Source organism: Melospiza georgiana, chromosome 4 (assembly GCF_028018845.1).
Source record: "Melospiza georgiana isolate bMelGeo1 chromosome 4, bMelGeo1.pri, whole genome shotgun sequence".
NCBI classification, from domain to species: Eukaryota; Metazoa; Chordata; class Aves; order Passeriformes; family Passerellidae; genus Melospiza; species Melospiza georgiana.
Genome location: NC_080433.1, coordinates 27,371,649 through 27,441,294, shown reverse-complemented (window position 1 = coordinate 27,441,294; position 69,646 = coordinate 27,371,649). Strand labels below are relative to the sequence as shown.

At 40.3% G+C, this 69,646-nt stretch overlaps 1 protein-coding gene across 1 annotated transcript; it reads right to left on the bottom strand.

Moving 5' to 3' along the window:
* Window positions 1-23,206: 23,206 nt before the first annotated feature.
* On the bottom strand, window positions 23,207-41,177 carry TXNRD1 (thioredoxin reductase 1). Its single transcript, XM_058022741.1, has 12 exons — window positions 41,106-41,177; window positions 40,870-40,989; window positions 39,927-40,069; window positions 39,682-39,797; window positions 38,111-38,336; window positions 35,967-36,059; window positions 34,177-34,253; window positions 32,410-32,566; window positions 30,266-30,373; window positions 28,803-28,898; window positions 26,588-26,722; window positions 23,207-23,460 (listed from the first exon to the last, which is right to left on the bottom strand). Exons 1-12 carry the CDS (start codon window positions 41,149-41,151, stop codon window positions 23,398-23,400), a joined length of 1,380 nt encoding a protein of 459 aa, XP_057878724.1. The 5' UTR covers window positions 41,152-41,177; the 3' UTR covers window positions 23,207-23,397.
* Window positions 41,178-69,646: the final 28,469 nt, after the last annotated feature.

Here is a 69,646-nt window from a genome sequence, read left to right as displayed (position 1 = left end):
GTTGAGGAAGCTCCGCCATACAATCAGTTGCCAGTAGAAGAAACACGTTACGCTCTATTCATGGATGGTTCTTGTCGCGTCATAGGGATGAAACGGAGGTGGAAAGAAGCTGTATGGAGTCCCAGTCGACGGGTTGCAGAGGCTACTGAAGGAGAGGATGAATCCAGTCAATTTGCTGAAATCAAAGCTATTCAACTGGCCCTAGGTATTGCAGAGAGAGAGAAGTGGCCAAGGCTCTATTTGTATACCGATTCTTGGATGGCAGCCTATGCTCTATGGGGATGGCTGAAGAGATGGAAAGAGGCCAACTGGCAGCGCAGAGGAAAACCAATTTGGGCTACGGAAGAGTGGAAAGATATCGCTACTCGGTTAGAGAAGTTACCTGTGAAGGTTCGCCATGTAGATGCCCATGTCCCCAGAAGTAGAGCTAATGAAGAGCAGCAAAACAACCAGCAAGTCCATCAGGCTGCAAAGATAGGGGAGTTGAAGATAGATCTTGACTGGAAGCATAAGGGAGAGTTATTCTTAGCACGATGGGCCCATGATGCCTCAGGCCACCAGGGTAGAGATGCCACCTATAAGTGGGCACGACGAGACCGAGGGGTGGATCTAACCATGGACAGTATCTCTCAGGTTATTCGTGACTGTGAGACGTGCGCTGCCATTAAGCAGGCCAAGTGGGTAAGCCCGTCTGGTATGGGGGCGGTGGTCTGAGTACAAATACGGGGAGGCCTGGCAGATTGATTACATCACACTGCCTCAAACCTGCCAAGGCAAGCGCTATGTACTAACCATGGTAGAAGCCACCATGGGATGGTTGGAAACCTACCCTGTGTCTCATGCTACAGCCCGTAACACTACCGTGGGCCTTGAAAAGCAGGTCCTTTGGAGGCATGGTACTCCCGAGAGAATTGAGTTGGATAATGGAACTCATTTTAAAAACAATCTTATTAATACTTGGGCTAGGGAACATGGCATCGAGTGGGTATACCATATCCCCTATCATGCACCAGCTGCAGGGAAAGTGGAAAGGTACGATGGATTGTTAAAAACCACCTTAAAAACATTGGGTGGGGGGGGTCTTTAAAAAACTGGGAGCAGCATTTGACAAAGGCTACCTGGTTAGTTAACACTTGAGGTTCCACCAACTGAGCGGGTCCTGCTCAGTCTGAGCTCCTTAATATAGTAGATGGGGATAAAGCCCCAGTGGCCCATGTCAGAGGTTTGTTGGGAAAGACAGTATGGATCAACCCTGCCTTGAGTACAGACAAACCCATCCGTGGGATTGTCTTTGCTTAAGGACCAGGTTATACATGGTGGATAATGCAGGAAGATGGAACAACACGGTGTGTATCTCAGGGAGACCTGATTGTGGGATGAGACTCATATATGAATGTCATTGTTTGTTGAATGGGAGACAGAAGGAAACTGTAAGTGTCAAAGGTCTGAGCAAGTAAGATGAGAGGAATGCGTAAGTGTCAAAGGTGTGAGTAAGTGAAATGAAAGTTTTTTATTGTACGTTCACAATATGGGATAAGGGGTGGAGTGTCGTGGGGTGACAGCCTTTATCCCAATATCGTGTGTTGTGTCTGGCAGCTGTGCCTTTTCTCTCTCTCTCCCCCCGCCCCCCCCGGCCGTCTTGCTGCGGCGGGGCGGGGAAGAGAGGAGGGAGGGTGACCGGGCACTTTCGCTTTTGGCTTTTGGCTGCTTGGCTTGGCTAGCCACTTGCTTGCTTGCTTTCTGCTTTCTGCGCTGTTTTTTTTTCCATTTCTTTTGTTCCCTCTTTCTTACCCTCCCCTGAAGGTACTGGACCGGCTCCGGACCTGACCTGGACGTCCAGGACCCCCGGAGTTTGCGAGAGAAGCTCAGTGTCCTCCACAATACAGCCTGGTTTCTTTTCTTTTCTTGTGTTGGGGAGTGTTCTTTTGTTACTTGTAAATAAATAGGTTTTGTTTTCCACTTTGCTCCTCCGAGAAATTCCTTCCCGAACCCGGTATTGGGGGAGGGGTGGTTGGAGGTTTGTTTTGTTTTGGGGGGCTCCCTTTTGGAGATTTCCCCTAATTTGTCCTAAACCAGGACAATGATCCTTGTGGATCACTTCCAACTCAGGATATTTTTTGATATCATCAGATGTCCAAGCTCCTGGTGGAGCCAACCATGGCTGGACTGCCACTGGCCTCTTGGCATGAGAGGGATTATATAGAGACCAGGTGGCGTTGGGTAGGGACACCGCACAGCTGCAGGAGAAAGGCCTGCAGGGAATGAAGCGCTGGGCACCTTCTGCTCCTGGACATTCATCAGTGTGGGATAACCAGCCTGAGATGGGAGGATGGCAGTCAAGTAGCATCTTGTCCTGCAACAAACTCACATGAGTCCCACCACCAAAAGTGGAGAAAAGAGGCAGTTCTTCAGTGTCATTTGCCTTAAGGCTTCTCCTGAAATCTGAATCACTGGGCAAAAAGATTGAACTAAGAAAAAAGAGAGGGGAAAAGATAATCCCAGTGTTTTCTTCTCCTTCCTGCCCAAAATAATGATCCACTACCTGAAGCTTGTTTTAGCGATACAGGAGCTTTGTCTGCTTGTTTTACCAAAGTGGTATTTTGCAGTGGTGAAGACTTGAGAACTTTCTTCCACTTGGACAAAGGCTGAAGCTGGTAAAGCAGTGGGATAACAATGCTGGACCGAATGTGTCTGTCTGTATAAATAAAACTTTAGAGTAGAAGTTTATTTTACCTTGTCTTTTCTTTTTTGTCATTTTATATTGAAAAATACACTCAAATGGTCCTTGCTCTCACACCAGAGCATCTCAAAACCGGTACAGCACCAATAATCTTATGCTCATCTAAATTTTAAAACCAGACCTTGGCCAAAATAGACTGCCCACAACACCATGTTTCAGCTGCCCCCCACCAAAGGCACTTACCTGTAGGAGACACATTCTGTGCTGTTCTTGTGAGCTAGCAAAGGCCTCCTGAAGATAAAGGAAAGTCCCATATCTCTCCTGAGGAAGACACCAAGGTTATCACCATAGAGACATGATGAAGGAGAGAAAGTTAAGAGATATAGACTCTAGCTGGCTCCTTGGTCACCCAAGGAGAACTTTGTTTCTTTCCTATAACCAATGGGCAGTGAATGTAAATATCTTGAAAAAGTATAAAACCAACATGTTGCTGTAATAAATCTCTCTTGCAGCCTTCTGATGGAGTTGTGGTACTTTGTACTGTGTCATGCTTGATAATGACACCAAGCTCCTTGATGGGTACTGTGACATTGCTTTAGAAGTAAGGGCTTTCCCACCACATGTACTGCCTGAAAGAGGAATTAAAGAAAAGGGGTATTTTCTGTAATTTCAGAGTAAAATTTCTCTGTTATTACTAATTAAATATTATTACCCCTGTGGCCTTTTTGGAGGAGTTTTGACAGGTGGTGGGATGAAGGTAGCTCGTTGGAAATTCTTTCTTTCCCCAGACGTCACAAATCCTTTGAAAACATTTTCTTGTTTGCATTTTTGTCAGAGGACCAGAGATCAGACAGAGATGCATAAGACAAGGAATGGCTCCAGTCTGTGCTGGAGCTTTATGCTCTGATACACTTAACTTGAGCTCAGAGGAGATGAGTGAGGTTTACCCAGAAGCCACAAATAGAGAGAAGTAGAAGGAAAATAGCCTACTAGAATTTAGGGGCTTCTGGATACAGAAAGGAGTGTGGCAGAAGTCCATGCCAGAGTATTTTATTCTCCCCCTGGGAGATACTCCCCTTTGACAGAAAATGCTCTTCATAAAAAGAATATTCTGCAAACCACGTGTCATACTGAGAAACATACTCTTAACAAAATGCCTTTCTTAACCAGTTTGCTGTTTCCACGTTTACCTTTTGGCAGGAGGAAAGGAAGTATTTATAACACAGACTACTTCTGCTGAGAACTACAAATGAGCCCTTGTGTCAGCAGAAATGGAAAAATGCCATTGAGAGGGATGTGGCAAGTTACACAGAAGGCTATTCTGAAAAGAATTCCTTGCTAGAGAATATTTTATATGCAGAGAGGCTACAACACAAATGCTTATGCTACAGTGGACATGCCCACATTGCTCTAGGAAATTTTGTACGTAGAATTCACACATGAAGAGCTGGAAAGGATCTGATCCTTGCAGGGATGAACTTGGTATATGCCACACTTGACTGACAGTTTTCTAGATGTTTCTTAAATACTTTTCCAGTAATGAAGATAATGCTGTCTTCCTGGATAATCTATCCAGGTGCCTCACTATCATTCAGGGGCAAGTATTTCCAGATGTTTAAGCAGAATGCCTGGGACAGAAGTAATGTATGAGGTGTGGCCAGCAGTAATGCATGATATTTTATCTAGCAAGGCTGAAGGTCATCTCAAAACTCCGAACAAATGGTCAAAATTTCCAAATGCCCCTTGGCAAAACCCCTGGGAACAAAAACTCTAGGATGTCAAATGCACATAAAACCTCTTCCTGCACTTTTCCATTGGCACTGCAGAAAACCATAATGGCAAGTCAAAAAGATTGCCATTTCAGCTATTGTTACACATTTTGAAGAAGAGATGATGCAAACAAGCCTGTGCATTTTTGGGATAGGCTGAGTGCCTGCAGAGCGCAGTGGGCTCTTTTTCACTGCACAGCCCAGCTCCCATGCAGAGCATTCCTCCAGGCTGGTGCAGTTTCTGCTACTTGGTCTAAGGCAGCGGGAGGATGTGAGCAAGTAGCAGCTCCTGCTGCCAGCTCCACTGGGTGTCCCTGGCCCCCAGCTTCATGCTCTGCCTTACTGCTCTCTATGTTAGAGCCGTAGGACTGACTTGTGCCTGAAGTAACTTCTCTCTTCAGCACTGCAGCTACTTGGCTTTGCCATCCTGTCCCCAAAACATTTTGAGTAGTAGTAGATCCCAAATACACATTGTTTAAAAAAAGGATGCCGTGTAAAATATCTGCCATGGAAAGATTTCTGTCATATTATGAGCAATCTAGGTTGCTGTTTATAAAACCCATCCCTCCAAGAACTCTTTGTTTCTTTGTGTTTATACAGACACCTACTTTTGCTGAAGAAACAGGTGTGGGAGTGAATCCAGTTTTGATGTGTGAAATTCTCTACAGCTTCTCAGTTGAAACTCTAAACTGACTATTCTCTGAGGTGACATTCCTAACTGAAACAGCAGCCATGCAAGAAAGTGAACTGTTTGACTGGCCAATTAGATTTCCAGTGACTCTGTTTCTTTGGGATTGGGTTTTGGCATGGAAAAGGTCAGAGTTCTGTCATTGTTATTTAATTTGTAATAAGAAAAATAGACTTCCATCCAGAGTAAGGTAAGAGTTTCTTTTTTCTTGTTAAGGTTCACAGGGCAAAATCCTGACATGCTCTCTTAAAGCTCCAGTAGTTATTTTTGACTTCATCCCAGTTTAGTTTATAAGATTGTTTTATCTGCAATACAAAAGTCCCCCTGGCCAAGAGCAAATTTATTCACTCGAGAGAGAGAATATCCAGGCTGGACAGTCAGGACCCTTTAAGTTGCCATTCATCATAGATCCAACCAAGACTGGACTCCTAGCAAGATCTGATTGTGGAGTTTGTGCTGCTGCTGAAAGATGGCAGGATCTATCCCAACATGAAAGAGAAATTAATCTTCTTGTGCTATTTAGGGTCTGGAGAATGGTGCAGTGGGAAACAATGAGCCCAAAAGCACTTGACCCATCCCTACAGAGATGGCAAGCTGTGATGGTGATAGAGCAAGCCCCTGGGCCACAAAATATGCTCACATGAGAACCTCTAAGTTTCCTTGGGATGCCAATTTCAGATAACAACTTACAGAGATGTAGAGTACAAAGCCTGTTGCAGTTAAGCTCAGCTTCAGAGGTCCTCAGCTGCTTTGAAAGCAGAGATGAATGGGAGAAAAATCACAGCATTCAGGGCTTTTCCTTCTGTTTATGTGACACTTCACATGCTTTCTCAGTACAGCTTTGACACTAACCTTCAAGTGGCTGAGTCCATTTCTGATGCTTCTATAGAACTTTAATACATTTGCTCCAAATGGGGAATCTCCCATGACCTCCATTACTCCAACAAATTGAAAAATATTTCCTTTGTTCATGCTTATTTGATTAAAAGTACTTATTATTACTTGCAACACTTAAAAGCTAAGGAAACAAGACAGACCAAGACAAGGCAAGGTAAGAGGGCAGGATGAGAGGACTCTCCACAGTCATTCAGGTCAGTATGAGACTCAGTCTAGTTTGTGTTATTGTAGTTCCCACAACCTTCAGCCACACAGCAGGACTCCAGAATATTCCTGACAAGCACATGCTGGGAACAGGCACTTTGGCCGTCCCTTCTGTTTACTGGTAGACACAGCCTTGTAGGTTTATTTCTTTAACGTGTAAGTCCCTTAAGACACATATGTCAGTGGTTAAAGAGGGGAAGCTGGGGATGTAAGGAAAATACATTTATCCTACAGCTTAGGAGTGGAGCAGCTAAACAGCAGGCCTCTTTACATATGGTACACAGGGCATTAGTAGAACTGAATGTAATTCATTATTTGCCTACTGTTGCTAAGCTCAGCCATCACCAGAACTTTCAGTCCTCTCCTTTCCTGAGCAAAGAAATCTCTCCAGTTTTTTTGCTTTCTAAACAAAAAACAAAAACTAAAAAGGGTGTTATTTCTAAGATATCTATTCACTGCCAGTTGTTTACAGATATGCTGCTGGGACAGCAAAGTCTGGTTTAGTGACTGGTTGCACTATGAAATGTCCCAAAGAGCAATTTCTGTTTGGACAAGAATAACCTTTCTGTATCAAATTAATTTCCATAGTGAGTGTACAAGGAGAAGTGGAAATTTTAGAAGTAGGCTTGAGAAATAACATGTTCAATTACAAGCTCTCAACAGGCCCTGGAAACATTTTTTGTCCACACACCTATGTGTTTTAAAAGCATATAAGGCCACAGCATAACTGGAGTACTGTTGCCATCATTTTCAAATTAGGAGAACAGCAAACACCTTACCAGGAAACACCTCTGAGGTTATTTGTAAATTATGCATGCACATAGATCAAAAAGATGTTTGTTGGCAGTCAGCTTTCAGCTATTGCTTTTCACTCTTCACAGTTCCTACCGATGTCACTGTCTCTGAAGAACTGGCAGAATAAAACAAATTGTACTGCTTAAGGTACCCAACTGTAACATAACCACCTTTTTTTGCCACAGACTGGAATATTTTCCATTTTTTTTCTCTAAGTTATAAGATTCCTCTTGAGCAACCCTAACTCCATTGTATTTAGGAGTAACTGTCCTGGTTAAGGGCAAATTTTGGAGAGACCCCCCCCAAAGGGGCTTCTCTAGGTAAGCAGATTCAATCCACCCCTCCTCCCAACCGGTCCGGGAGAAAATACCTCCTTAGAGAAAAGTGGAAAAAACCTGTTTTTTAAATAATAAAACCTAAACAATGTTAAACAATAAAACCTCTTGCTATTCCAAGGAGCAGCTTTCTCACTTTGTCGTCCAAAGAGATGACAAACTCAGAAAGTCCCTCTCCGTGTTGCAGCTCACTCAGTCTCTGATCAGTCCCTCCAGTGCTGGAAATGCTGTGGCCCAGGCCTGGTCTGGTGGGCCACAGGTGTGAGCTGCCTCTGCTGTTGTGGGTGTTCAGTCCAAAGCAGGTTTAAACAGGTCCAAAGAAAAGGGGGAAAGGAAAAAACCACAGTCCAGGGAACTTCTTTGCCTCAGCTAGCTAAACTAACTAAAAGCAAAGGAGAGCTCTGTCCCACTGTCTGTCCATCCACAGACAACGCAGTCCAGGAGCAGGAATGTGGAGGAGTGAGTGCAGTGTCTGAAAACAGACTGCATGCTTCTTCTCTCCCCCTTCACTCTCTGGAACAAGTCTCAAAGGTGCAAAACTTATTATTCAGCATAAACAGAACAAGACAATTGAGAATAAAAGCATCATATAGTCAACCTAGGACAGTAACCAAGAACTAGGCTGCTAGCTGTGACCTTCTAGTCCCTTTCAAAGATACAGGGTCATCTCAGAGAGAATTCATAGCTAGACAAATTTAACTGTGTCTCGACCACTGAATTACTAAAATGGACTAAACACACCTAAGAACCTGGATGTGTGAAATGGTGATTTTTTTTCTTAAAGCTGATGTAATTCACTTGAAATATACAGAAAAAAATCTTGTTTATCTGTTGCTCATAAAAAGTCCAAACTTAAAATGCCTGACAGAAAAGTTTACCATTCATAATAAAAAGCAGGTCTCAGTCATTGACTACAGCAAAATGGTCCAGGTTCACTCATTTTTTGTCAGCTTAACATAAAGTTTACTTAAGTTATAAATGATAAAATTTGTTTAATCTAAACAAAGAGATGAACAGAGGAAAAAGTACTGCTCTTTCTTCACTGATGAAGAAATGAAGCATGAAGATAGGTAGGACAATGACAGTCATGAGGAAATAGATCTGTGTTGAGGTAGGAAATTGTCTTCCTGAGTTGGACAGAACCCTGGTCCTTCAGGACATACATGTGTGGGCTTATTGCTGTGGGTGAAGATAGTAAAACACTGCTTACAGTAAATGAGATGCAGGGAGAACCCAACATTGTGTTAGATGTTCCCTTCTATTCCCATTATTAGTGATGTGAGCTCACATGAGGCTCAGGATACACTTATTGTTTCAGGTCACATCATGGGTGTAACTCACAAAGTTATCTGACTGGGATGGTGAAGTTGACGTATGCCTTCTGTGAGGGCTGAGAGGGTTAGACAGGAGATTCAAGATTCCAGATGATTAGCATCTCAGAAACTTGTGAAGATGAGAAACAGTATTTTCCTGGGTGTCCAGGTCCACTCACATCTGGTGACCAAAGTTTGACAGGCTGGGCATTTCACACCTCAGTTGCCAGTTATTCACACCACTGAGCCTTATAGGTCACTTGCAGCTCTGGGCTGCTGCACATGGTGATGGGCATATTTCTCACAATATCTGGCATCACTACGGAGATGCCAAAATCACCCACCTAGAAAAGAAACAATGAAAAGGTTTCTCTTCTGTGGTACTCCATTGACAAGGCCACAGAGAGCAATCCTTTTTCTGGAAGGAACTACAGAAGCGGAGAAGTTTGCCATGGCAACATGTCAGAGGCAGTGTTTTCCCTGTGAGTTTTATGAGTCTCCACAAGAAAGAAATTAGAAACTGAATTCTACACTCTCTCCCATTTATAAATGTGCCCATAATGGGTACGTTGTGCTGTTGCCCGATTGATAAATGACACAAAACTCGGATAAGTTTTGTGGGTGCTTTATTAAGGGCCCGGGGAACTGGGGGACTCACGTCCCAAAGTCCGAGCCCCCAAATTCACGTATGGGTGCTTCCCTCTTATACATGCGATTCATAACAAAGTCTCCAAGGAACAGTTTCCCCGTTCCCCTTGCCTGGTCACAGACCCCTTGTGATACATTCCTTGGTTCACAAACAAGATCATTAATCCTCTGCTTATCTTATTCTAAGAGCATTGTTTGCTGCCTCTAGACAGGTTAGCATTCTTACTTTCTTGCACTAGTTTAATTATTTATTAAATCCCTAAGACTACCTGCTAGGTTACACACAAAACTCAACACACTTTTCAACGGCTACAAAACTGCTTTTTAACAAACCAGTTCACACACGACTCACTATAATTAAATATTTTGCTAAATTTCATTTCTTTCCAACAGTGCTGTAGGTTAATGATGCAGTTCTCAAGCAAGATTAACAGCTGCATCAGACAGCCACCAATTTTTTATGATTGCAAGACCGTTTCCCTACTAAAAATGAAAGTTATGTTCCCCAAGGGATGGGCAGTATTCAACATCAGTCAAGTGTGCAGGCGGGGATGATGGGAATAAAATTAAAAAAAAAAAAAAAGAGAAAGCAGAAGACATGAGTTAGTTCCCCAGCTCCTACACCAGGGAACATGTTTGTGACCTTCCCCACTGTCGCTTCTGAGCATCCTGAATAAAGCTAAATATGCAGATGGATGTGCCACTGATGCCACTGACCCTCACTTGTGGGGCCAGCTCCTACTGAAGTGATGCTTGAGGCACTCAGTGCCCAGTAGCAAGCTGCAGTGACTTTGTACAAGATCAGTACAAGTGTCATCCTGCCTCAAAAGCCTGGGACATTGTTCATGCCTGAGACTGGCAGTCTAAAGATTGCTTATGCTACAGTTGAGCTTTCTATCAAACTTAGCCTATATTTGGCTCAGATTCTGAGAAGATGCCTATAGCTGCATCAGCAGAGTGAGGGAAGTCATCTCATTCACCATTGCCTTTTAAGACATCTATCTAAGAAAAGTGGGAAGAATGGCCCTTTGTAGGTGTCTCTCTTATCCTTTCTCTCTGCAACAACTTGATGGCTAGAAGGGAGCTTGATGGCTAACTTTGATTAGAAGCACATTTTTAGATGCCTGAAGCAAGGGGAGATGAATCCACCTCATCTGAGGTACAAGTTTTTGTATCAGTGATTTATATCAGGTACTGTTGTGGCTAAAAGGATCCCAGCTATCTTCATTAACAGTAACCCACATTTTAACCTGATTGATAAAACCATTACCACTCAGTTGAACCTTTTCAAAAATCTAAGCCAAAAGCCATAGCTGTCGTCACAGGTCCTTAGCTGGGTAATAATTAGCATTGACTCCGTGATTCCAAAAGGTTTTTTGGAATCAAAAAAGGATCAATTGCTTTATTCTACTATACTATATTATACTATATTTATTAAGAAACTCATCCCCTTACCAGCAGTCTGATACAGACAGATTTAATTGGTCAATGAATCTAAATGCCATCCAGTGTCCAATTAAGAAATCACCCTTTGATAAACAAATCTCCATAACACACTCCACATGTGCACAACAGGTGCAGCAAGTGGAGATAAGAACTGTTTCTCATTCTTTTCTCTGATCTTCTCACAGCCTTTCCCAGTAAAATGCCTGGGAAAGTCTTGCCTGCTGCTCTCCATGGAGAGAGCTGTGGCTACACACAGCATCTTTGTAACTATATCCTTTGATTGAGTTTTGGGCTGGCTTGTCCTCACATACCTGCTATTTATTGTATGTGGAGAAATAAATTACTTCTGTGCAAAGACACAAACACAAAAGACAGGGAACTAAGTCTGTAAAAGAGTTTCAAACAAGATAAAAACATTAAACTGCACATGCCACATGAGAGTTGTGTCAATTGTGACGGTAATAATTTTCATGTTTCTTAATACTTCTGCAAGATACTAATTCCACTGGCTATTATACTCAAAAACAGTCACAATGCAGGGGGGAGAGGGAATAGCTTCTATATCTATAATGGGATTGCTGCCTATACATCAGTGTGTGAAAATAAATGAATGTATTTTCCCTCAAGTACCAGAGTAAGAGCCTACATATCAAAACCATTTGACTTAGCCTTGTGAGGTAAAAATAAATGTTTAAACAAATAGCATTTGAAGGCAGAAAAGCAGAATAACTTTATGGTCATTTCAAAAGAAAAGCAGAAGGCTCAGATGAGGATATCTCACACCACAGTGGCTGGTCCTTACACTAGCAAAGAAAGGAGCAGGAGAAATATGTCCTATTTCTCCTTTTCTCTGTATTTAATTAAATCATTTCCCCTCTATTTTTATATAGGTGCTGTAGGTTACAATACAAAGATGTATTCTATTCTCATCTTCAAGAACTGTTGAAACCAGGAGGGGCATCGTTTTTTTCCTTATCTCCTGTTAATGGGCCCATCAATGTCTTTCCACATGCCTCACAGATAACTCCTTCAGGGAGCCATTTCTGTTTAATGGGTAATCAAGGACCCACTTCATGATACAGAACATACCAGCCCATTGTCAGATGCTACGCCCAGTGGGGAGAAGCTAAGCATCCCCAGCTGGATATAATCTGGGTTTTGGGACACAACAAGCTGCCCTTAGCCACTGGTTTCCAGAGGACAAAAGCTACCAGATGGTTTCTATAGGATCACCGTTTCAAAAAGACCATTTCATCTGTACTGCTACAGACCATTTCATCTGTACTGCTACCACCACCCTAACTAGCAGGGTGTCAGGCTGTATTCTGACTCTGTCATTGGTTTTTCTTTTGTATTATTGCATGTATTTTGGTTAGGTTTGTTTGTTTGTTTGTTTGTTTGTTTGTTTGTTTGCTTGTTTGTTACTTTTTCCTAATAAATTATATTTCTGACTTGTAGTCTCTCACTGGTTTTGCTTTCAAACCAAAAAACAGACTACAAATATTAAAACATGGCTGCACATTCTTTGCTGGAGGATCCCGGCAAGCTTATTGTGATGTTGCATAAGTTTGTAACTTGAATAGCAGAACTTCCCAGCTCAAGTTACAGGGAAGGCATGCTGAAATTCAGGCCCAAAGTTTGGCCCTTTCAGATGAGGCCCTGCTTTGCTTCTCAGTTTTCTTGGATCATAAGAGGTTTAGCTAAGGAAAGGGAGAGAACTATAAGGTTAAAGGGGAAGAGGGAGAAGAGAACAGCTTGATTGATGGATCCTTCAAACACTTTGGCTATTCTGAATTCTCAACATAACAAGAATTAATGAGTCAGAACTGTAATTCAACACCAAAATTACCCGAAAAGTGTCTCTATCACTGAACACCACGCAAGAAACAAGGCACGCTCTTGCACCCACCTTCAGACAGCCATAACTAACCAGTCTTGCTTTCAAATAGATCTGCTTGCGATGGAGCACATGAGGGACAGGCAGGTAGACCACAGGGAGCAGCAAGCTTAGCTAAGAGGGGATGGCAGTGCAGAGAAGGGGAGCAGAAGAAAGTTCTATGAGTTACTACCATGGCCTTGGTTCTTCCATATCAAGTAGGAAAGGCCATAAGAATGATATTTACCACCTCCTCGTTGTTTCTGTCTGTCACGTAGGGTATCAACAAGTATGAATCACTTTGAAAGGGACAATGATGCTTCCAATCTAGACAGTTTCTGAAAGGACAAAAAACCAGGCTGCACAGTGGTAACTCTCATGAGTCTTAACACTCCTGGGTCTCTCCTAGCCAAGCAGCAAACAAACAACTTAACTTAAACAATTTTCTAACAGAGGAAAGATAGTTGTGTATCTGTCTTTAAAACAATCCATACAATGTATTTGGAAAAGAGAAAAACCCAAACCAAAACCAAGTATTACAATTATAATTTCTGTATAATTGCATGTAATGAATTCTTATGAAAGCCAGCCTAATGCATGTATGCACCTGAAGACCATCATCTTCATCTTCTTCCTGATCTGAGGAGCAACTGAAGATCATCCTTGTAAGGGAAGAAGGGTGTGTAATCTTCATGCTTTTTCTCCTAAATCTCATCCTGGTTAGTAGATTTATTCAAAGCACTCCTCACTAGGATCCAGTATGGCAACCTTCAGCATCAGTGAAAATGGTAGATAACTACTGGTTACTGGTTACTGCTACTGGTTTCAGTTTTATGTCAATTGCCTCCTAACCATGGGCAGGTCCGTAAGCGACAGGACCATGAGGCAGTTCCAGGGTCACTGAATACAGGCCTGCACACATGCAGACTAGAAGCTTTATGGAGAAAATATCTGTCCTGATCATCTACAAGGGACAAAATTCAGTGTCTAAACATGGATGTACATTTTGCACCAGAAGAGTTAACAGCTATGGTATTTAGACCCAGACCCCCTTGAGTCCAGGGAAAAGCAATTTTGGACTAAAAGACAACACAACTCTATTTCCAGTTACATCTGCCCAATTCACTTACTTTGAGCTGGTTAGAGAAGTTGTAATGTTTTGTTTGTTTGAGCATCATGATGCTCAATGCTTGATCATCGAGCATCATGATCCTGACACCAATGACACAAATCAGCACAGTCTCAAGGAAATAAGCAAGAAAGACAACAGATACAGTCTTTAGCAGAATGCTAAAGACTGTCCCCAACATATATGGTGACATTTTAAATGTGCGATTCACTTGGATAATTTCCTGTAGGTTCTAGAGCTATAAAAGGAAGTGAGGCAGAGAGAGGTTAAGGAAGAAAAGAAGTTCTTACCATGGATGGCTCATGTCCTTGATTTGCAAAATCAGCCAGAACTCGCCACCTTTGCAATCCAGTTGAGGTGGCATTCAGCATCAAAGATGTGTTTTCACATGTGTCACCATTCTGGATTTTTCACTGCAAAGGAAATGAAAATACAATAATGAGCAACCTACCTTGTGGACTGAGACCTAATTATGCCTCTTTCTCCACAAAGTAAGTGGGAAACACACAAGTTGGAAAGATATCCATGGAGAAATTAAACACGCACTTGTCAACACGTCACAAATACTGTGTTTTTACAGTAGAAATGAAAACACAAAATGCCATCTGATTGAACTTCAGACTAATTAGCACATCACAGCACACAGCCATGACAAGTACCTGTCAACAGCTATCAGCACAGCAATGACATTTTCCACTGCAAATAATGATATCATTTTCCACTTTGGAGAAGTAATGCTATTTTTGTCTTTTCAAAAAGTGACATTTTTTATAACAGATACAAATACATTCTCCACAAAACAAGATTTCATTCTGCAACGTTAATGCTCAAACAGAATTATTTTGCAACCAAGCTTTAATTCCATATGCAAAAGTTAATGAACCTCTAATTCCACATTGTAGCTGGAGGAAGAGGAGGATGCAGCTTGTGGAACACTGTCTTTATTAGCCAATGGCTATTTAATCCCAGAACACTCTCTCTGTAAGCCTAGATTCATAACCAGCAGTGCTCTGGACTTGTACTAAACTGGGAAACTGTTTCTTCTGGGAAACACACCAATTTAAGAAAAATATCCCACAGTCAGGTACTGTGGGTGGTTTTCCAAAGTTTGCAAGCAAGCTAATAACATCAGCTTTGCTGTGCTCCAAGAGTAACTCATTAAGAGAAAGTAAGGAATAGTAAAAAAAGTTTCTGTAAATTTTTATTAAAGTTTTAAACTGTTCTACTGGTCTGTTTTCTGTAAACAAGTTGGTTATTAATAGATGTGATTTAAAATGCAAGTTGAATTGCACGGACAGGCACACTCATCCTTTTTGGGTGGCTCTGTACAATTTTATGCTTACTGACTATGACTTTAATTAACAAGTCATATAAGCTTAGACTGTTTTATGTCTTTACAGTCCATTAAAAAATACAGTTTCTTACTAGGAACAACAGACTGAAAAACCCTACAAGGACAAGTTTTGAAAGAAAATCTGGAATAAATCAGTATAGTGACAGCCTTGAGTACCCACAGTAGGGCAGAACTGGGAGGAGTCAGATCCCTTATCTGATGCAGCAAGAGTGAAATCACTGTGTTGATTTGCCTGATAGAGGATGCAGTTTTCCAACTTGCAGGACACCAGGCCTTCTTCTTCCACCCTGCCTGTGCTCTGAAAGATGACAGCACAGGGAAGCACCATGTGGAGATAATAGATCTGCCTTCCAGAGCCTGAGGCTTGGGTGGCAACATGGAATAGCCACCTGGCTGAGCATGCTGCCCAGGCTGAGAAGGAGGGAGGTAATTTAGGGGGAGTATTCCTGCATGATGCTCTGATGTGAGCATAGTTTTGCCTTATGTGGGAGGTAAATCCATTCCTGTAGCTATTCCTAACTTGACTTGTCTGTCCACCAGAATGACAGCTTTTAATGGCAGCTGGAATAAGATTGGTGCCATCACAACGAAAACTCTCAATTTATATTAATGGGATTAAGTAACTGATTTTGGATATGTCTCATCTCCATTCAAAGCACAGAAATCCTCCTCCATAGAAATATGTATAATTTGTCACAGTCCAGAGCAGTCAGTTCTGTCAAGTCTTCATGTTCCCTAGAGTTGGATTTGGCTCTTCATGATTTTAGCCATTAAAAAGGCAGTTTTTCATCTTAAGTGGTAGTGACGGCTTCTGGTTTTGTTTGTTTTGCTGGGTTTATCCTCTCTCAGGAAGGAAGGGGAGAAGATCTGAGAAGAAAATCCACCAAACTGAAAAACAGATGAATGCAGGGCCAGCTGGGGAGAGGTCCCTTCTCCAGAGAACTATGTAAGCAGTGAACTCAGAAGGTTACTGAGCTTGCAGTCTCCAGTACAAATCACCCTTCATAAACAATTATTGTAATTCTTCTGTATCCACAGGGTTTGGTGTCATCAACCAGGGCAGACACATGGGGGACTCCACAGCAGCTGTGCATGAGAAAATTCACATACAGGACCAGTGTTAACAACTCTCTCAACTGAAGTATCTTAGATAGGATAATGCCATTTTTACCAGAGACATTGATTCAGCTCATGGCACCACTGGAGGAGAACTGAATGTTCTTCAAACAGCAGTATGAACACATCTTGCAATAACTGCACAGTGCTAGAACCACTCCAAAATGGAGACAAAACACCTTCATGTAAACTGCAGGTCTAACCACTTCACTAAAAAATGATTAGTTAAAGGTTATATAAGAAAACCCATAATGAATATATAGTGATGTTTCCTGTAGGATTCCTGCCCAAGCTTCCACTGCTTCCTCCACCATAAACTACAGTCAGATTTCGCTAACCCCCACTCTGTATGCATACAATTAATCTCTTTTTCAACATAGGTGTATTTTTAGAATATAACATACCATGACAGTAACTTACACTTAGCTATGTGTAATGCAGAAAACCTCAGCCTTCCTTGACTGCTTCAGCCATAGCTGTTCTATGTGAGAAATGGTGAATCCTTGTTCCTTGTTTGCCTTCTAAAAGCATGCTGAGAGAACCCCACAAGACAAGTCTAAACCAATAAAAAAGTGATAAAGAAACAAAGGGAGAAGAAAGACAGGCAGATTAAGGCAAAAGTAAATATGTATCAACTCAGAGTGTTAAAACTCCACAGCATTTAAATAGGTGTTGGTACCATGCCCCTTTTTCTAAGAAAATCAGTAACACCTCACATTTCCTGAGTGCATCGCTTTTCTTCTGTCTTATTTATAGGAGGCAGCATGTCTAAATAAGGTACTACTTTGAGGTGCTTTATGGCAACTTTCTCACTGGTTTTATTTTCAGGCTGCTTTGATTTCCACCATGACTTCACCCGTAAAGGTACTTCACAGTGTACACAGCGTGTTCATGTATACATCCTCAGACTAGTCAAGAGTCTTGCTAACTCTTGCTTTCACACACATTTTTCATTTTTAACTTCCTAAATTGAAAGGCACCCATAACACACCCATACACCCCAACATAATTCCCATCGAGTGTCCCAGTCTAACAACTGTGCTTTAATTTGCCTCAGGCATTAAAAAGAGCCCAAGAGCTGTCTGAGCACTGAGGTGTGGCTCCCATAGATTTTCCATTGTTTTCTTTTAACATTGTACCTCAGATAGCAGAGAAATAAACATAGGCTCGGTACCCATCTGTCAGACTCATTAAAATAACACATTCAAAGGGGTTAGCAGCATCACTGCTTTGCTTCCTCTTCTGGCCCTGCAGTAAGAGCTGCTCAGAGTGTTCATGGGAGGGGGGGGGGGTGATCTGCAGAAATAGCCTTGACATGCTGCCTTCACCTATCCCAGCCCTGTGATGAGTTCTGCTCATCAAATGTCCTCCAGAAATAACCCACAAGTCTATTGTTGAAGCCCTCAGGGAGACTACTCACCTCAGACATGAGGACCTTCCTACCTTCCCTGGATTGTAGCTGACCCTCCTCCAAGAAATCACTGCTCCAAGAAAAAGCAAACACCTCCACAATCAGGATTACCTACCCAACTTCAGCTACCAAAAAGAAACCTGGAGGACTTAAGCTTTAAATGTGCAATAAGTAGCCCTTTTGGCATGCCATGTTTGAGTGACCAGTGCAACTTCAACAGTTTAATGTGAGTCTAAGCCATTAATTTAGCATGGTTATTTTTAGCAGCTGTAGAGGTAAGGAAACAATGGTGCTTGCAGAGCCAAGAAAAACATAAATAAGGGTAGTGTGGACTCTCTGTATCCTCTCTTGTACTGGCACCATGGTGCTGACCTGCCATGCTCTCTTCCATGCACAGCTCCATTGTGGCCCCCCACACCCCAGAGGAAGTTAAAACAAGTCATGAGCTTTTATTTTCAGATACACTTGTGGTATTGGGTCTACGGGACACCTCACATCATGCAGTTTCTCTCTGTATTGTCCCTCCCTTCCATGATGTAGCAACCTCAAAGTGTCACCCAAGAGAAAATATGGCTGCAAAGAGTGTGGAATGAGTTGCCCCATTCCACAGTTCATGTATATGTATCTGTATATACATATAGATATATGTAATTGTGCAGAAGCTCCAGAGTGAAACCCAAAAGCGAGTCACCACTTTTGCCTACCTGGCATACACACACTTCTCATCGTGGTGGTCAATTTACACTGACATTAAGAGGGGAAGAAGATCTACAGGCTAAATGTGCTACCATTTATTTTTGAAAGCAGGTGAAAAGGGCAGAGCTTAATTTATTCTTTGCCCAACCTACGATAAACCCTATTTTTATGGAAAGAATCACTTGATGAGACAAGTATATACAGAGGAAGGAAGGATCTGGGATTTAGTGGCAGATTTGTCACTATAGGCCTATGCTAGCTTCTGTTGAAGTCTAGAGAAGGGCTCATGATGGCCACTTGCAGCAGGGAATGGGCTCACTCAAGGAGTGTGGTCACATCACAGCCTTCTTGACAGAAAAACATCCCTTGTTGGCACCTGATGGTCAGCCAACTTGATGGGGTAGGTCAGGAGTCACTGGTAGTGCTGGGCAGGGTCAGTCCAGAGGTGTGCAAGGGGAAAGGAAAGCCTGCCCTCTCTGTCCTGATATACACCCCACTTGGTGCCAACATTTTTTATGATGTTAAGATGCAGAAGTGCACTGGGAGAACTCCCTCAGACAAGTCTGTGATTAGGAAGATTTCTAGCTTCTAGAAAAGAGACATAAAAAGAACAATTGAATGAAAAAGATATCATATGTGTAAAGTCAAATTCTGCACAACAGAATTTGTCAAGAGCGTTTGGCAAATAAAAGGAAAACAAACATATTTAGATCTGCAAGCTCCCACAGGACCCTGTAGGATGGGCCCAGCTGAAGGACAGCCCCTCACTGCAGAGGCCCTCCTGCGTTTCCCAAGCTCCATGGAATCTTGGGAGCGCTCTCAGCCATACCACCACCACCCCCACCCCCATCCCAAGCCCTCTGATACCCATCACAGCATGTGACTTGCTCTGTGTCTTTGCCTTTCCACACTGGCCACCCTTCCTGATGAATGCCAAAGCCCTTGCTCTACTCCCATCCCCCCACCAGCCGCACCCAAACCAAAACCCCAGAGGCACAAATGGTCGCGTCCAGGATGGAAATATTTCAGGAGCATTTTGCCATTTTGTGCATAAAGAAGGGAGAACAGTGGTGTGGCAGATCCCCTGGTGCCTTCTTTCTAGGTTTTTTCTTTGTACTTTTCAGGTTTAATTTCTCTCTGGAGGCCAAGCAGGCCTTGGCAAGAACAGTCTCACATCATCCCCCACTGAAGACGACTGAGCAATCAAAAAAGCTGATCATCAAAGAGAAAGGGCTTCTGAAACGTCACTTGTGATGTTACGTTTTAGTTAAATGGTATGCTCTGTCTCACCCCTCGAAAATGTACAGTTTGTTCCAAGCCTGTGATCCTCCTCTGATCTGTAATCCCATTGGCCCAAGTCTTATTCCGTGCCCACTTTGAATCTCTCTGTTAAGCTGTTCGAGGGAGCCCTCTTAGCCCGTTGCTCTCTCTTGGCCCCTTTTCTCCCTAGGCTCTCCATCTCTCCCCCTTTCCCCCTTAGAAACCATGCTGCTCCCAGGGGTGAGACTCCCAATATACTCTCACCTAGTTAGCACCCTCAGAAGCTGCCTGGAGTCTCCTTGCCTGCCTGCTGCTATCAGGGAATTTACAGCTTAGGTGGCCCACCAGGGACTTCCTGGGGAGCCTCCCCCCAAATGAACGGCAACAGTCACTCTCGGCAGGGCTGACAGTTTCCACAAACATTTATACCCTATTTTGACCTGAAAGGTGTCTATTAAGTCTTGTGTAAAAGACTCAGCCATTTGGTTCCTTCTGGCACAGCCAGAGGCAAGATCAGTAACAGGCTTTATGAGGGCAAGGTCATCCCACACGGCACAGCAAGACCCTGTCATGAAATCTCCAGCATTCACGGCATGTCCAGAAAATCCACCGTGTCTGGCACAGGTCCTGCCCAGCCTACAGCTCCACAGCAAGGGAGCCTTTTGCACTGGGGTTCTGGACAGGCAGCAGGGCTCAAAGGAGGGAAAGTGGGATGCAAGTTGGAATACAAAACTTACAGAAAAGTTGGGATTGCTCAGATGACTGACACCAATGGGAGAGGGGTAAAAAAGAAAAAAATCTGTGAGCTGTCAGTGAAACTCTATTAAATTCCCTATTCAAATCTGTGAAATTTCCTGTCAACATTTGTATCTATAGTATCTGAGGATGATTTCAACCCTCATGTAAGAGCATCCGAAAATGTTAATTACAAATCAATACAATCAGAACATAAATACTGATTATCTTAGTGAATTTTCTAGTATGTGCTTCCAAAGCATGCATTACCCCAAGCATGCTTAATTTGATAAAAAACACCGAATGCTTAGCTTTGGCATTTAATAAATCCTTATGTGATAATATATTATTATATAATAATAATTATATAATATATTATATACTGTATCATCATGCACAGATTACATAAATACACACCTGAAAATGTCTTCCTTATGGAGGATTAATGGAAAAAACTCTACCAAAAAAAGTCTCACAATTTTAAATTTTAAGTAAAAATAGAAGTAATTAAGCCCAGTGTAGAAACATGCATCATAAATGATGACACAACCCAAGAATAGATATGTGTAGGTCTAGCCTTGCAAAGCCAAGCTCATACATATCTTTATTCCCTCCAGGAAATAAAGGATCCTGATCTCCAGAACCTCTCTTAGACACCTGCCTGAAAATGCTGATATCCATGTGCTTAAATATGAGCAGCTATACTGCCCAGCAGCTCAGGAACCGGGACTCCTGGGTTTTCAGAAGTGACATGGATGGCAGCTGGTGCAAATAGTGTAAGATTTGTTTCCTAATTATCTTTTATTTTTAAGTATGTCCTTCTGAAATATTTAACATGCAAAACAAATGTTCATGAAACAGCCCCAAACCCTGTTTTTAAGAGAAATATCTACCCTCAAAGTGCAAAAGACAAAGGCAAATCAAGCTGGGTTTATCACAGTGCCCTCTTCTGGCCCTTAAAAAAACAGTCGCCTTGCTGTCACCGGGTCTCTGCTTGGAATAGGCATCACAAGGAGCATCTGATTGTGCAAATGGATTTATCTATTAAACTGGCCAGAAAAATACCGTCACAGACCCTTCCAAATACCATACAAAACACGTTTAAAAATTCTTCAGTTATGTACGGGTTTATAAAAATAACTAACAACACTATTTTAGAAATCTCAGTAGAAATAGAAGAATTTGTTACCAGGTAGGAATTTAGGCATGAGGCATTCTGCCCACATGGCTGGGGAATTCACCCCCTGTTCACACTGCACTACTGAACTCCCAAGAACCATTTAATAAAAGTAATGCAAATCTTTCTGCTAAAAGAGAGGGAAATGGAAAAACAGATCAAAAAACCACATTCATCTCCATTAAAAAGAACCACTTTTGCCATTTCTTGACAAGTAAATATGCAGCTTATCCAACACAGGAGGGATATTCAAGAATCTGGTATTTTCACTGAAACCTCTGTTTTAAAACGATTGTTTTCTTAATTAAATATAAAACATAGCACATATTGAACTAAATAGAACTTTTAGACCCTATTTATACATAACAGATTTTTCACTACTGGTTTTTGAAGTTTGGCTGGAGGGTTTGTTTGGATAGCTGTTTTGGGGGGGTATTGTTTGGTTGCATAATTTTTTTTATCCTAAAGGTTCACTAATCTCCAGGAAATCTCAATACTTCTGTGTTCAAAGTGGCCATTTGAGAACTGAAACAGTGCAGCTTATGACAGCTCACCTGGAAAGAAAGAAATTTACTCAAATTTAATGAAGTTGCACAAAGTTCTTGGAAGGACAGTTCATTCAACATTGGAATTCTGTCAGCTCCAAATCAGATTCATTATAATCACATAAGCTTGAGAAAGAGCTAAAATCATCACATCTGCATTATATGCATAATTTCAGGGAAGAAACACAGCAACTTTCTGTTTCAAAAGGCCTTCATAAATTATTTTCCTTTCTCATTGAGAAGAATGTTTTCACAAATAAGGCTCTCTAAATGAAAAGTCACAACATAGTCAGTTTGGAATACAAGAAATATGTTATTTTAAGTGGTACTTATTACAGGGACCTGTTGAAGGTCTCCATGGTGAGAGAAAGACGAGAATCTTGTTTCTTGATCAGAAGGCTGGATTTATTGATATATGATATATAATACATTATGACTATACTAAATAGAATAAAGAGAGAAGTTGCAGATGCTTGCCAGGCCAAGAATAGAAAGAAAGAATCTATAACAAAGTTGTGTCCAGGGACTCTGTCCCTAGCTTGCACTTGTGATTGGCCCTTAATTATAAACATAGAAACATGAGCCAATCAAGGTGCATCCCACTGCATGCCACAGCAGCTGATAGCAATTGTTTATATTCTCTTTCTGGGGGCCCTCAGCTTCACAGAAAATGCAGAAATCTGAAAGAAAGGATTTCTGTGAAAAAATGTCTGCGACAGGTACTAAACTTTTTTCCAAGGCTATTTTCTTCCTCATGATCAAACAAGTAGAACTTGCCCTCTATAGGCACGTGAGCTGGTAAAATGTATGCTCATGAGGAGACCTTGCATTTGTGTGTCATGATCCAGAACAAAGGAGCTGTTTTATCTGATACAACTACCTGAACTTCGGAGGAATTTTTCTGTGGTGGGAGGTTCTTTGTTCTGGAAAGAACTAGAAAGGAATGTTCATGAAAGAAACTAGAGAGGAATAAAGCCAAACCAAAACAGTTGTTTTCCAGCTGTGCTAGCAGTTCTTCCATCACTGCCCACCAGACAATGCAGGCTTCAGGGTATGACTTCATGAAGGCATTTATTAAATGCCCTGCTAATCAGCAACTCAGCAGTCCAGATTCCCATTGTATTGCTAATTGCCAGCCAGGCACCACAAGTAACCAACTCCCACAGAGCTCTTCTCACTAAGATGATGGAATGTCCAGGTTAAGCTCTACACATTTCTGCAGGTGTCCAAGGGCAACTTCTCCCAAAATCTTCTGAATTGCAGGAGTCAGACACTGTGATGAAAGTCAGTCTCTGGCAATAGCAATTATGGGGGAATTTAACCTCAGCATCCACTCACAGTGGTGTTTTCACCAGAACGCTTAGTCACAGACAGGGTGGTGAATACCTTGAGACAAAGAAGAAAGAAGATTCTCAGCACAGTTAAATTTACATTTTTTTCCTGGAAGATTAAACTGGGCATGATGCTCAAAATCGGAGCCAATTCTTAAAGTAAGAAAATAATGAAAGTCCTACTTTTAAAATCCTTGTCATTAAACAGCACACACAAATTACTTCTGTTCTCTTCATTTATGTTCTTCCTTTTACAGTGGAAAAGAAAGAATTAAGGAAGTCACATGGCTTTATACCACTTCTCATCTTAATGCTCCCAAGTTTTTACAGTGGGAACAAGCTCAGCAATAATAGACTCCAGTACACCTAATGAATAAGTGTCTTTATGGCTCAAAGAAAACTTCTTTGTTGGGGAAAGTGAAGTTAACTCAAGGCCTGGGCATTTGGAGAGAATTTTGCCTTTGTGCCTTTCTAGCCATTATAAAAACATGGAAGTAATTGCTGATAAAGACATTATGTCTGCAATCTGTGTCCTCTTGACAACAGTTATGGGAACACTGAGTAAAACTAGTTTGAAAAATACCAGTCTTTACTGCTTTCAAGTCACATTAAAAAAATATTATTCCTAAATAATTATTGTAAAATTAACAGATTAGAATTTGGGAAGGAAAATTAATTATACAACATTTGCTTAATACTGGTACTTTACTATGCAAATAATTGCATTGTTTTGCATACATACAATATAGAAAGGAAAAACAGAAATCAAAACCACTGTTATCTAAATGTTCCAGAGTTGCAATAATTAGTTATCATCAGAGCTATCTCTCAGGAAGAATAAACTTAGCACAGAACATAGTACATACACGTTTCAGCTATACAAATAACATTGAAGTATCTAAAGATAATGGGGATCAGAAAGACTTATATTTCTTCAAGTAGAAGTTTTGCTGCATTAGGACTGCTAGCAGGTCTTCAGAGGACAACATCAATAAATGATAAACCTCTTCCACTTTCTATAAGCACATAAAGCATTATCCACAAATCAGGAAGACAAATGCATGTCTAATGTATATGGCATAATAACAGTGACTAATCTAAAACATAGTGCATGTTTTGAGAGAGGGCTTTGTAGACTTCATTTCTGATCCACAGCCGGACAACATATGGGCGTCTTCATTTATTGTTATTTCATTTCAAAAGACCAAGATTAAAAAACACAAAATTTATCTGCTTTCCTCCTGGCCAGGCTGCAACCTCCAGGTGCGGGAGGGGAGCACACTGCTCCCTAGTAAGCCAGCTGGAGTAATTTGAAAATTGTTGGAAACAAGTATTTTAGATAGAATTTGTTTTTTACTTAAGGGAAGACAAAACCTTAGATCCAATGGCTGGAAAGCCATCATTAGCTACCCGGAAGAATCACCCCAGCTTTCAGGACACAATTTCTCTTCATCACAGATGATCAATAGTACCCCCCTGAATTTCAGGCAGCACAGTGCAGTTGAGGCTGAGATGTAATTCTCTGTAGGGCTGAGGTCCTACCAGTTCTGTGCTTGCAGTTATTTGCACTCAACCTTGCAAGAAATTCCATTCTGAGCTCCTGTTTTCTGCTGAAGAAAATGCTGCTTCAAGAAGAGAAGGAAAATCTGGCTCTAATTCATAGACAGTGAAAATGGGACCCTCAGTCTTAAGGTTTTCTTCAAGTGGAATAAAACCATGTTTCACAAGAGACTCAGCAATTAATTAGTACTAGTGACAGTGAAGATGTCAGCACTTGACCCTGTAACACTGGTCCTTCCTGTTCAAATAGACTTCATTTTCTTTAACTTTTACAGGGATGTAAGAAAGATAACGGTGATATTATCCATCATTCTATTAATCCAATATGCTCATTTCTCACAAATCCCAGTTTTCAAGCATTTTTCTAATCAAAGAGTGCCCTCTTGCACTTTGATTTTTATTTACTGCTCAAGAGATTAAATTAAGTAAAAGCATAAAAAACCCTTTTGAAGACTGTCACTAAAAATGATCAGTGTTTCCTGGAGTTTTTAAATAGCATATTTTTCCTGAGCCAATTTCTTCCTCCCCCATTCAAACATATCTGATTATCTGAAATTACCTCCCTGAATTATGTCTAATCATCACTGTATTCAGTTTCTGTTTTAGCAGCTCAGATGTCCAGAATAAATTATGACTCTCATCCTCTCTTCACACTGCATATGCTAATACCCCACTTGAGTTCACAGGTTTGAATGCTGCCCTCAGAGATCCCCCTCCACAGGCCCCCTGGGAAGACAAGGACCTGCTAGCCCTCTTCAAGGGCCTCCAAGAATACCATTAAATGGTACTACAAAGAACAGAATAAATTGTGGATGCTTTGTAGAGGATTTAGATTGCTAGCAGTCCATTAATGAAGTCCTTATTGCGTTGCTTTTACTAAACCATCTAGAAAGTAGGAAAGAAGAGAGATGGATGTCACTTCTGCAGAGGAGCATTCTGGTGCTCCCTTGTACTGCTTTACTTCTAACACAACCAGAAACTCTGTATGAAGATTTACACAGGTCATAAAAAAGCTTTCAGGGATCCTCAGCTAATATAAACTGGTCCTAATGCTACTAAAATCAATCTCTGATTTACATCTGGAAGGAGCTGTTCCACACCTGCTAGAGAAAATTGAGCTCTTCATTCAAGAGGAACAGCAAGATAAAAAGTAGAAATATTTGTGTGGCTTCCTTAATTGAAAGCCTACATGATAAAGAAGAGATCTTTAAGAGGAGGGAGTTTAATAGAAAAATTGTCATGTAACTGGTCCCCTTTCCCAGCACTAGTTTGTAAGCCCATTTTGGGTGCACTAATCTAGCTTTAGCAGAAATAGTATTTGAAGCCTTCATAATCTTGACTGGGATAAAAATTCTATACGTCCCACTAGAGAGAGAACTGGATTAAGGAAAGGCATAAACTTTTCACAAATGAACACAATTTTTAAAAAACAATTTAAAAAATCCTAGACTAAGCCTAAGTGTTAGAATTTTAAACATAAAACCAGATAATTTCCTCTCCTTTCCTCCCCCCACCTTCCTGCAAATTTGGACCTCTTTAACAGAGCTCCGTTATTCAGATTTCTAACACCTTACCCCAGAATGCCATGAAAGCTGGGCTCTGAGGTGACTTTGTATACAAACCTCTGCACAGATAGGATGAATTCCTACGGTGCTGTCCAGCTGTTCTTTTGTCAACCCACATTTAATAGCAGCTGCAAACCCTTGGGTGACCTCTCCAGCATTTGGACCAAGGACATGGAAGCCAATGACTCTCTCCTAAAAGTCAAAGACAATCAAATGCAAGCACAATCATGAATTCAGTTCTCTTTAGACAACGTGTAAAGTTTTCTTATTCAGAGTATATAATTTATTCAGCTCACAAAATGTATCACAAATTAATGTAACCACTAAAATATTAATTATAATTAGCACCAACAGATGTGTGGCCACGTAATTTAGTTCTCTCTCTCCAAAGATTCAACCAGGAACTCAGGAGATTTTATTCAGGTGAGTTATTCCACTCATGCCAACAGAACATTTGCCTAACTAAAGGTGAGCACCCTGCATTAAGGTTTCCAGTATGAGGGCCTGCGGTAGGTGGCTACAGGGTCTGTATCTGTTGAAGAATTTTCAGTTTGATAGTTGTTCACAGAAAAGGACCACAAGCTGAAGTTGTGGCCAACCAGACATGGCAAGAAGTCTATTCTAACTGAACTGTCAATGACTCTTGTGGCAGTGTTGGCTTTCAGTGGGAGATAATACACTTAGAGACTGGCAAAAAACCCATCCAGTTACAAGGAAGGTACCATTCACATTCTTCCTCTCTATACTCCTGTTCAATTGCAGAACACATTACACTGCACATACACCCTCAGAAAACATCCAGCAGAACAAGCTGTACTGACTTGATCTGCGTTTTTTAATGAGAGAAACATGAAAATTTAGCACATCACTTGCTGTGAACTTTAGTGGCCTTCAGGAAATTCATCAGTTTTTGGTGAGCATAGATATAGCTCAGTTGAGTATCAAAAGTTATCTGCTCTTCCTGCTAAATATCACATATATTGGGTATAGTGAATACTACTGAAAGGTTATTATTCTTTCAGTAAATCTGAGCACTGAGATTTACCACAGGGTTTATTTAAATAAGAAAAGTTCTAATCAGGTAATAAGTAAAATGGAATTATCTTAATTTTCCTTTAGAAATATTGACATATGTCAAAATAAAACCATAGCAATGAAACCAAGGCAATGAGAGATTTAAATAGTTACTGAACTATTATTTTTTTTCCAGGGTAACTTTCAACTCTACACCTAGATGTTTAAACACATTTCAAGTTTTCAAGACAAGGAATGAAAATAAATTAACGAAACACTTTAAATCACCATTAAATCTTTGCATTTTCTTAAGTGATTCTGGATTAGAGCATGGCTAAAGGCTCTAAAATACCTTCCACACTACTGCAAACTCCTCCAGAAAGAGGAGATGGACAGGTGTGCAAATTTTACAAAATGTTGACAAGATGCTTAGAAAGATGGCAGAAAGAAAAATCTGTATCTAAGAAAGATGAATATAAGTTAAGTTAGTTTTGTTTTTTCTCATAGGACAGATATGCTACCATCTTAACAGGAATATATTTTAATAGAATATTACTCTTCATAATAATTTATAATAATAAAATCAACTACAGTTTATTGAACAGATGATGATCATTCTAAGATGGCCACACCAATTCTTCTAACCAATTACTAGTTTTGCTTTTGCTTCAGCGGGTACTGTACATTTCCATGGCCAGGAAATTTGATCCTAGTCCAAGGATAATCCTGGTATTATCATCCTAAATGGGATTTGTGCAGGGAAGATACATTATCCTGTTAGAACAAGCTCAAGAATTTTATGAACACATGCAAATTTGGAGTGGTTACAAGTTGTGATAGTTTCTGAGAGACCTCAATTTCAGAGAGAAGAGTCTCCCAGTAGAGAATGTCCAAGTCTGGGGCAGAGAGAATAAACCAATAAAATTCCTAACCCTTTTTACATACATTGATTTGCTCTCTTCTCAAAGTTAATCAACAGTCTTAAAGATCTCTACTTCTTATTTTACATATATGGAAGAAGTATCATATACAAATAACAGTGGCAGAATTTTATATTTTACTGGGAATTGGTTTTGTATACACAGAAATATGCATCACTATAAATATTTATTACACTTCAAAAGGTAAGCAAATTTAAATTCATTTTAATTTGTTAAAAACAACCTATTTATAGCTCTTGTGTCATCAACAGTTTTATGATAAACATTTAGATATTGTTTTCCCAGGAAGGAAATAACTTATGTTAAGGATAACTTACATTATCTTGAGTATTGCAAATTATCTTTGCATAGCATTTGTTGTTATCTCTGGATGGTACAGTCCACTCCAGTGGCCAGAAATGACTATGGTACACCTAGAAATAAAACACAGGTTAAAAAAAGAGTCGTAAAATTTCCAAGGATAGAACATGATCTTCCAAAAGCTGCCCGATTATCCTAAATAATGAGCTATGTACACAGCATTTAGAACATCTGAAATTATGATGATACTCTTTTCCCTCAATGAATGCCAAAGACAGAAGTCTCTATAAACCAAGTACTAGTGACATCCAATATTTTAAAAATGAGAAGCCATAAGAATATTACACTTCCAGAATATTACACAGTTCACCGTGTTCTTATTAAATTACAAAATCACAAGTGACTCAATAATCTTATTGAGGCTTGCAAAAACCTTGCAAAAGCCAATAAGGTGACACAATAAAGAGGTCAGAATACATTAAATGAGGACTTAGCCAGAGCACAAATGCTTCTGTGTGCATATTTTAAAAAATAAAATACTTTCAAAATCAAAAGGGCATTTTCAAGAATAAACGGTCCAGTGTTTCACATATAACACCAAGAATTTCACTCAACAACAAAAATTTGCCTGGGTATATACAAACTTTGCAGGGAGAAAAGAGTCTAAGACTTTGCCCTGTGGTCAGGTTTACAGTATTTTTCACACAGCTATTTTGAGTTTTATTTACTTATTTTCCTCCGCAGTTCAAATCGGAAAAAGTCAGCTAAGAGGGGGACAAGTTCTCAACTTCATGCACTACCACTTACCTGCTTATTTCTGTAAATAATGCTCCTCAGGTGATATTTGCAGGACATAAAAGTTCAGTTTATTGTGAGACTTCCTCCCCTCATGCTTTCTGTAATGTGGTCAATACAGCATTTTGGAAGAACAGCCTCAGACACTAAGTGCTTGTATTTGTCTAATTTCACTCCTGACCAGCAATCCCAGGGAATGAAAAGGGATTACTCACATGAGTATAATTAAGCACATACCTCTTTGTACAGTCAAAGGAAACAGGAAAATGAGCTAACACTTGGCTTTATAAAGTAAAAATCACTATGGTAAGAAATTTGCCGTGCTGTAGGTAGAAAAGCTCCACTTTGCGATTAAAACCAGTGCATTGTTTCCAGCATATACCCAGTTTAAAATTATCCTGAAGTATTTTCAGACACATGCAAACCCTTTTTCTATTTTTTTTTAAACCAAACATTCCACCTTTAAGCCTCCTTTTGCCAAAAATAGAACATACCTGCAATTAGAGCTATTGGAATTGAAGATTATTTTTATAACATGTCTAGGAACAGCCAAGGAAGACAAAACATGTACCTAGTCACCTCCTGTCCTTACATCACAGCACAAAATGCTGTTTTAATTTACTCTTAATATTATTTTAAATTACAAATTGGAAAAATAAAACCCAGGTGAAATTAAGGCATTTACCTCAATGTTTTCCTCCCCAAATTTCTCCACTGCGGTGTCTTCAGAGTACCCACAGGCTCCATACTCCAAAGGAGTAAATACAGTAGTTGGAACATTCACATAGTCACACTGCATGGCATTCAAAACAAAATGAAAACCCACACAACATCAGTAATAAAATCAGCATACAGTAGTCTGAAATACAGCAAGAAAAGCTTGATTATTCACAATTCTGAAAGCTCTTTTTTTTTTTTTTGTCTTAAATTAAGGTACAGTTTTTTGTTTGTTCATTACAGAGGTGCTAATTAGAGCAAGAAAAAAAAAAAAAGACAGCTTAAAGCCACTCAAACATTAGTAGGCATTGATTAAATGGAAAAGGAAATTCAGTGCCCTATTTAACAAATATACCAGATCACAGGCCAAACTGGACATAAAAGTTGCCTGTTCAACCACTTCTAGGATGCATACTATTTTTAGTTGGAGATGCTGCAAGGGCACCACTACCATTCAAAACTCATTTTTCATCAGCTGTGGCCTAGGTGATGCTGAAAAACCAATGACATGTAGTACAACCATCTGGGGGGACAGTGAAAACTTGTAATTTCTCCCAGTTTTATATCATCTCCAAACTTCCTGAGCATTGTTCTCAGCATCCAGATCCATTAGCTGTTAAACAGCACTGGAACCAAGCCCAAGCCTGTGGCACACCACCAGGGACTGGCCTTCAGCTGGTCTTTGGAATGCTGAGCCTTTAAGCTTGTCTGTTCAGCCAGTTTTCAACCCACCTCACTGCCCACTTACCCAGCCTGCAATTCATCCCTTTGTCCATGACAATGTTATGGAGGCAGTGTCAAAAGCTTTCACTAGACTCAAAATAAACAAACATACTCTGCTCTTCCCATATACACCAAATGAGTCATTCTGCTATAGCAGACTAGCAGGCCGGTCAGCTCTATTTCATGTCTAGCAATTTTATTTTCTACATATTTCAACTCTAATTAATTTCCTTTGTGACTGGGGATCAACTAAGGTGCTGACTACTGTTCTTGCCCCACCTATCCATAACACCTCATTATATTTCAATCACCTTCTCCAGATTTGTTACAAAGGTAGTATGAGCCACACTCCCATTTTTTTAAAGTAGTTACTCGTTTCTTGGATTCACTGAATAAGAATCCTTCCTTTGGCAGCATGGCAATTTTTGTACCTTGACAGACTTATCTAGCATAAAATGTAAATTAAGACATATCCATAGCATTGCAGCAATAAAAAAATTTGGCTTCTGCTACAGTTTCTTAAACCTTGTCTGGCTATTTCAATGACATCATGTGCACTGATTCAGGGTTCTGTTACTGCCAATGTAAAACAAACAACTCGATCATGCTCTAAATCTGGCTGATAGTTGAACTTGCTATGAATACAGCAGGCTCTGAAAGGGATAAACCTTTATGGTCATGCCATATGGTTATGAAGGTGAGACAAGTACCCATATCAGTGTAACAGTTCTTTAAAGAAAGACACTCTCCTTTCCTTCTGGTTTAAACATAAGGTGTAAATGAGTACCCACATTACTCCCATTTGAAAAACCATAACCTGGCTGAAACCCAGAACTGCACTAGTACAAAACATGAACACTGAATCCATTAATTCAACTACTCAGGTATAAACATGTGCTGAGTTACTGGTACATGTCATCTTCCTTTGTGTCCACATTCAACTACAATTGGGACTGCATATTACATTGAAAACATACAGATGAGAAACGAAAAAAAATCATTAAAATAAGACTGAAAATTAAGATCACAAACTCCTATTCCACTCTATTTAGGGACCGTAGGTAGGTTCAGCAAACTGCCTTTGAATTGGTGTAAAAGCATTTAACAGGATGGGAAAGATTGATGACTTTTAAGGAAGGCAGTAGAATTGAAAACAAGTTAAATGATCTCTGTTAATTTCATTATCATCGTACTTTGAGAGAAAACTAAACCCTCTTAATAGGAACAAAAGATACTACTGCTTAATCCACAAGGTATTAATTTCATCCTACACAATTAGCCAAACACATCTGCAGTAATATCTTTGCCAGGGGAAAATTAAAATGATCATCAAAGCTAATCCTTAAAATTCTACTGGGTTTTCCACAAGCAAGCAGACTGGTTCCTTACCTTAGTGGTTGTCCCAGCATAAAGCCTCTGAACTAACAACCTTCCTGCCTGGATTGCCACCGGTGTGAGTTCCAGCTTGTCCTGCAGGATATCTCCAACAGCATAGATATACGGAACATTTGTCTGCTCCTCATTATTGACAGGAATTTTTCCTGTTCTGCAATTGGAATTAACAAGAAAAAGATCCAAGTCTTCTGCTGTGAAGGCTGGAGGTGTAAATAACCTTGCAGGCCCCTTAGCTTTAAGAGAAAGACTTGTATGTGAAGTATGAAGAATTCATATTCATAAACTTACAGTCTCGGGCAGGAATATAAAATAGGGCAAATTTGACCAAAACTGCAGGAATTCACACACTGGACAAGGAGGTAGCTTCAGAAGCTGCAATTCATCTCCTGAATCACTGAGGTGAAGCATAAACCTCTTCCTGAAACACCTACCACCAGCTGAACTGTGTACTGGCAACTTTCAGGAATGACAGGAAGAGACATTTTCCCACTCCTTTTGTAGGACAAAACAATTTTTCCACTACTGAAATTTCAGTCCAGTGGCTGAAGCTTTTTATAGAAACTTATTTTTCAGGCTTCTACACAGAAACAAGTCAAGCTGGTACATACCCTACCTAAGGAACAGACAACAAGCTTTTTAGATGTAAGTGCAATGAGCTAATGGAAGTTTTTAATTATTAATATTTCCTACTTCATCAATAAATGAAATAGTGCAGTAATCACCCCAGGAAACACATGTAACAGGGAAACCTAATCAGACAGACACAGAAACACAGTTACTTGAGAAACCAGCAGCAATTCCCATATTAAAAATCCAACTTCCTCAATTTTGCACTCACTAGAAATTATACAGTTTATGCTAATATCTTTATAGTTCATTCTATTAAGCTAGTAATAGGTGTCCTGACATCAGAAAGATGTGTACTGTTCTACAAGCCAACATGGATCTGCCAATTTTGAGTGGACCAAAATTTCCACTTATTTGAAATATCACATTGTGCCCCTTGACAACATCAGTTGCTGCATTCATATATAAATACTCTGCATTGGTCAGGGTCATGGTCCCTTGTTTTCACTTCAAAGGGAAGATCTCTGAGGACCCACATTCCTGCAAGATGTTTTAGTTACCAATATTGAAAACGTTACTGATAGCTCCGCTCCCTGGTACAACAACCTCACTACATTTAACATCAAGTACTCTTCTATGGAAGACACAGATCATATCCAAGGGTTGATTAAAGCCAAGAAATAAAACCCTCCAAAACCTAAAACACATCAAGAATTTCATGTGAGAGTTTAAGGAATGCTACTTGAACCTTATCTTTCAAAATAACATATAGTAGCTTTTACATTAAAATTTGAACAAAACTCACTGCTCTAAAAGCCTGTATGAATGAACAGATTTTTGTTCCAAGAGGTGATAAAAGCAAGAAGATGAGAAAAAGAGAGTATAAGGAACAACTGACAGATCCTAGAAAACCCTGTGGCTGGAAGAAGCTAAGATGGACCTGTAAATCTAGAAAGAATGAAATAGACACTTTTTTCTCCCAGGAATTAGAAACTGACATTTCAGCAACAAAAAAGCAAATGTAGCAGTATCATGGGAGAAAATGCAGCTATCTGCTACATGTTCTCCCATCCAAGTGTACAGAAACAAAAAACAAATTTTTCCTCAAAGATTTGGGTGTCTCTGCACTACTACCATTGTGGCAGCACATGACACAAACTCAGCAGTGAGTGGTACACAGACTTCCGTCCTTACCTTTCATTGATATTCACTCCAACTTTGTCCAAACCAATTTTTCTTGTGCATGGATCTCGTCCAACTGCCAGCAGCATCTGCGAAACAGCAATGCACATGACTGATTTTTAGAAACCCAAAAGTGCATTTTCTTTGGCTATTATCTTCTGTATATACACTAGAGATTAGTACCTAAAGCTTGGTCACAGTAAGGTGAATACATTTGTTATCCATTGTACATTCACAGAGTTTATGACAAGCCATGTTACCACCATGACCTAACAATACCAGGTTTTAATGCTAATATTAAAAACAGGCAAACAGCATTCCCTTGAGGAATACTCCATGAATATTCTAAACCGATCAGTTAGGGACAGATTCTTTATTTCCTTACAGTTTTACACCAAGATATTATCCCGAATCCTTACCAGAGCAAGTGACCTCAAAATGCTCCATAAGGAAAGGGCTCTTTAAGAAAGAAACTCAGATGCTTAAGCAAATAAAAATATCATAAAATAATATTTTTTATCTGAAAATATAATTTACTTATATAGGCTCTCAGTCAACCACTCTCAAAGAATATTATTTTTTTAATATTATTTGTTTGAACATTTGTCAAGGCTGAAATCCCATCCTATCAACTCTGCTAGCTTAATAAATCGTGTTCCAACTTCTGCTATCACAAGGAAAATTGCTACATGCTTTGTAGTCTTGGACAACTGCCCGGATAACTAACAATGCTTTTCATATGACAACTAAGAACTGTCCTGAAGGAATCCCAAGATCTCCTTCAAGTCTTACAGATGATCAAACACACCACATCTTTAGAGCTGAAGGTCTTATAATGCAGCACACACAGCTCTCAGCTTCTATGAGGAGTGACAGCATTTCAGTGACGATGTAGCAACAAGAAACCAGAAGTTTCGTTAATAAAAGGATGGAATTGATTTCCTTCCTAATAAGCTTTCACTATTATGGACTAGAAAAACCCCAGTATTACAATCCTGTAAAACAGCTCTGCTGTCATTGTTAAACTTTCTCACAGTATTGGCTCCCAGATGCACTATGTGTCCTTTATAGGGGATGACTGATGCACTGTACAGCTAAACGAGGTCACTGGCACACAGTATTTGCAGTCTGAAGTCCCAGGCTGGCAAAGGCCTGTCTTTATGCATTCTGTGTGGTTCCAAATACTCTATTCACAATTTTTTTTTTCTCCTTTCAGCATCAAGGCCAATGAAAATGAGTGGAGTGAGGTGTGATGGAAACAGTCAATCAAACATACAATACCATGCCTGCACGCTACAATTTTACTGTCTTAAGTGTGTAACGACGTTTCCTGACTGACTTGCCACAGGGCATTTGCTGTGTTTGTGAAGATGTGTCAAGAACAGGTCTTGAGATGACATGTCATGCATTTGTTTAACTCCTGTACTGACCATTGTTTTGTGCTAACAACAAAACATGCCCTAATCACTATGAAAGCTATTATAAATCATTACTTATAATTTATTACAAATATCTCACAGGGAAAAAATCCTGCAACTGATTCCACAGGACCAAGCTCATCTACACCCCTAAGCTAAGAAATAGGTTTCAAAAGCATGCAAACTGATTTGCCAAGACAAAATAACCATTGATTTGGGGACTTTTATTTCCAGATTAATTACCTGCTGAGTGTGTGCAATTAGCATATTGTAATGACTAAAATAATTTTTAAAAATCTAATGTGTGGATAAAAACACCCCACAAAATATCAACATTTAATGCAAGACTATTTCACATGCTTCATGCATACAGACAGGACTCACAGTATTGCATTCCACTTCAATTATTTGATCCCCTGTTGTGGATTTGGCTGTAACTTTCAGTATTCCAGGAGTTCCTTCCTCAACCCGCTCAACCTACAACAATTTGGGGATTGGATAGGGTAAAAAAAAAAAAGTTTCATATAAAAATATACCAATCTAAGATTTCCCACCAAATATCACTGAGAGAGTTTTAACCATGATCTAAAATAAGGCATTCTAAAAATTCTTTACATTTCTACTTGCATATTTTAATGTGGTTTTTTATGTCCCTACATTTATTTTTATGACCAAGAAAACAAAATGTCATTTCTGTTTTTAAAAGTGGTCTCATGGTTAAGTTCTTGTCCAAGTCCATCACATGACCTGGGGACATATGCCCTCATTCCTGTGGGGACAGAGGACACAAGTAGGAAGGAAACACCATCAGACATTTTCTCTAAGTGCTGGCATCATTCCCTCCACCCATGGGAAGCTACTGTCATAGAAAAGCCTCATCAGTACATACAACAGACATGTAAGTGTGCAACATTTAACATAATTCTGGGAAATTTTAGTGTTCATCCTACAGATGAAAAGGTACTTTTCAACAACACCCTTGTTCCTACTTCATGTTCAATATTTAGAGGCAGAAAGAGCAAAGTTTCTGATAAAGATTTTATTTCTGTCCATTATTTATATTTAGAAAAGCCAACTGTGCCATCCTACCAACCTTAAAGGATCACTGTGCTAAACTGCTCCTATTCAAAGGCAACATTATTTATAATAATTCAACTTCTACCTTCAAAAGTCCCAACAAAGGGTTTTAATAAGCACAACATAACTTGCATAACTTTGCATAACTTCAAACACAATGTCTGAAAGAGATGAGAAAACCTGCTAAAAACCTACCAAGTAACTTAAGCTGAAGGATATTCTCAATCAGAAACAGGGCCAAATATTTTATTCCCATTGAAATCAAAGACATATAATGACAGGACAGGGCAAAATACACAGAAGTGCATTTTGTGATGGTGGCGATGAACTTCTTATCACAGGATGCGTCTGGAGGAGCCTGTTTGCCATTTAGTTGAAATTATCTGCTTCTAAACACAGCTTCCTTCTTTCTCATTCCCCAATAGGGCTTACAAAAGGCCATGTCTGCAACAAAACCTAGATAATCATCCCTACTTTTCATACAGCATGGGATTTATGCAACAAAAACTTGCATAAAAACTAAGTTCCTGGAAAGATCCATTTTGTCTTCTTACAGCAACTCTCATTCTGTGAGAGATGCTCAGACTCGCAGTACCAACTGGCAAGAGCATTTTTAAAGCTGCTATTGATACTGCTAAGAACGGAAATGAACAGTCTTCACTGAATTTTAAACCCCAAAGTGTTAAACTCAGCAGCACACTGGTTTAACCCCAAATTGAAATTGCTTAACACATGATTTGCTATGTCTAAATAAGTAAGGACTATGGTGAATAAAACATAAAAAAATACTATTAGCACCCTCTGAAGTCTTTGATAGGTCAATTTTCCATTGGAAAATTAGAAAAGCTCCAGAACTCCTAATTTGGTTTAAATTCGACCTGAATTTACCTACACATGTGCCTATAAATATATGTAAGTAGCTGCATGAGTACTCTTACTGAACTCAACAAAAATTGAGCAAGTATTTAAGGACTCTGCTAAGTAAATTATACAGATGATACTTCTAAAGACCATTTACTTTTCTGGATTGTCGACTAATCCTCAGCATATAAACAGAATTTGCTGAATGAAAATTTGAAAATTGGCAATGAAAAATTGAATTGTTTTTGATGCACTGGGCCCTGATATTCGAGGAAATTATGTATCTGCTTAATTATGGGCCTGCAAGAAGAACCAGGATAAGCAGGTGTAACATTTTCTGTGTAGCATAAACTAACCTAACTAATTCTGATAAAAACAGTGAATTTCATAATCTCATAAAATTTTCATATTAAGATTAATTAATTCAATTAATTAAGTTTCATGGAGTTGGTTTAAAACAAAAATTAACCCATTCTATGTCACAGCAGATACTGTAATGAAAGTTCAACTTTTGTATTAACTGAAATAATTTACATCTTAAAACACTATGATGGGTACATCCCAATCAATTGTAGTCACTTTGAGCCTACCTTGATTGGCACAAACTCCCTAATGAAGTTGACTCCATGTTCTTTCATATATTCACCAATTCTGTTTGCCATGTCCTGGTCAAATCCTCTTAAGAGAATGGATCTCACCATTACAGTGACATCTAATCCAAGGCCTGCAAGAAATCCTGCACACTCTAAGGCAACATAGGAAGCTCCAACCACCAGGGTTCTCCCTGGACAGTAAGGTAGAGAGAAAAGGTCATCACTGGAAAAAAAAAAAAAAAAAGGAATAAGGAAATTAGAGGCAGTCAGAAAAATGTAGTGTGCTTTATATTTATACAATTTTTTTTCTGTAAGAATAGAACTTTATTCCTTTCCCTGTTCACAAAAAACCCTGCCTAATTTTTTGGAAGTTCATCTGGAATACAAAACCAGTGTATGACAGATGAAAAAGTTATATTTAGGAGTACACATACAAAAAAAAGGAGTATGAAAATTCTGAATCACCACAAAAACATGGAGAGTTTTTTTTAACAGAAATTTAGGACAAATTGTTGAAAAAGGTAGGTGTTTGTTTCCCCTCTAAATCTTGCTTTAAATATATTGCAGCAAATTTAACTCCTGAGAACTAAAAGTGGAAGGGGTTCAGCTTTAAGATAAAATACCATCATCACTTTGAAGACTTATCATTTTGCTGAAGCATTATACACAGTGCCAGATATATACACAACAACAGTAACAGGCAAAGATAGAAGTATGAAATTATGGAAAACATGCTCCTTTGTCTGTTTATCATTTCTTTCAACTGCTTCATCAAGCTACATCAGTTCTACCACACTTTGGACCTAGGCTATAAAACTAGGGCTTCTCCACAGAGCCAGGACTCATGGAGGCACCACATTTACACACTTAGTGTCTGACAGTACAATTCTGTGGATATTTCACTCTAAAATAAGTGTCCCTTTCTCAGCGTGATGTAATAAAATGTGATTATGCAATTAAAGGCTGTGGCATAGCTCCTACACCCCAAGGAACTCAATGAAGATTACACAGATAGCCTCAATCTGATAGTCTAACTCTGGGATTTCTAGTCCTCCATCTTGAAGCTACTTTAAAGCACCACTTAACAGGCTGTATTATCTGTCATCTTTAATTTCATTACCACTTATTAAAAGAGAAGCACACCACTTGGTGTTTTGGTTTCAGAGGAATTGTGCCACTTATTTATTTCACTGCTATAGGCTTGCCAGCCTGTAATTCCAACCTCTGTTTCTACAGCAAATAACTTAAAAGATACTCTGATATGAAAACACATTTAATCTTCATATAACATTTTTGCTTGGCATTAGCAATTAACCAGACACTCAAAATCAGTTTTTTCCAAAACTAAATTATCTTCACTGAGTAGCTGGGAAAAAAATTGTGCTGAATTTCAAGACTGCCCGAATGCATGAGGACAGATTCCTACCAACTTCATAACATCAGCACCTATGCTATTCCCACTTTCCCTAATATCTAAGTACAGAGTTTTCTTTCAAGTAGACTGTGCTTCTCAGTATGGGGAAATATTTACACACAAGGAATGACTTTGTATTCCTCCCTGTTTTTACCTGGTAATGCAATATTCTTTGTCTCCAGGTATACCCAGGTAGCGTGGTCGTTCACCAGTGGCAATGATAAATGTCTCAGCTGTGTACAGCTTCTCAACTCCCTTTTTATTCGTTGCCTGCATACAAAGTATTGGTGCAAAGTGAGCGTTTTACAGTCCCACCACAGGAAAAATTATTTTATTTGAGAAGTATCTCTATTCAGACAGTACCACAGGAAGACACAGCAAAGAATGACTATGATGTACCTTAATTGTGTGTGGCCCGACAAATTCTCCATATGCATTCTCATATGTGACCTTCTTGTCTCTCAGGGCAACCCGATAGCCCCAGTTCAGTGAACCAATGTAATTCTGAACAGATTCTGTCATGGTCATCCAGTTGTGTTTGACTGTCAGCAACAAAAGAGGAAGGTTCACCTTTTAGTCTGAGTTTTTCTTTTTCCACAGCAAAATTGCTATTCTCAAAGAGATTATTTTCATGACCCAGTCTTCCTGAGTTTGTCTTACTTCTGTTTTATTTCAGGGTAAAGCTACTGAAATTCAAAGAATTACATTGGCACGGATAACATGAGAGGTCACAGTGCAATAGGTATGACTTAAAACATTGAAAATTAAGACTTACTGAATTATTGACAGTTTTATATTGACAAATATATATTTACAGGTGTAAGAGGTGACATTGCTCAACAAATGAAGACAATGCATGTCTGAGAGGTGCCTCTGCATGCTTCCAAAAACAGGACTGCAGCCTAAATAAATCATAATCCCATAACCATGCACAGAGATAATAAAAAGTAAAATCCATCTTCTTACACAGTAGTGATAGACACTTAGGGAAAGGAAATCCTTGCTTGTAACTATAAGAAGTTTATGTCAGTCAACATTCTGGTGTATTCCCTTAGATGTTTTGGTACATTCAGAAATGGAAGAGCACCTTACTGTTTTTTTTCATACAACAGTCTCATCAATCACTAACATGATCAGGAGCTACTAACAAACATAGAAAACATGGAAGCAATAAGCCCCATGGCTTTAGACTTGAAAAGCACTTCAATTTATGTGTAAGCTCTCCAAAGTTACCTCACATTGTTAAAGCCAACATATGCTGCAGTGCAACGTGTTCCTGATTATGAAGTACCTCAGGATTTTCAGTGCAAATGACAAAACTGGAAAAAGCGTCCTTCTTTACCTTCTTCTGTAAACTGCCACCCAAATTTGCGTGAATCTTGCAAGGCTTGTCCCAGTAAAGCTGCCTGGTGCATCAATTTTTTAGGTATACAGCCCACGTTTACACATGTTCCTCCAAGACCTGAAAGAAAGGAAGAGAATGTGGTTTTCACATCAGTGTAGTAGATTTCAAACATGAAAATAAGAGTCTCTGAGCAAAGCTCCTTTATAACAGGATTGCAATGAAGAGAAATTTACCCCACGAGCTTCCCTGAGGTGTAGGCATGACAAAGTCCAGCACCATCACTTTCTTTTCATATTTGGCAGCCTCCTGCAAAACAAATTAAATAAGACACATTTCTAAATATGAGAAGTTAAACTTGAAACAGACAATAACATCATGCATTGCTGAAAAGCTTTGTGACTTTTAATTAAGTAACAGTGAATGATTTGCAAGGGAGCAGACAGTCATTAATCTTCTGAATTCACCTGTGCATTCAGTAGGAAAAAGAAGCTGAAAGGCAAAAAAAGGCATTCATCCTACTACAAAACAACATGGCACCAGCTGATACGCAGGAGATTCTGTGAGTCCAACCTCCTCTTCACTCCTCCTTCTTGTCACTTTGTTCAGACTATTTCCCAACATACCCATTTACTTTTAACCTACTTAACAGATTCCTAATTAATCCAGTTTTCCCTTCAAAGATGGTTTCTCCAGCATTTGTTTGAAAACACATCATAAAATGACACAACCAGTCATATGGCCAAGCATGACAGCCTTAATGACTCTATGATCCTATATTCCCCCTAAGTTTCACTAGCAAATCTACAATTAATGCCTGTAAATGATACTGAGAACTATCCCACAAGATGAAGCAAAATAATTTTGCTACTTGCAGTAGTCACAGCTATGCTGGCATCATATCATAAATTCTTAGACATGTGAGCAGTAACAACTACATGAGCAGGCCTTGGGTTTGGTTTAGGAGGAGCTGGACAGCTTTCAGCATTCTGTTACCGGTAATACTTGTTAATCCAAAATTTGACAATCAGAATTTCAATTTTAAATGAATCTTACTTCATGCAAAATGCAAATCACGCTACAAATAACACAGGCTGTAGACACTTTCAGAAAATATTGCTGTACTGGATTTCCACTTTCAATGAAGATCTAGTCTGGCCAAGAAGCTAATTCCTATCCATTACCAGCACCTCTGAGAAAGTTCCTCAGAAAGGCACTTAGGGACTGAGACGCGTCATTAAAGCTCCTTTATGACGACAACTCTTAAGCACTGCTCCAAAGAGCCTTAACCAGGGTTAGCTAAGCAGAATGCATGGATTCCCAAGCTTCCTTTTAGCTACATGCTCACATAACACAACACAGCATTGCATCGCCACCTTGGTGGAGATCATACACAGATATAACCATTTCTGAGTGGGCTGAGTGATCTGCCCACAGCCACAAACCAGCCCTGTAGGCTCTCAAACCTTTCAGGGCTCAGTGCAGTGCTGCGGGAATGCAGCAAGGCTGCTTAGGGAGCTATTCTGTGTGAGCTGAGAGGAGGGGCCTTGCACCATTCTGAGTCTGTAGCTGAGTTGTACCAAGTCAGCCTGACAGTGTTTGCATTCCCTGTGAAGAATGGCCTCCAAAGGAACAAGATCTGGGCACAATGTAGAGAGGGAGATGTGCACACAAAGGTGCAGGTTTCAGAGTGAAAACACACATCTAATCAGTCTGGGTAAACTGCTGCAAACCTGAGTGCAGGTATCTGGAACTTTGTATGAGAGCTGTGTAGCTGGGTTTTTTTCCTGTTTTGGTTTGGTTATTTTAAAGCACTGTCAGTGAATTATTTTTTAAAAAATTGAACAATCTAAGTAAAAGTCAGAAGTATATGTGTGTAAAACAGTTTCACTTCAACTTTATTAAACTGATTAGAAATACATACATTACTACTGATAGGGATGTTGACTTTATTGATCTACCATCTTCTGTTCTACTAAACAATCAGCTGAGAACACTGAGAATCAATATACTTCACATACTGAGTTGAAGGAATTAGGCAATTTATTTTCCTACTGCACACTTTTTCTATTCTACAACTGAAAAATGATGCAATAAACATCACTGTGTCAGTTAGTCTTCTTATAGAAATTTCAACTGCTGGCTTCTTATTACTGCAAACTCTTTTGCAATACTGCAAACTCTATTTTACTCTTGTTAATCTCTCCTGACCCAGAACATCTCCATCCTCTGAAAATCAGGACTTGCTTCTCTTTGTGGTTCTTAGAACTTTCATAGATCTTTCCTTCAGTCCTCAATCCTACACCATGACAACTGTGCCCCTATCATAGGAAAGCAGTAAACTATGAAAATAGATGGATCTACAATCCATCACTCAGCCATGCATATTTCCATTATAACAGAAGTATTTCTAAGGGATCAGGGTTCACTGTGAATTCAACACTATTCTGAAATATTTTCTCCTTATTTTCTTTCACTGTGCATGACCTCCTCCACTTCTCAAGAACAAAAGAAATGTTCCCAAATGGAGGAATAATCCAGCTCCAGGTCTTGAACAACAAAGTAATTTTATTCACAGGAATGCTCAATTCACTTCTAAATAGCTAATCCTACCATAGACAGAAGAAACACAATGTGCCTGACTACTGATGTAAAGGAGAGTTGCTAACTTACACTAAATTTCTTCAAGTTTAGAATATTTGGGATTATGACAGCTCTAACAGCTGGTGTATTTTGTACCAGCTTTTTAAAATTTTATTTAATTCTAGATATGCTTCTAATAGCAATTTCCTAACAAAACTCCATAATTCATCTGGCTACAGGAAGGAAACACCAGACCCTGGAAAGGAAGGGTGAGACCATAGCTCAAGTATAGGCAAAATCTCAATTTATGCAACTATGTAAGCTCAAAAATCACAGAATCTCCCCCATTGCCAAGAATTAAAACAAGATACACAACTATGTCTGAAAAGATACTACTTCTATACAAAAGTAGATACCTACTGATGGTAATTTTGAATAGAACCTTTTCATTGTTGAGTCGAGTTTAAATTCAACTACTAAAACACTATTAAGATATTTACTTGCTGTTTTCCAGCAGCATCATCTCCCATAAATGGGGACCAAGTTTAATTCTAGTAAGGAGTTTTAGGGAATATTAAGGAGTATACCATGTTTTCCATCTTCAGAACATAAAGAAAAGAATATTGAATAATTGGCACTAACCAAAATGGTGAAAAAGTGAAATAGTGAAAGAAATTTCACCGATCAAACAAAAATGTTATGCCCCTACAGTGTTAAAGATACCAAAGCCAAGACACTGGGGATGTCACCCATCTACTTACAAGGAAAGTATAAATGTGTATTTTCCTCCTCATACCTTGGCAGCTGCCAGACCTCCTGAGCCTCCACCGATGACAATGAGATCATAGTCATAGGAATCTGGCACCGGCATAAACCCATTCACTTCCATTGTCTTCCGAGGATTTTCTTCTTCCTTATGTGCCTGAACAGAAAAAACAAAAAGTATTAGGGAATATTGAAACATTACCTAGAGTAGTCATAAATTAGTATTTTCAGTTTCAAATATTGTGATAAGAGAACATAATTGCATCATAATTTTCTGAGCTCTGCTTTTAATTAGCTTTCAAATTCATCTTTCTAATCCATCTATGAATAGCTCTATACCTGTCAGATACTGAACTATATATTTTCCTGTTCATTGGAGCACTTGGGCTTCCTTGCAGAACTTAGTTTCCCACAACAATGCAACCCTAGAGCCTCCTCATACTGTATACCACGATACATAAGTGCTGACACAAGCATTCGATTAATTTATTTTATTCTTTTCATCTGCCCTGGACTTCCCTAATTAGTGTTTTTCTCCTCCTCATGCGTATGTAGGAAAATACAACAATCCTGTGCAGCACTGTACTAATCCTCAATAATTACCAGCCTTACTAACTGAATGAACAGAACTGAATTAAGAAAACCATGTCTGAAATCTGTATTTTTGTAATATGCCAGTGTTTATCATCTCTTTGGTTTAGCACAACTTTTGCATTAAATGGATTAAGTGTGACCACTATGGTTTCACAAAAGACTTATTTTTTAATCACAGAAATCACTACCACAGAAAAACTACCCATTAGTCCTAAAATGCATTTTGGCAGTTTATGCCACAAACAAGGCACTCTCTTCATATACACTTTCTAAAATGAGCCTTCATACTTCATTTGTGAAACTCCAATTTATTAGGGCTTCAGACCTTCAAGCCTTTGGAGTTCTGGCAAAATTCTCTATGCCTCTCAAACTGCAGGACAAGACCTGGAGTGAGTAAAAATCAGATTCCTTAGCTGATGTAAATCAGTGAGCATCAACTAAAGTAATGAAAAAACTTTTAATACCCAACACATCAACTAAGAAACCCATACTTTGCCACTTTACAAATATGTGTTTACGTCCGTCTAGCTTGGTAGGACTTGTTTTGGTACTACTGGAATAGTTGTGGCAAATCAAAGGAAAGATGAGAGCCCAAAAAGTTTCCCTTGTCTTTTCATCCTGATTTTGTTTTGCATTAAACAGCCCTTTGTACTCAACCCATTCTACTGTTGCCTCCTCAGAGGTTATTCCCTCTCCATCACCCTCCTCTGAGGTTTGATTAGCCCCTCTCTATAACTTGGTCTGCTCTACTGACTGCTGCCAGTGCAGCCATCCCACTGACAAAAATCCCCTCGTGCTTAGATGAATTACACAGCAATGCCAGGAGAAATTCAGGCTGCATATCTGTCTGCGCAGAGTTAGATTGTAGTAGTATTTCATAACCCCAGGCAGCATGTTAACAGTAGACACAAAACCTAGAAAACACCTGAGACCACTGTGAAAACATCCAAAAATACCTCATTCTCCTTCCTCTTTTCCTCCTGCTCCACCACCCCTGCCACTGAACCTACTTTGCGCTTGATTCCCTTTTTTCTATTTCGCTAACACTGCCATTAGCCAGGATCAAACTTCCTACCACAATAAGAGCAGAGGGGCATGTATTGTACTGTGATATGCAGCTTCACTTCATTTGTATTTAGAGATATAAAATCAGAGAAAGGGTGCCTTTTCAAAGCACACCTTGCTAGCTTAGTGGAAACAGGACAGTGTGACACATAAGGGGAGACTAACTCCCCCACAGTCATCAGACCCAGCTACCAAGAATGGTATCTTGATGATGAACAGAAGGAAACCACACCAACTACTCATTTGCTTAGATCACTACTTTCATCATGCTACTTTTTTTTTCTCCTTTTAAAAATGCTTTGTTTTCACATGGATTGTGAAATTTCAGCTTTTATTTCCTACTGTTTGGTTCATTTCTCATTAATTCTTCATAATAGCTCTTCACGAAAACATATTAAAAGCTTAGATTAGACAAAGTAGATTACAAGCTTCCTCTCTTCCTCCCAAACCCTGCTCCAAAGCAGCCAGGCTCTTGACAAGCTCCACATCCCATTTACTGGGGGAACTTCTTCATGCCATGATCCTATCCTGAGAACAGATCATCTCTACTGAAGAGTAGAGATGAACTGTCTACTCTCTCACCCATGAACTACAGATTTTACAATAAATTCTACACACTGATTATTTTTCAATGTCAAAAATTACAGACTTTGAAATGTACCTCCCCCTACCTTTAAAGTTCTCTCATGATCTCCTGTTTGCTTCTCCTGTGCCGAAACAACTGGCTGGGAAGTTTCTGCTGCTGCTTCGTGCTGCCCTTCTTGCAGCTTCAGGGCTCCCCCTGTGAAATCAAGGATAAAATAACGTAGTGTCTGGAGAGATGTCTTTTATGAGTGTTGTGCTCCTCGAGAGAAATTATCTGGGGGTGTGGCCTGGCAGCTTCATCGCTTCCTCATCTGTGGCATGTCTGTCCCAGGGGAGAGTTTCCTAAGGTGACTCATGACTCATTTGCAATGTTAGGATGACTTGCAATATTTTCCTGCTGAATAAAATCCCAAACAAGAGTTGGCTGCGATTTCAGTACTTTTGGCAAATCTAACAACATGACTGCATCAAAGCAAGGAAATCATATTTCTGTGACTAAGCCTGAAACTTCAGTCTTAGAAGAACATGATAATCTTTATCTTTCTTGCCCAGAAAGTGACACGTAAAGTCTCATACTTTTTAAACTTAATTAAAAGTTTTTAGTTTTCTCTTGCAATTAATTGCCTGGAAACTTCTTTCAGTTCAATGTATTGATAAAAAGGCTGGGAAAGATCAGTGTTCCCACTGGTCATAACAGAGTGCTTATATATATATATGTATACCCAATATAGAAGTTTAAGCATATTAGTGAAAAGAAAAAAAATCATATTTACACAGAGTGAAACTTTATTTGATGTGGTATTGGAAAAGAAAAAAGTGGATTGGAATGAATTATCAGCTCTGCCTTCCTCCACATAACCCTGAATTACATTATGCTTAATTTCTAATAAATGGGTTAGTACACAGTTGTTTGTACTTAATCACATACATACTTTGCACTGTACAACCAGCATTAATTAGCAAACCCTGACATGTGCCCATACTTAGAGAAACAGCCATACTGAACGCTATGTATACATTCCTTGGGCATTGAGCCCACAAACCTGAAAAACATTCACATACACACAAATTAAAAAAGGCAGTCATTGAAAACTGGTCTGTCATCTTGTAATTTCTGATTTCTTCTCCGGAACTTGTTGCTAAAATTCCTTTATCTCACAAAGATATTGGGAAGAGTACTTTGGTGATGTTGGTAAAGGGGTTTAAAGATCAGAACTCCTAACAGTAATATTAGTGATGGACACTACTTTTCCTGTTCTAGTTGGGGAATACACACATGTAAAAAAAGAAAAGCAAGAACACAGGTTTTGAACAGCCTTCACAAATTTTTGCTTTGCTATATTATACTAAACTTACAGTCCTGTGTGTATCCAAAGCAACAGAAGGAATATTTTATTCCTGCAAGTTTGAAAAATCTCGGGAATGTTCACCTAAAACCGTAGCTTCAGTGAGATAAAATCTAGACATTAGCCAACACAGGCACTTGTATAAATATCTCTAATCATTTTCAGGTAGATCTGTGCCAGAGGTACCAAGTTTTAGCAATAGCCCCAAAACCCAAAGGCAACCTAGCCCCTGGCAAAGACTTGAAAGAGTTTGTATGTTGGCTGGCTCTGCTTCTGGGGGCCTCTCCCTTGTTGGTTTGGGCAACCTGCCACAGGCAGCATGACAAAGCAGAAAGTGCTATGTGTGTCACCAGCTTGCTCTCCATAGAATTCCACCTGTTAACAGCAGTTGTGATAATCCAGACTCCTGGTGAATAATTGACACTTTCCAAAAACGAGTCAGCAGACACATTTTGTTCAGAGTGAGACTGCTAAAGAGAACCTGAACCATGGATCTGCTCTGGATAACTCTCCTAGATGTGGTGGTGAGGATGACTCTCTGCCTGGTATGCATCAGCATTATTTAACAAGTCTGTAGCAGGGAAGCCCAGTGACACTCTTGCCCTGCATAACCACCAACTTTTGGTTTTGTTAATCCCAGTCTAGGAGGTGGTGGCTGGTGAGGTGGCACCTTCCCTGTGACCTGCCAAGTGCTCCTTGGTACGGGGTGAATCAATATAATCAACCAATACTAAAAAAAGGGGGACAACTCTATTATCTTTCACCACACTGTTTTTTCCTTCTTTATGTCTGCATACTTGGCACCAGTTCTGGCAGACTTCAGACCCGTGCATGAGCTATATCAACTCATTAACCTAGGACAAAACTAACCCAGGAGAAGAAAAGTTGTGGACAGTTTCCCACCAGTCTAACAAGCTCAGCCAGCTCATTCAAGCCAGGGAACAATCCTGTGATCACCCCTGCTGGTGCCAGGACAAAGGCATGCCAGACCAGCAGAGAGTAAGAGGAGGCAGCTACACCTCTTGCTGGTAGTGGCAAAACTGCCAGGTTTGCTCAGAACTTGTTAAACCAGAAAAAACCTTACCTGGGGAGATAAAAAAAATACAGTGAAACAACTGTGGTATTTTCAACCCATATCCTTCCTTACTGGGAGGGAGCTTCCTCGCAAACCAAAGTCCTCCCTAGCACTGAGGCCTCTGAACTTTTGACTGTTTGTTGTGTAACTTCTGGCTGGAAAGAAAAAAGGCATGATTGGTTTCAGAAGGCTTTGATCAGGTGGGAACAGGACCAGCCCAACCCAACAGCCTGGATGAGCTTGGTAAGCAAAACTGCTCCAGGATAAAAATTGCCTTACCCTGCAAAAGTGATCCAGGGATCCCACCAGCTGCAGAGGCAGGACATGGGCACCCATGGAAAGCACTTGCCTTTCAACAACTCACTCTGGAGGTCTAGAGGTGGTGCTTCAAGGCAAAAGTCTCCACTGATTTACCTAGAGTTTCTATATCATGGAAAAGAACATTACCAACAAGAACAAACTTCACATTTTAATGAACAATAAGTTCAGAAGACACGTCTAAATTTAAAATGTTTCTGAGCAAGCACATAAATTGCTTTACAGCCCTATCTTCAGACATTTGGGAAGTACAGGCTATTTAACATGACAATGAGTATTTACCTTGTGTTCAAGTTATCTTTGTAGTTTGAGAAATTCTCATTTCTTCCTTCTTCTAGATATGCTCATTTCTGCACTATCCTCACAGGTCACTACCTCCCCTATTGAGCAAACTCAAACATTTGGTAGTGATGGCAACAGAGCCATTATATCATTCAGATTACCATGGAAAATCCCTGAGCCCTTAAAAGATACACCTCCAGCCTGGATCATTTCACAATTGCACACTGAGAGGCTGCCTTGCAATCAGCTGAACTGACAAAACTGAGAGGAAATGGAAGCCTGCAGCCTTGCTGGCATGGTGTCATTTGCTTTACCTACTAAATTGTCTTTGTCCCAGTTACAAGTTTTCTCACCTTCACTCTTCCAATTTTCTCCCCATCCCACCAGGGAGGGATGAATGGGGCTGAGCTGTCTGCTGGCCTCTCAAATCCAAAACCCATCAAGCTTTAACATTTGACTATTAAAAGAGTAAAGTGCATTTTCCTAAGAAATGAGAAATTCTCTGAACTATGTTATTGCTTATATTTATCCAGTATGTTGCTGCAAAGCCCTTGAATTTTAATTCTATTTTTGTTCATGCCCTTTTCATATCTAAGAGCTTAAAACTCCTTCCATTTAAATAAGGGACAGCTTGACTTGGATCAACATCAAGGCATAATGTGGAATAACTGAACTTTGCAACTAGTTGAAGCTCTATGAAGAAGGACTCTACTTGATCAGGTTTCTGTTAGCGGAGTCCTGACAGTGGTACATAGTACTACTCCAGAATACCTATTTCCTTCATGAAAATATAAATTCTTTGGTTTTACCACAACTATCTGCGTACAAAAAGAATTTAAAGTAAATTCCATAAGTGGGAAAACATTTAGATACAAACTTCACTTCAGGGAACTTTCCAACCTAAGTGTTGAGCACTCTAAGCCAGAAGAGAAAAAAACCCCTCATCATTCTCAGCCAAACAAATGCAGTTAATATATGAAAAATGCAGAAGACAGCAGAAAGCCCCAGAGCACAGTATTCTCAAAGGACAGTAAAAATCTACTGATAACTGTTAATCTAACTTCTGCATAGGCATAGCAGGACAGGAATTACAAAACCAAGACCAACCAAAGAAGAAACACTGCCAGAGGAATGATGAATGCCAGATCAAAGGGAAGACAAACTTTCAAGTGACATCAATTGGAGAGCCTGAATCAAAGCTCTCTATACCCAGCTGAAAAGTTCCCACTCAAAAATGGGATTAAGTGACAAAATTCACCCTTTAAGGTTAATTTTCCAATTAACATCTGGGGACTGACTCAACAACATCCTCCAATCAGTTTTCCACTCAAGATAGGTCAGCGCTGTGTTTGGAGGGCTGCAATCCACCACCTTTCCATCCAAGAACCCAGGGCAAAATACTCAACACTCAAACATCCCCTTCTCTAACAATTATCCACTCAAATTTATAATCTGTCTCATCCAGTTAGTCTGAAAACAGGGCTCCTAAAACTGGTCTCAGTTTCCAGTTCCTAGCAAAAGAAGTAATTCCTACTTCCAGGTTTTTGTTTTCCTTTTGCTTTTCTGAATATTCATGCAGCTATCACAAAGTCCAACTGCTTTATGAAAAAGTATATTACTTTAGGGATTTTAACAGGGACATAATTATATTTCTTCATTTGCTATGAAGTCCTACAAGACATATTTCTGCCATAATAATTATGGAACTTAAAATCCCACTCCAACAAGACCTGGGCTTTCTTACAGACTTTCCTACTAGTGCTCTCATCCACAGAAGTTTCTCAGCAGTATCAGGCAGTGGGTACATACCCTTGAAAGTCTTCGGCCATTCCTCATTCCTTATGTCATTGTTTACAGTAAGCCATACAGGAATTAGCCAGGTTGCTCTAATTAGCACTAATAGAGATGTTTTCTGCAAGCATAGCATCACATGCTGACCTCAAGTATTTCCAGAACATCTACAATACAAACTCTGTTGGCTTTAACAGAACAAGCTGTACAAATTTAACAAAAGTAACTTTTAGATTCTCTTCTCCTCAATAAAAGGCAACCAATCTTACATTAATTATGTATCTTGGAGCACTTTCATCTTCAATTTTATTTCATTGTGAACTAAACTAAGTAGGATATGAAAATCTTAATACAAAACTTGTCTGCCTCTGGAGCTGTGGTAAAAGCTACAATATCTCATATAACAATTTATATGCAATTTTAATGGAAAATATCACCTTACAGTACCAGTAATTTTGGCATAAATTTTTGTCTATTTCCTTCAAACGTCACAGTTTCTTTGAGATTCACTCATATTAATTAATGCTTTATCTAATCTGAATCAAAACCAAAGGAAGCTGGGTTCTGATATAACTACCTGTAAAGTGTATCATGCTCACAGTGCCATTCATACTGGCTCACCCTTTATTTGGGATGACCTGAAAGGGCTGAGCTTCCTGACTTTTTGAAATTCCTGGGCCAACACAAACCTGTGGTTCCCACAAACTGTGATTAATATTCTCATGCTACCTTTTTTTAATTCCTGGTCAGTAAATAAATAACTCTCTGACACAAGGAGGAAGCATCACCAGCCTCACTTGAATAAGTGTGGCACCTGAGGCCAGAGAGGTAAAACAGTACTCAGCAGGGATGGAACAGGATCTCCTGGTGCTGGTGCCATTCATTAGTCCCTACTGCCACTGGCCATGCCTTTATTGTTTCTACCACAACTAAAGCCATTTATTTATTCACAAATTCTTTTCTTTGAAATCAGGCTTGCATTTGAGTCATAGAGAACATAAAAAACGGTGGAAAACAACTCGCACAAAATCAGGCTTTTTTGTCTAACAAACCAGTTATTAAAATTGAACACAATTAAAGGAAAATAAGCTCTTTGCAGGTAATCTTACAGTAAGGGCATGAAGTTTAAGGCAGGTACAACACCATGAAAAGTACTTGGGTACCTGACTCAGAAACATGTGATTTATTCCCCTCCCACAAAGTCCCTCCTGGGACTTTTTTAAGAGATGAGGAAAAAAACTAGATATTTGAATCCAGAGTAATCAAATTTTTTATCTTTGAAGAAAAAAAAGGATTTGAGTGGAACTATTTAATCCTGTTTGTAGCAGTTCAGCAAACAATGACACAGAATTTCTGTGAGGAGAGGGAAGCAGCACAGCCTAACAGGTCACTCTGAACTCTCCTGCCACCAAAGCAATCCAGGAAACCAACCCTATGCACACGGCCCTGACAAAGGTCTGACTGGGAATGGTTGTGAAGGAAAACAAGGCTGGAAAAGAAGAAATACCTTATACCTGTGAGCCAGAGCTACCGAGAAGTGCTTGCTTTGTGTCAGGCTGTGCAAACAACAGAGGAGATAAGGAAGTTAGGAGTTTCCTTCCCACCATGCTAAGGATGCAATGCCAGGACACAAGAGAGGTGACCATGTCAAACAGCTCTTTCCTCCTTGAGCATCTGACTCAACAAGCAAAACAGGCAACTTTGCTAGAACAGAAGATAAAATGAGATGGTATCTACATTCACTCAGTAAAATAAGTCCATTAGCAGCTTCTTAGGAAAAGCTAGGTCTACACTTGACTACATCACTACTATTTTCTATGGAAATAAAAGTATTTGCATGCTCTACTTACTTCCTCTCTTTGCATTTGTATCTCTTTTATGCAAAAGACAGTGCTGGGTCAGTTAGGGTTGTGGGGATCACACAATTCCATGGAGTTTATCATAGAAGAATCCCTACACGGCACAAAGGGTATATATAGGAAAGGCAATATGCTATGGAAAGCAACAGCTGTGAACTTGTGAACTTTATGGAGGAAAAACAGAAGGCAAAACCAAACTGAAGATAAGGAAAAAGACAGGACATCATATATAACCAAGCAAGTTAGGGGATGGTTATGCAAGTAAGACCTAAAATGTGACAGCACATTCAAAAATGAAGTTATTTAAAAGTATGAATGGGGGGAAATGAATAAGCAACGGAAAAAAACACCAGGAAATACATGAGTTGAGCTATAAACTGGAAGGCAGCTGCATGACAACAGGCAGGTATAAAAAACCAGGTATCAAAAACAAGGGAGTCGCTGTAGATAAGATGTCCTCTGGAGATAGCAGTGGTAAAGAAAAAGGAGAACACTTTAGCAATTCAGCACACTAAGCCCCAGTGCACAATTTTATCTGCTATTTGGTTTGTTTTCTACAAGCACAATCAAAACAGAAACAAGACACCCTACCAAAGGGTAACTGAGATGGGCTTAATGGAGGAACAACCTTCAAACAGGAACAAGCAATGGAGTTCTACCTCCAAAGTTTTGAAAATAGAGAAAACATAAAAAAGAACTGGAAAAAGGAGGTGAATACCATACATTGTTGAAGGCCAAGCACCGTTTCTGTTCACAGCAGAAATCAAGGGGATGGCATAATTATTAACAAGGGTAGAGGAAATACAGGGGCATCCAGTAAGCTACATCCAAGATTTGAATTCACTCTACTTTTTTGCACAAAGCGTGCTATGCCACATCTGTTGTTGTCACCTGAGCAACGCACATGTAAATTATATGGTCAACATATTTCCAGGAAATACTGCAAAAGCAAAAATATTTGGGGCCTCATTACTGCGATGCTCACCACATGTAAATGTCAACATAACCTAATTACCACTGGTGTTTGTACTACAGCACAGAACTAGGACCACCAAAGTGGATCCCCTGTTACTCCATCTCACAGTTATGCTGCATTCAGAGGCTCTCATATTAGCACTAAAAATTAGGAATAATTATGCTAAAACTACCTTTTAAACTGACTTTGTAGAATCCAGCCCAAATTTCATTCCCAGTCTACTTTCCAGGCCCAGCAGTGAGTGTGTCCTGAGTGCCCAGTCCTGAAAGAAGCTGAGCAGCTTCAACATACAACAAAGTCGAACCAAACTAAAACACAGCCCCTCATAATATTCAACTATGAGAGTCTGGGATGGAAAAAAAGCAGCACTTAACATTATAACAAGTTAGAGTCCCACAGAAACAAAGAATGTGTCTTATAAAGTAAAAGCTGCAACCCAGGCTATCTTAATTCTGAGATGTGTAAGTTTAGCCCCTTATTGTACAGCTTTGAATTTTGTCATTAATCCTTTCTGCAGTAAAGTGGCTGTTTATAATACAGAAAATTAAGTAAGTGTGGGGGCCTGAATATATGTATTGTTATGGAGAGAGTCCCTGCTTAAGATCTATATGTTGTAAGATCTATGTATTAAATAAGTGGGTCCTTATGGAGAGAGTCCCTGTAAGATATGTGTGGGTCCTAGTTACTCCAAATGAGTTACAGCTGCGAAGTCCTTAGTTGGGCAGCAGCTGTGGCTTGTGAAGGTAACTGGAATAAATAGGGATGGGTTGAGAGCCCAGGAGGAGTGCCTGAGAAGACATGTGAAGAACTATGCTGCAGAGAGGAACAGCTTGGTACAGTATGGGACTTGAGAAATATGAATACAAGAAGTAAGTGTGGAGATAATTTAACAAATGTATTAGGAAAAGCACTGTCTTCTCAGTTCTAATTTTCAAACCTTTACACTTGCAAAATGTCATAAATACTGCACCTGCAAAATGCAATTGTTGAAGTATACTGAATGGTATTTGAAGATTGAGAACAACCTTTTTGAAAGCACAAGGTAAGGACAAGGGAATGTATTTAAGACCTTTGTTATGCAAACTGTATATAAGCACCTCATCTTAACATTTTTACTTTTTCCTGTGCTAGGCACTATTGTTTTTTTGCCAGTTGTGCTTATTGTCAGCTTGCTACTATTTATTTTTGTAACATTTTTCAATCTTACAGTGAATTAATAACTGAATCTAATATTGACATTGATAAAAGATGGAAAGGTGAGAAAAAAATCCAGAGAACAAATAAGAAATTATTACAGCTGTCAACAAGCCAATTTATTTCTCCTACTACACACATAATTTTAAATATACTTTGTCCAAGGGAAGTATATAGATATTAAAACAACTCTCCTACATGGTACGACCAACTATAGAAAGGGGATAATTTTAGATTGTTCATGTTTCGGTCAGTTAAACAATGAGTAATTAGTATATCTGGATTATGTTTCTGGTTGCATGTAAATTATATATCTCTGTTCAAATTTCTGTAAATTATTTTGCTTTAGTTTTCTGTGTAAGTCCTTCAACAGCACCCAAAACTCTTCTCATCTCTTGTCCTAAAAGCTAAAAACTTTGGACACTAAAAACTGTGATGTGCTCCTTTAGGAAGTGGACATTGGGTTTCAGATAATAATTTACTCATAAACAACTATCCCAGAAGCAAATCTCCTGGGATGCTGAAATATAAACTTTGTCTCACAGTTTAAACTAACCTTCCTGGCGAATTACTTTAAGATGCTGCCAGAGTTGTAGAATAGGCAACAGGGAGTAGTAATGTCTAAAATTAAAAAACCAAGTCCAAACAACATGTTCTTTTAAATCATTTAGCCTAAATGAGTCAGCTTCACAATGCTGAAAATGCTCATTGAGATGCAGGCTTCATTTCTGAGTTTATGCCAGCAGATGGATTGTTGGCCAGAGAAACCAGGTCTGGGTACAACTCCAGAGCAGCTCACTCTGCCCCAGACTCCATGCTACCATATCTGCACGGATTCCAGTATCAGATTTAAAACTAAATTAGGTGCTTCTAAAATCATAACATGGTAGTGGTAGCATTAGGTAAGGGAACTGCTGTCAGGTCACAGCTGTGCCCTGAAAGTACGAGGACAACTGGACTCTCTAGACAGTGCTTTAAGAGGGTTTTTTTTTTTTTTTTTTTTTTTTTGCCTTTTTTTTATTTTTCTTCCCAATTCCTCCTCTTAGGATCAAGAAACATCTAGCACTTCCAATGTTCAGACTGGAGGATTTTATGTTGGTATAATTGAAAGATCTAAGCAATATGGAGCCATAACAATAAGCCTATTTCAAGAATCTTAACTGTTACAAATGTCATCTTTGTGTTTGTCAGCTTCTACTGTGCCTTATGCAAGTTCTTAGTGCACAGGCATCTTTACTTTTCGTTTGCCATGGTTTTGACAATTTCCATCCTGCATAATAAGACTTAAAATATCATGTAACACCTTAAAGCTCCTAAGGTGGTTTTGTGTCCATATCCTCAAATTATTGCAAATATAAGAGCATGTTTTAAAACAGTCTCCTCTCCCAGGGATGTGGTAGAGCTGAAAACACTTAAACAAGTTATAGTTATAACTAAGAAATAGTTATAATTAAGAAATAGTTAAACAAGCTCATTTAGGCAGAACTGCTGCTCGGCACCAGATGTGAGCATAGGCTCATTTTCAAGCGTTCACTACTTCAAGCCCATTATTTAGCTTCTTTCATTGGGTTTTATAGACCTGATGAGAGCACGGTTAATGCTATGCCCATGGAGGATCTCAGCCTGAAGCTCTGACTCTGACAAGATACAGAGTAGTCACCTGAAACACAAATTTCCCCATTCTATCGTGTTAAGATGCCTCAATCCTGGTAGGCAGAAATCGTATCCATGGACCAGAGGACCATTTAATTCACATCCAACTCCAAATGGTGTTCCTAACTCCAAATCTCGTTCCCTCCTCAGCACAGACATCCTTCAAGCCACACTGTGGCAGTTCCTGGGGACGGGGTCCCACACCCAGAATAGTTCTGATCTACTGTGAGAGGGATGATGCGCATAGCCTGCCTGATAAAGTCAGGGGACAGCCAGGCGGCAGAGGCAGTGTTAGGGAACAGCTCCCCAACACCCGCGAGGGACCCGCGGTCACCCTTCTGAAGGCACAGCAAAGTTGTTCTGCAGCGCGGTACCCACGCGGGGCGCCCGGCCGCCAGCAAGGGAGGGAGCCCAACTCTGCTTTGCCGGATATTTCACAGGGAAACCGGAGCCGGTCCCTCCGGCAGCCCTCCCGCCCCACTGCCCTGGGAGCCCGCCAGGTGCGAAGCGCTGCCGGGCGGGCTCCGTCCGCCGGCAGCCGCCTGCTACATACCTGGCGGGCGCCGCCGTGCGGCCTGGCTCTTCCGCAAGGTGCTGCCCATGGTGCGGCCGGACGGGCTGGGATGGGCCCGGATCGCCGCCCCGTCGGCGGCGGCGCCCCCTGGCGGCCGATGCCCCTCCCTCAGCCCCGGCGCCCCAGCGCGACCCGGTTGCGATGGAGACGGACGCTGGCGGGCACAGCCAGGGGCTTGTGCGGCCCGTGGCGGGGTCCGGGCGGGCCCGGGCCCTGCGCCCCCGAGCGAGCCCTCCTTCCTGCGGGCTGTGGGGTGTTGGCAAGACAAGGGCGTTCAGGAGACGTTCTGGGAGAGGGTTTCCCCTCAGAATTAATGGTTCATGCTGAGAAATGCATAGATAGAAGAGATGCCGGAACTGGAAGGTTACCTGTGTGAGGCTGGTCACAGTGCTCCTGTCTGGGCTTGGGCCATTATTTGCCACCGTTACCTTACAGTGCTGCCAAGGCTGTGGCCCCATTCTGGTGGCTTACACTCAAATATGTGGCAAGAGGAACATCTGCCAAGGACTGATGGAATCAGCTGAGAAGCCAAAGCAAGATGTAAGCCTTAACCCTTTAAACTACTATCAAGCCTGTACACAAATGTCCGCTGTTGCTGTCGGTCAATATGAACTTTCTTCACTCTCCTAGTGGTTTGACCCTGGCTGGATACCAGGCACCCACCAAAGCCCTTCTGTCCCTCTCTTCCACAAATGGATAGATTTTTTTTTTCATTTTTGTCTCCAAAAAATATAACAGAAGGTTCATGGGTTGAGATAGGGTCTGGGAGAGACAACTCACCAAACACCATCACAGGCAAAACAGACTTGAATTGGAGATATTAACTGAATGTATTACTAACAAACCCAGAGCAGGATAGTGAGAAGTAAAATGAGTCTTAAAAACACCTTCCCCCCAGCCCTCCCTCCTTCCCAGCTCTACCTCCTCTTCTCCAGCAGTGCAAGGAGACAGGGAGTGGAGGTTATGATCAGTTCATCCCAGGTTGTTTCAGCTGCTGCTCAGGGACAGACTTTATTTCCCTGCTCCAGCATGGGGTCCCTCCCACAGGAGATGGTTGTCCATCCCACATGAACTTGTCCAACATGAGTTCATCTCATGGACAGCAGTTCTCCATGAATTGCTGCAATGTGTGTCACTCTTCCACAGGGTGCAGTCCTTCAGGCACAGCCTACTGCAGCCTGGGTCCCTCACAGGGTCACAACTCCTACCAGAAACCTGTTCCAGTACGGAGTCCTCTCTCCACAGATTCACAGGTCCTGCCTGGAGCCTTCTCCAGCAGGGGTTTTCCAAGTGTTCACATCCCTGCTTGGGCACCTGCTCCAGCATGGGTCTCCTCTCTGAAGGGACTTATTTACTGGGCGTGGGAATGAAACTTCACACCAGGAGCGCAGATCCCTTTTGAGATATCGGCATGGGAAGCCATGGGCAGCATGTTGTGGGACTGTATTGCTTCGGGAGGAGGTGAGGCTAAAGAGGCATCTAAATATGCTAACCTGTGGAAAAACATTGTAGAGGTATTAAGGGCAATGAAGGTGGACAAGAAAGCTGCTGCAGCAGCTTGCATTTCTTTTTCCCAAACTCTGATCCTGAGCCACAGGCATTTCCTGCTAGCAAGTTATTTTCAACTACGTTAGACATTCCTTTGCACTGCCCAAGACCCTGTAGCCTGGTTCCACTAACCAAAGAGGAACTCGAAACCTCAGGACTCTCAGATGAGAAACAGAGTCAGGAAGCAGCCTCCCTTGGAGGTTCCAGCTGCCAACCCAAGAATAAAAGTATTCAGGAAAAGGGGGCAGCTGATGGTGAAGTTTTAGAAATAATGCACTCGTCATCTGAAGATAAGGCTGAAGAAGAAAAGACAGATTCAGGATCTGCCTCAGTAGACAAGTAATTAAAAGCTTTGGTAGACACTTTGCAGAAGTTAGTAATTCAACAAAGTGATTGAGTTGCTCCCCATAAGGACTATTCTTTTGAAAGGAGGGAGCTGCCAGCTATTTTGAGCTCTGAAAGGGCTCTTGAGGAGCGGAGGGGGAGGCAGATACCCCCCTCAGCCATGGAAGTTTGGGAGTTAGAGCTAAATCCCGAAATAAAAACAGCACCAAAAAGAAAGAGGAAAGGAGTTATTACTGAGGCAACAATTGAGGGGACATTCTCCCCTAGTACTATAGAAGCCTTCCCTGTGCTAACCCGAGCCACAGGGTGAGGGTGGGAGCCATTTGATTGGAAAATATTAGAAAAATTGAAAAGCACTGTTACACAATATGGCTTAAAATCTCAATTAGCCCAATCATTATTGCAATTAATTTTTACAGCAAATACCTTTATTCCAGCTGATGTTCAGACTTTGGTTAGGTTAATCATGCCTCCTCACCAGCAGATTCAGCTCCATAAGAATTGGGAAGGGGCATGTAAAAAAGAGGAAGCAAGACATCGGGCTCAGGAGGACACATTGTTAGGAATTACAGCACAACAGTTATTAGGAGAATGTCCCTGGTCCACAGCAACTGCCCAAGCCCAAAGTATTGATGAAGTTTTGCATTTAAGCCAACAACTTGCATACCACTCGATCCTTGCATTGCCTGATGGGTTGCATACTCAGGCTTTTAGACAGATATGTCAAGGGGTAAATGAGGACTTCAATAAATTCATAGACCGCTTGCATAGAGCTATTTATGATCATCCCAACCCGGATCCAGAAAAATAGCAGAAGCTGTTTAAGATGCTTTCCTTTGACAACACTAATGACAAGACTTAGCAGATTTTAGACATGTTGCAAAAAGAGCTTCATGGGTAGCTCAAACGTCTGGAGGACTTTACTCACTCCAATCCGCAACTCCTGGAAGCACCAGAATGGACGTGGAAACCATGGTAGACATTACCATTACTGACTCTGCAGTACATCTGGTAGAGACTAATGTAAAGGGACCTCTGGGAGGTGGGTTTAGTGCTTTCCTGTAAGGAAGGCATCTGCAAGCAAAAGGGAATTGGAAATAATTCCCAGGGTTATTGATGCAGACTATCAAGGGGTTATCAAAATTATGGTTAGGACATTTTTCCCTCCTGTATCTATCCCTAAAGGATCACAAATTTCTCAATTTGTTCCTTTTAAGTCTTGTGTTCCCTGTACAGGATTGAAGGAGTGGGGAACAGGCAGTTTTGGTTCCACAGGTAACCCAGAAATTTATTGGGCAATGGACATTACAAGAGGTAAGCCAGATAAGCAGGTAACCTTGACACATCCCAACGGTAATTCTATTACCAAGAGACTCACAATTGCTACAAATCAATCAAGAATTATATGGCCCAAAAATTGGCCAGTAGTCAATCCTGTTTTGGGAATTGCAGGGATTGGTGGAACCCAAGCATCTCGATTAAGCAGGAAGGTAATTACCTTTACTTTCCCAGAAGGAGTGAATGTAACAACAAGACCCTATGTCACGCAGAGTCCCAGAAATTTGTTAGGTTTAATTGGTAGGGATATGTTAAGTCAACTAAAGGTTACAATTGTTACACAGCCTTTTTAGCAGTGGCTGGAGGACAGACCATGGCAGTCTGAGTGTCTGGTACTAGGACTAACAATTTTTATTGATGCAGGCAAACGGTCTAAAAGGGCTGCTTGTATGTGGCTGCAAAAGGGTTCATGGAATCAGCATATAATTCCTGGGGAAGTAGGAGATACATTGCAAACCTTGGAGTTGAAGGCAGTTATTTGGGCCTTTGAGAATTGGAACGATCAGGCTATTAACATTGTTTCTGATTCACTTTACATGGTTGGCTGTGTACAATGCCTTGAAAGGGTAGTAGTTAAGAAAGTTAATAACAAAAATCTGTATTCACTTTTAAGCTGACTACTGAGAAATTTGAACCAACGCTGACAAGAGTGTTTCATTACTCATGTTCGCAGTCATCAAAATCTCCCTGGTCTGTCTGAAGGTAACACTTGAGCCGATCTGTTGGTAGCTACTTGTCTGGCCAATGCCAACTTCCAATAAATTTCAACAAGCAAAAAATTCTTATGCTTTTTACATCAATCTGCAAAGATGTTGGTTAAACAATTAGGTACCCCTCTTACTGATGCCACTGGCATTGTATGATCCTGCCCATATTGTCAAAGGGGTGGCATTGGCTTAGGCACTGGTGTTAACCCAAGAGGTACTCAGCCTTTGCAGTTATGGCAAATGGATTTAACATATGTAGCAGAATTTGGCCAGAAGAAGTTTGTGCATGTTTGTATTGATACTTACTACTGTGTTATATGGACTACCCCTTTAACAGGTGAAACAGCATGTCATGTTGAGAAACATTTGTACAATTGCTTTGCAGCATTGGGAATCCCTATAGCCATCACAATGAATAACGACCCTGCTTATTGTTCTTTAAAGTTTCAACATTTCTGTAATTTGAGGGGTATCCAACATGATACTGGTACTCCACACAACCCTACAGGTCAGGCAATTATTGAGTGCGCCCATCAGATGTTCAAGGGCATGCTGCAAAAACAAAAAGGGAGAATGATAGATCCCTGGAAGAAAGGACAGCTAAGGCTAACTTTGTACTTAATTATCTCAGAACAACAGGAGATAGGGATGAACCACCTATTCTTGTGCATCATGCCCTCATACGTAGGCCAAGTGATGGTATTCAAGTCATGTTTAAAAGCCCAGAAATAGGGATATGGGATGAGCCAGCAACAGTGAAATTAATGGGAAGGGGTTACATGTGCTTACTTACAGATAAGGGAATTTGCTGGATTCCAGCTAAGTGGGTGAAACCTTACCTAAAGTCACACCTGCCAGCTAATGCTGTGTCCAGAAGCAGAACGTCGGCACCAACGCCAACTCCAGATGCAGCTGAACCCGATACTCCAGCACCTGATGGTTGAACAACAGTTGAAATTTTTTCTACAGCTATTAACAGATGCGGGCCAACTACCTGGACCTGGGGTTACGGTAACTAGTAACAACAGCTTACCAGCACTTCCAATACAGGTCTTAAACCAAATTGAACAAGCTTGTTCTGTTGCTGGCTATTTTTGCAAACCATGGATCAGGGTCCAGTGTGTTAAATGCAAACTGAAGTGGTGGCAACAAGTCCGTCAGGAAAATAATCTATTTATAGCTCACAGGAAAAAGCAAAAATTTAGCTCTACTAATTTAGCTTGAAATAAATGTTTTAGTATATTTAATGCATCTAATGTTGAGCGCACACTAGAAATATTTTTAGGGCCTTGTCATAGAAGACAACATCCCCCTGAACTCCTTAGAGGGATATTTTACAGCATTGGAATTTTAACCAGGATTTAGCCCTTATTGAAACATAGGATCAGCAAAGTTTGCTTTGGATTCAATTTCAATTGGCAAAACAGGGAATAGCAAATCAAATTGTATTGCAAAGTCAGATTACAGCTGCAGAGTGTGGGAGAGGAATAGCAGTGCCACAACAGCATCACGTTTCTGACAGTCAGTGGGATGAGGCAAAGAATATTGGCTAAAGTGTAGATGTGATCAGCAAAGGTGGTGACAATGGCAATTGTCCTGCAAATAATATTGATGATAATCATTATGATAATAGGAAAAACACAGGGATTGCACAACACTGATCAGCAAACAAACATGTGGGTTACACAGGCTAATCAAACCGGGCAGGAATCTATTTGCTTATCTTGGCTACTACTTCTGATCTATTTCATATTTGTTTAATTGGAGTTCCATTAGATTCTATAGAAGAATTTGGACCTTGGACTAAAGCCAGAGTGCACAAAAATTTAAATGAGGCTTGATCAAGTTGGTGCATGGTCCAATGGTGGAATATCCAGGGTGGACCAACCTCTGCAAATTGGTGTGACACTTTTGGGATTTCAATGAACCCCCTGGGAGCACAAGCTTTTACAATTGCCCAGGGATTGAATATCATCAGCATGAAGCCATAGGAGCTAGACATCCTGGCTTCTATGCCAGGCAATTACTGTCTATTTTTTGGTTATTCTTCTATAGGCTCGGATTTGTTTAGCATAAAAGAGGGATGACCAAAAAAATGATAGCACTTGGATATCCCCTGGTTCCTCAGGGTACTACAATACCACAGATTATTGTAACAATTGGATAAGGCCTTTACCAACAGAGCAAGGTGCAGCTCAAATGCTACCTCCTGGGGTTTTCCTCATTTGCGGCAATAGAGCCTGGCCTGCAGTGCCCCAGAAAGCGTTGGGAGGACCATGTTATTTTGGCAAAGTAACATTATTTGCCCCTAACATCCACCAGATGCTTAACATCAGTCACAAGTCCCAGTGCTCAAGACATAGTGTGCATCAGCTGGGCCCTGGATGTAGAGAGGAGGTACAGTTATGGGACTCACTATCAGTTATCTTGGCATAATTTTTCATGCCAGGAGTAGCCTTGGCACAGGCCCTCACACAATTAAGCTGTCGGGAGTTTAGTTCAAGCATGGCTTAAAGAAAAAGGCCATGAAGGCATACAATTGAGAGAAAAGTAAAAGGTAGTTGCAAAGCAGTTCCAAAGCAGTTCCCAGCCTGACTTCTATAAACAATTAAAACAATTAGACTCTTTCAGGCATCATTGTATAAACAATAAAGTTCTCAGGCAGTCTTCTCATAACAAGTGTAACACTCTCTCTGGGAAAAGATGGCACCCTGAGAACAGATGTGGAAGTTTTGGGAACCGTTCATATCACAGTGAGAACACTGGTTTTGTTTTGTGTAAACAATCAACGGTGTAGTAAAACAAAAGGTGTGGTTAGAGTTTTCTCTGTTAGCCTATCATAAACCTGTATTTTGGAATATGCATGAAGTTCGTTAACACTATTATTTAAGCTGACTGATCGATCAATAAATCGAGTTCGATGCATTACAGGATGGTCGCTCTCCCCTCACTTCAACAAATGGTGACCACCCGGACGTGATAGCGGACACGACGATCGCGACCACCACGGGGATTGCAAACACCACGAGAAGTGAGGACTGGTTCAGGCTCCGAAGCAGCGGGAGCGGCAAATAAGCGCGAAACCAAAGCGGAGGAAAAAAAGCCGCCGATACGCGCCGTGCCCTGGCGACCATATTAGATGGGTCCAGCTGATACGTGTGGCCGATGCCTGGAAAACGCTGCTAGGTAAAAGTGCGCACTTAAAAGAGGTATGGAAAGGCAAGCCACATATGAACCTTTTATTATGTTTTTGCAAAAAAGGCAAATTAAGGGAATAGACTTACGGAAGGAATTGCAAGTTCTTTTGGCTTATGGTCTGGAATGGGGAGTCTTCGTGAATCCCCACACAGTTTACGAGTTAACGGAATTGCGTGAATTCGGTGATTTATTGTCAGAGGCTGCTTTAGAGAGTGGTAAAACTGCCAAGAAGCTAGGCAAGCCATGGCGAGTGATATATGGTGCACTGTTTTACTATGTCTCTGAGTGCAAGACAGCGGCCGCAGCCCGTGGAGCTTGCGAGTCTGTGCTACTCCGAACTCGGCACGGGCGCTCCGCCATGGCGAGCAGCCGCGGCGAGCGACGCGGGAGCGGAGGCAGCGGCGGGGAGAGCGGAGCCGCTGCCGCGGGAGCCGAGGTGCGCCGCCCCGGGAGAGAGCGAAGCCGCCACGGGGGGAGCCGCCACGGGTGCAGCGGTGCCTGCAGCGGAGTCAGCCTGCCGTCGAGTAAACAGAGAGCCGAGCGCAGCGGGGGGGTTTTCGCCCGCTCCGACACACGCGCCGCGGGACTGGAGCGCTTTTTGCAGCGGGAGCGTTTCTCCCTCCCCCCACAGCCGGCAAAAACTTCAGTTTAAGACCTAACAGCCTAATGGATGCCTCGGTCTAGGACCTAACAGCCTAATGGATGTAACTTTTGTCAACAAAAGGAAAAGATCCCTGTTGAAATTAAAAAACAAGTGATGGTAAACAAGGAAAGTTAAAGGCACTTTTGTTCTTCCTGGCAGAGACTATGAGACAGGAATCAGCGTACTGTATGCATGGGTCAAATTTCGGCCGATTTGGCTCGGCATTGGTTATGCTGTCTTGAAATCACCTGCATTAACAAAAACTTTAACATCAGAAGCCCGGATGGTTCAGTCAGTGGAACATCAGACTCTAAAATTATATTTTGAAAAGTTTAAAAATGTTAAGATGTATTGGATTGATTGTATGAGTGAGATTGTATGAGTGTGCTTTTTGGTATAAATGCTGCAGCAGAAACATGAGAAAGGTTGTTTTGATTTAGTGTTTTGGAGTCAGGCCTGTGGGTGAGTGATAGTGAATGCTATATTTTATGTTTATAGTAAGTTATCTGTTATTAAGTAGTTTAAGTTAAATTATTTATTAAGTGCCGTTCTATTAAGGTTAAGTTTGTTAAGTTTATTTTCTGTTAAGTTCGAGGTCTGTTAAGTTTGAATTGTATATTAGGTTAAGTTAGATTCTGTTAAGTTTGATCTTACATTATTTACAAATAAGTCTGTTATTTAAAGTCAGTTAAGTTTTGTTATAGTTAAGTTTTATTAGAATTAAGAGATTTTACATGTAAGTTCTGCTGATTTAAAAATCTATTAAGTTTAAGTAAAGATAAGCTTAAGTAATGTTAAGATCTATTAAGTTTAAATATTTTAAGTTTAAGTGCTATTAAGTTTAAGTGATGTTAGATAGATTTATGCTTTTACGATAGACGTTTATTTTATGGCTTGTGTGCAAAGTGTTGTTGTGAACTTCAGAGAAACCTTGCTAGCTGAAAATACTATTTAATTATTAGAATTGCCTATTCTTATGTTGCAAAGAGTGTAACACAGCTAGCCCATAGAATTTTGAAGCCAGTTAAGTTCTGTTAATTTACAAATAAGTCTGCTAAGTTAAATATTTAAGTGCTTTAAGTGTATACTATTTTCTCACCACTCCAAATCAACAAAGGATTGAGAATCACCCAGCTGATGCCATTTCAGCCAAATGACTAAAGGATTCAAGACTGTAAAACAGATTTTGAACTTTTCTGAGAGGCCCGGGGAAGGGGTGGATGTGAAAATCTCAAGGACAAAAAGGATTGTTTTCAGACTTGCCGTTCACCTCCTCTCCAGGTTCACATGAATGAAAACAGCTAGCAGCTGTCTTTTCTTAGTCCAATTACCACCTATCTTGCAATGCCTGATGAGGCAGGACATTGTGGCTCAGCTGAGGGTGGGTTTAACCCTTTGGGATAAAACGCCGTTGCCGGAGGACCAGAGAACTGATTGACATTATTGAATCATTATCATCTTTCCATATAAAAGGACCGGCAAAAGAGAACTGCCTTGAATGTCACAGCCCAAATTGTGCTGCTTGGGTTGCACTGTGTTGTGGGGGGTGTGACAGGACTTTTTGGGTGGACCAGTTGTCACTTTTTCATTTATGGTGTAATACCTGTAATTATAGACATAACTGGGAACATAATTGGGAGTGGGCACTACGGAATGAAACAGGACTAAACACTGCCTCAGCTTTAGATCTTTATGAATCGCATGAGCAGAAAATCTTGGCTTATTATCGGTGGGAGGTACAGTGTATTTTGAAAAGGATTAAAGCTCAAAGTGCATCATATATTACCTCTGTAAGGTGTAGAAAACTGGTGCCTTTAACACAACATTCCGTTGTAGGGCCTATAAAAGGAGATCCCAATCAGGCATTAGACAACTGCATTAGAAGGTTACAAAGGTGTGGTCTTCGGGTCTCGGGAACAGTAAGGTTAAAAACTGATAAGAAGAAAGTCAAAGTAAAACCAGGAAAATGAGGTTTCCTTTTATTATATTACTTGGTGTAGTGGTAGCTGAAGAATTAAAGGTAACACATTTTAGTCAACCTAGAGATAATGTATGGCTAACACTTGCTAGGCAGATTAATCAGTCGTCGCTTTGTCTCAGCATTGGAGGAGTTACTAACCCTTTTCGAACATGTTTGGTAGGACTTCCAGTATGGTCTCCTCAAGAATTCTGCAGTTTTATTAATAACCGTGCCTTATGTATGCACAGTATGGTAAATATCAAATTGCCTGCACAAAAAGGGTATACTGCCAGTCAGAGTGACGGCTACCGCCAATGCCTGTTAATTCAATCACTTAATATTCCTTTGCATTCTCCACCTGAGGAATTGGAGCTTTTCGGGAGTGCAAATGCTAGCATGACCAGCACTTCTGACGGTGGGTGGTTTAGCTTTGATTATTCTAATCCTCAAAAGATGAATCCACATACACAAACGTGGGCTACCCTGGATTCAGCTCTAAAGCCAAACATAGTGTCTAAACAACTCTACAATCATTGTAAAGGCTCTAGCATCATGACACCTAAGAAATTACCTAAGGGCATATTTCTAATTTGCGGAGATAGAGCCTGGAATGGTATACCTGCCCAGCCTCAGTGTGGACCTTGTTATTTAGGCAAGTTATCTCTATTCCACCCTAATATATCTGTGCTAATGCAATTAAGCCATAAGATAAGCAGGCAAAAGCGTAGCTTACATAATTTAGACTGTAGTCAAATAGGAGATCCGTGGTTCTGGAGTAAATTTAAGCAAGTGATGGTTTCAGCTTTCCTACCATGGGGTGCTGCAAGCAAAGCATTGACTCTAGCAAAACAAATAGGGTGTTGGGCTAAGGGTGAACTGAATAAAACTTCACAGATATTAGATATGTTAACTTCAGATGTACAGAGTGTTAATCACGCTGTTCTACAAAATAGAGCTGCTATAGATTTCTTACTATTAGCACAAGGCCATGAGTGTGAAGAGTTTGAAAAGATGTGTTGCATGAACTTATCTGATCATTCTGTATCTATTCATGCTAAGTTAAAAGAGCTACGACTAAGATTTAACAAACTTAAAGAAGAAGAAAGATTAAGTATTGATGAGTAGCTGAAAAGTTTCAGATTGGGACCCTGGCTAAGAAACCTTATAACATATGCTATAGGGATATTAGGAGTACTCTTATTGCTTTTACTTATATTACCTTGTTTCTGTAGCTGTATTCAAAAGATGGTTAATAGGATGATAGAGAAAACCTGGCAAACTAAACTCCTTTCTCTCAAAGAAAAAAGCGGGGGAAATGTCAGGAGTTTAGTTCAAGCATGGCTTAAAGAAAAAGGCCATGAAGGCATACAATTGAGAGAAAAGTAAAAGGTAGTTGCAAAGCAGTTCCAAAGCAGTTCCCAGCCTGACTTCTATAAACAATTAAAACAATTAGACTCTTTCAGGCATCATTGTATAAACAATAAAGTTCTCAGGCAGTCTTCTCATAACAAGTGTAACACTCTCTCTGGGAAAAGATGGCACCCTGAGAACAGATGTGGAAGTTTTGGGAACCGTTCATATCACAGTGAGAACACTGGTTTTGTTTTGTGTAAACAATCAACGGTGTAGTAAAACAAAAGGTGTGGTTAGAGTTTTCTCTGTTAGCCTATCATAAACCTGTATTTTGGAATATGCATGAAGTTCGTTAACACTATTATTTAAGCTGACTGATCGATCAATAAATCGAGTTCGATGCATCACAGGATGGTCGCTCTCCCCTCACTTCAACATTAAGCCAACTAGTGTGTTGGACAGGGAAACAAATTAGCATCACATCCACAGTGTTAGACGAACTCACCGCTGATGTTGATAGCATAGGCCATGCTGTGTTGCAAAATAGGGTTGCCATAGATTTTTTATTGCTAGCACAAGGGAATGGGTGTAAAGATTTTGAAGGGATATCTGGCATAAACCTCTCTGATCACTCTGAATCAATTCACAAGAAACTTTCACAACTTAAAGAAAACATGAAGGAACTCACAGTTGTTAATAACCCTTTTAATGAGTGGTTAGAATCTTGGGCATTACTGGGTGGCTTAAAGACTTAGTTCGCTTTGGCATTATGGTTTTTTGCATTATTTTACTAATTTTGCTTATTGTACCCTGCTTATTACAGTGTGTGCAAAGAATAATTGAATGTGCTAATAATTTGGTCTGGTTTGTGCAAAAAGACAGGGGAACTGTTGAGGTTTTTTTGCAGGACAATGAACATATGCACAATCCAGCCTTAATAGAAACTGAGTAAGGTCATCATGCCCTTAAAGGACATGAAAGTAGAAGAACACACCCAAAAGCAGACAGTTCAGGATGCAAAGACA

Coding starts and splice junctions, on each gene's coding strand:
- TXNRD1 (XM_058022741.1), bottom strand. CDS start 41,151: ATGGTGCTGGACTTTGTCATGCCTACACCTCAGGGAAGCTCGTGGG. Junction 40,070..40,869: donor GTGGCAGTTTACAGAAGAAG/GTAAAGAAGGAC, acceptor TGTTGCTGACAG/TCAAACACAACTGGATGACC. Junction 38,337..39,681: donor AAAGAATATTGCATTACCAG/GTAAAAACAGGG, acceptor TTTTTTTTCCAG/TGATGACCTTTTCTCTCTAC.